Below are 72089 nucleotides of genomic sequence, written 5' to 3' on the forward strand. Positions count from 1 at the left end.
GAACATTCCTCCACCACCACCACCAAACCTGGTAGAAGTGATGGCACAGCAGACCCAGCTTCTTGCAGCTCTTGTTGAAGGAGCAAACCGTCGCCAGGGAGGTCAGTAGAATGACTTCCAAAGGAAGCTGGAGGGATTCCTGAAGCTAAGGCCACCTACCTATGATGGCACCGATCCTGACCCACTTGTAGCCGATGACTGGCTCAAGGAAATGGAGAAGAAGCTTGACCTCACTACTTTCACCGATGATGACTGTGTTGGAGCTGCCACACACCAACTCACAGGTGCAGCACGCACCTGGTGGGATAGTTTTAGTGATTCCCATGAGGACCCTGCCAACATCTCATGGGATGAGTTCGCCGAAGCATTCACTGAGTATCACATTCCCAAGGGTATCATGGAGGCCAAAGCGAAGGAGTTCCACAACATCAAGATGGGAAAGGACAAGGTGACTGAGTACACTACTTGTTTCACCAATCTTCTTCGCTATGCACCTTCCTATGTTGTGAACTCTGAGAAGGAGAAGCTGTACTATTACCGCAAGGGACTTAACCCGCACATCAAGCTAAAGTTTGGCGGTATTGAGAGCAACACATTGCGTGCACTGGTGGATCGCTGCATCCAGATTGAGAAGGACCATGCTGAAACTAGAGAAGAGTACAGGGAGAGGAAGCGTAAGCCTGATGAGTCTCTCCGTGGTCGTGATCGCAAGAGGTTCCGTAGAGATGCACCATCCAGGGAACGCTCTCGCCACAACAGGGATGACAACCCTGGATCGAGTAGGGGTAGTGGAGGCTACACCGCCAAATACTCTCGCCCTGCTCAGGATCGTTACACCTAGGACTGTTATGCTCAGGACCGTTTCAATAGTCCCCGCTCAGTGAATGAACGCCCAGCATAGAACCGCTCCGCACCAGGCACTAGAAACTGGAAGGCACCTGCGCCAACCCCTACAGGCAGTACGCCTTTCACCTACTTTGCTTGTGGCCAACCAGGTCACAAAGCCGCTGAGTGCCCTCAGAACTCAGCTGCTCAGAAGTCTCAGCTCAAGGGATCTGCTACTCGTGGACGTCTCAACCATCTGGATGCTGAGGAAGCACAAGCTGCCCCTGACGTGGTGTACGGTATGTTTTTAGTTAATGGCAACACTGCATCAGTTCTATTTGACTCTAGAGCAACTTGTTCATACATATCATCCAAGTTTGCACGAGAGCATGACCTGCTTGTAACCCCACGTGAAAAGCCTATCATCACCAGTTCACTGTTAGGAGACCTAAAATGCACCCACATCTGTAAGGGAGTGAGTCTTACCATTGAGGGTCTTGTCTTTAAAGCCGACCTAACCCTTTTACCTTCCACTAGCCTAGATGTCATCCTAGGTATGGATTGGTTAACCATTCACTAAGGTATCATATCATGTTCACCTAGATACGTCCAAGTGACCCACCCATTAGGCCAAGTCATTAGATGTGAACCCCAGTTTGGAAAGTCCACCTCTATCCTATGTGCCCTTAAAGCAAGTTCAGAAACACAAAAAGAGGAGAAGACAGTTCATGATGTGCCAGTAGTCAGAGACTATCCCGATGTATTCCCTAAAGAATTACCGGGTATGCCACCAGACCGTGATGTAGAGTTCATCATTGATCTATTGCTAGGAACGGGACCCATTGCTAAGAGACCCTATCGCATGTCAGTTGATGAACTAGTGGAGCTCAAGAAATAGCTTGATGAGCTCATCTCAAAGGGATATATCAGACCCAGTGCTTCACCCTGGGGATCCCCTGTTCTGTTTGTCAAGAAGAAGGATGGCTCAATGAGAATGTGCATTGATTACTGGAACTTGAATGCAGTCACCATCAAGAACAAGTACCCCTTGCCAAGGATTGATGATCTGCTTGATCAACTTCAAGGTGCCAAGTATTTCTCCAAGATTGATCTCAGATCTGGCTATCATCAGATGAAGATTCAAGAAAGTGACATCCCGAAGACAGCTTTTGTGACTAGGTATGGTCAGTTTGAGTTCACTGTGGTATCCTTTGGACTCACGAACGCTCCCGCCTACTTCATGAACATGATGAATAAGGTTTTCATGGATGAACTGGATAAGTTCGTGGTGGTATTCATTGATGACATCCTTGTCTATTCACCCACCGCTAAAGAACATGAACATCATATGAGAACTGTGCTCAAGAAATTAGCCCAACATTAGCTCTACGCAAAGTTCAGCAAATGCGAGTTTTGGCTATAGGAAGTTGCCTTCCTAGGCCATGTACTATCAGCCGAAGGTGTCATAGTTGACCCAGCCAAGATTGAAGCAGTGAAAGAGTGGGATCAACCCCATAATGTGACAGAAGTCAGAAGTTTCTTGGGATTGGCTGGATATTATCACCGATTCATCGAAAACTTCTCCAAGATAGCCCGTCCAATGACCAATCTTCTGAAGAAGACCAAGGAGTTTGAATGGACGCCCGAGTGTGAACAAAGCTTCTAGGAATTGAAATAGAAGCTTACCACAACTCCTGTACTAGCATTGCCTGATATTGGCAAAAATTTCGTAGTCTATTGTGATGCATCCCGTCAAGGACTTGGTTGTGTATTGATGCAAGATGGAAGAGTGATAGCATACGCATCTCGACAGTTGAAAGAACATGAGAACCGTTACCCTACTCACGATCTCGAGTTAGCAGCAGTTGTGCATGCTCTGAAGATCTAGAGACACTACTTGATAGGCAACAAGTGTGATATCTATACGGATCACAAGAGCTTGAAGTACTTTTTCACTTAAGAAGATTTGAACATGAGGCAACGCCGTTGGCTAGAGTTGATCAAGGACTATGACCTAGAAATTCACTATCATCCGGGAAAAGCTAATGTAGTCACAGATGCTCTCAGTCGCAAGAGCTACTGTCACACTTTGATCACTGAATCCGTACCACCTGAGCTCAAGGAAGAGATTGATGATTTTCAACTTGAGATACTACCGCACGGCTTGTTGAATGAGCTCCGCATACAGTATGATCTCACAGAACGCATCCGTCAAGCTCAGAAAGATTGTGAAGAAATCGAATATCTCCATGGTCTGATGAAACTAGGCTATAAGACCAACCACCATGAAGATGAACAAGGAACTGTTGACACAAAATGTGACGCACTGTGCCTCACACAGCAAGCCGGAAAGCGTGGCTTCAAATGGGTTCCCGGGTGCTTCGTGATCCGGAAGCGTGCCAGTCAGTTTGACCTGAAAACTAACAAGGGATAAAACAATTAAATGTCAAACTGGAACATGTCGGGTAATACCAGACAGTTCCACATATACGGCCCTGAAGCCACTTACAACGACATACAGCTATAGAGAGCTGTCTGCCAACAAGTTCATAAACCATTCAGCTAACCGTAAGATGAATGCACGTAAAGACCTAGTTGCCGAATGCATGTGCATGGGAAGACATGTTTGAACAAGTGAAAATTAATTATGAGTTAATGCATAACCAAGCTCGGCAGTCCAGCCGAATTGGGGTCCATGAAGAAGGAACGTGCAAATAAAAAATGATTAAACTAATCCAAAACCTGCATCTGCCGCACGACACCTGGTTTCGTTAAAGCTTAAACGTGATTAACATGCATGAACCCACAACATGTGACAATCTAGATTAAAATAATTCAGCCATTATGAGCGTGTTATCTATCTGCAAAGGTAGTATGAAAAAGCAATGGTCGTTGAAGCACGAATAAAACCATAAGAGAGAGAGAAAGAGCCGAACAATATCAATCTAGATTGGGCAGAAGTGTGTTACAAATATATAAAAGGTTCAAAACATGCAACACTGGATAACTTAATGAATCTATTTAGATTTGCCATATCTAATATAGAGCCGATAACTATCTCGCTTTCACTAAGCATATTAAGCAAACGCCTGCCGCACGGTATCTACTCATAAACAAAGCATAAGCAAAGACTTCTTGATTGTCAAGCAAAGATCTGCCGCACGACCATTGAAAACAAACAAGACTACTTGCATCACGTCTAAATCCACCGCATGATACTAAACATGATAACAAGGTTGTCGAAACTTACGGAGGTCGATGGATCGATGACTCCTCTCGAAGAACTCGATGACACGACAAAAGGACTCGAAAGTTGGCACGGGGCCGGTTGTATTGATTTGGTTGTGTACCTCTCTTACAATGGTCGAGGGTCAATATTTATACCCTAGACAAAACATGAGTCCTAGAGGACTATGATTTACAAAGGAACTTTTAAACAAACTTGGAAACTTATGATTCCTTACCCTAAACTTCTAGATTCCTTTATTATTACAACTTTCATCTTTCCGATCGGTCTTGCCTGCCATCTTCTATTTTCCTGAATGGAGTTACCGCCTTCTGGGGTAACCGACCGCACAATCATTTAGCCGACCGCTTGTTTTGTTTGCCGAACACCCTTCTTCCCGCATGCGGATCTACCTGTCATCTTCTAGAATCGACCAAATTCCAGTGTTAACACATGCCCCCTCAATTTCGGGATAAAAGTGGTTTTATTCTGAAATTGACCACAAGCTCTTTCGTCCTCCTAGGTCATCACCGCTCAATACCGCAGCTGCTGCCCAAAAATTCAAGCTTTCAGTGCAACCTCGGACCTACTTCGAATCTTCAATGGCGACCTAGGATGAAATCCCAGAGGTAAACTTTACTTATATTCGGCAACTTTCATCTGATCCTCCTGCTCCTCTTTTGATTTATTCCTCTTTGATTTCAATCACCTTCTAAAGGAATACACGAGCCAGATTTTGATCCCCTATGCTACCAACCCTGACTCCTATTTCCTCGGCCCAATGGAAAATCCTGACCCTTCTGAAATTATTGAGAAGGAAACCCAAAGAATTCCTTTCAAATCTGGGATCACCTCGTCAAACCGATGGCCAAACACGTTCAAGAATTGGCCATTCCCCCCAATCACCGGATGGCGTAATTGGTACAGGAGAATGCTGGAGAAAAGCAGTAGCCACTGGGAAAGTCAAGACATCAGTCATTGTCTGGAATTATCCTTAGCAGAAACACCCAGGAATGATTCCCTTTTGATAGCAGCTTCCCATTTTTGGTCTGACACTATCAATGCCTTTATCTTTGGTCATGGTATGATGACCATCACTCTAGCCAACGTGTTCATGATGACTGGCTTGAACGTGTCATTGCCAGTATATCCCTATAAGTACAAAAGCAAAAGTAATCAAAGAGCCGTCAGCTCAGGATGTGGATGGGTCAAACATATTCAGAACTATATGAATGCATCTGGCACCGTTTCTGACAAAGAGTTGAAAGCCTTCATGAATATGTGGCTATGCAGATTCATCTTCTGTGGAAAATCCAATGAACCAACTCGGAATCACATGGTAATGGCCGAAGACTTAGCTGCAGGCACTCAGATCCCACTAGGCAAATATCTTTTAGGGTCTATTTATCATATGATGCATCAGATTACTCTTCAAATGCGCCAAGGTGGAGAAATCTCTTGTGTGAATGGTCCCTGGTGGCTAATTCAAATGTGGCTTCAGCTATATATGCATCAGATAACCTCTGTGAGCCTCTTCAATCTAAGTTTTCCTTCAGTTAACTATGCTGAAGGCAGTACAGCAAAGGTTAAGGCTTGTCAGACTTATGGGGAAGCAGCATCATCTATAAGCATTGACATAGACATCGGTCATTTCTTCAAGCTATTTTTCAAAGGATTCGGCAATGTGCTCTGGTTTCCTTACAGAGAAAACAAAAATTTGACTTTGCCCTGCAAGTTTAGTTATGAAATTGGTTGTTCAGGTCAAGAATCCATGGAGATTTTCAACTCCTTTATCAAACCTTGCACTTTGCCAGCCGAATTTCATCATGGGAGGTTAGTGCAATCCACCTATGAATTCTATTATCCAAACATGGTGGCCAGACAATTAGGATGTGGCCAACTGCCTCCAAAATTCCTCTTCTCAACAATCATAAAGTCAAGGGAAGTAATAACAGAAGGAATAGAAGCCAAGAAGATCTTTGAATTAGGATAGGAATTGCCAACATACGAACCATCTCCATTTGGGCTAATAGATGTTGCTCATCCCTTCTTTGTTTCTTGGTGGCAAGAATGGCATGCTCATATCTTCAATATAACAGTTCATTCCTTATGCAAAAACTTGCAACCCGATTTTGCTTCTGACAGTGAGGTAATTTCATTATGCCCATCATTTCTTGCTCTTGAATCCACTTCTTATTTTAACATCTGTTCATGCACAAGATCTTGAGTTTACTCTCCCAGCCAAAGCAATCCAGTACTATTCGGCTGGTTCCAAGCCTGCTCTAGGGTTTGATGCTCCAAACTTAAAGGAATTCATGAAAACTTCTGCAACTTTGGACTCAGCACCTCTAAAGGCACTCATGAAAACTCCTGCTACTTCAGCTGCTGCATCTTCAAGAGGAAAAAGCAAAAGGAAAACACCTGAAAGTTTTCTCTTACCTAAGAAACCAAGGACCAAGAAAGCCAAATTATCTCTTAAGGTATGAACCTTTTATTCTCTATCAAGTTACCAACCTCACTTAGTAGTAAACCTGACCACCTCTTACATTCATTGCTTCCATTACAGCCACAAGTAGAAATTCCCACACTAGGCAATACCTCAGCACCTATAGAACCAACCCCTGAAGTTTTTACTGAAGATGAAGAAATACATGATAGCGAAACTTCAGAGACTCATGAAGCTGAAGGTTCAAAGGCTCATAAACCTGATGAGACTATAGGTAACATTGTTCAACCAATTCTCTTTTTCTTTCTTTTAAACAACATCTATATCTTATGCTCATTATCATTTACTTTATTGAAAATAGATAAAATCTTAGATGAACTGGCAAGGGAAACTTCTCCTGATCAAGCTCCAAACCTGTCCCTTCTGAACCTTCAGCCAAGTTCCCCAGCAAGCCAGGGTGTAACCCATCCTGATGATCAATCAGCTCAGCAGGCAATTCTTTGTTTTACACTATATTTTAGCAAAATTACCCAATCGGCTAACACCTTTTTTCTTCTTTTTTCTTTAGAAGAACATCACTAAACCGACCACCAGTTACTCCTTCTCTATTGAGGACTACATCATTGAGAAAGGTGAAGAGATTACTTCCCATCAAACCTTATCGCTGGAAAATCAGGCTCGGCTAAAAGAGGTGATCATTCTGCTGAACAAGGATACCATCAGTCTGGTTCAGGATGCAGACCAGATAAAAGACCTCCTTGAACTCATTGATCAAGATATCCCCCCTGCTCTCAAAGCCCCCCTAGAATCTGCAGCCCATCTTGATGACCACTTTGCTATGGTGAGAAGGGCAACCAAGAACATATCTTCGAGGGCTGCTCTGCAGAAGGATAGATCTTTGAAAAAGCTAGAGATTAAAGACCTTCACTCTCATATCCACACTGCAAGAAATTCCTTGACAACCTTGGAGCCTGAACTAAAAGCCATGGAGGACGAAAAAAGCAGATTAGAAGCTCAACTAACCAAACTGAATGCCAAAATTCAGTCTCACAGGGCCCATATAACTAATTTGCCGAAGAACATAGAAGCAGCTTCATTGAAGATGACTTCGATCATCAAAGAAGACCAGCAAATCAAAACTAAGTTATCCAGCATCCAGATTTCTGAAGATGAAGATCAAAAAGTGCTAGATAATGTTAGCTGAATCAGGACTAAGGCCATAGAGGCAACCAATCATCTTCTGAACCAGTAGACATTGGGTTTGTAATAAACTTAAGTGTGATATCCTCTTTCCCTTGATTAACCAACTTTATGTTTACTTATTTTTATTCGTTCGAAAAAAGCAATCGGCCACTTTCCCTTAAATTACTCGATTAGAATGTAGCCGATTGTCTCCATTCTTCCGATAGCCGAACGAATCCAATTCAAATATTGTGAGGGTATAGCCGAACAATGTTGGCTCCAACAAACCAGGGAGATAATCGAGCGACGTTCAACTTAACCCATGCCTGGCCCAGCCCAGTAGCGGCCCAGCCGAAAGGGAAAAAACCCTACTCCACCGTTCGGGATTCTCGCCCCACAACCCCGTGGAATTCGCCACGATCTTTCGCTTCGGCTTATAAATAGACCCTTCCGTTAGCCTTCATCGCTATCTTCGCTTTAGCATTCTCACATCCGTCTCCTCCACTTCCTTCATTCGATTCATTCCAGAAGAAAACCCTAACCTCCATCAAAGCAAATGACGAACAGTGGCAACCATGGCAAGCGTCCTGCCGACGGAGAGGCTGAAGGAAGCAGAGCATCGCGCTGCCGGCGTCGTGGGTATGATTCAGCTTTTTGCCCCCTTTGCATTTTCCTTGTTCATCTCTTAGTTTTGATTTTTCCTTCCTCATTCATCAGGATAACGGTCATCAGCTCTAGCCAATATCATCTTATTCCTCCGGTGACGGCAGCTCAACCGGGAACTCCATCATCCGGCTCCTCCGGATCTTCCAGCTCTTCAAGCTCTTACCATTCCAATCCTTGGGGCCCGGCAGAACCGGCAGATGCACACCATCCATACTCTCATGAGGAGGCGCTCAAGTTTCGCCAGGAGAGGGACGAAGCCCGGGAGGAGCTAGGCGACGTCTCCAAGAAGTTCGGCATCGATCAAGCCGAATGGGAGGACCAGCGGAAGCAATTCTGCGACGCCATCACCGATTTGATATCCCCATTTGGTTTTATCATTCTGGCTTCCCTTGCTTGCTGATCCATTTTTTTTCTTTTTTGCCCAGCTCTTTCTGCGGAGAATGATCGCCTGAAGGCGGCGGCGAACAAGATTGCCGACAAGGTGAATGCCCAGGGGGAGACATCCGAAGCACGCCTTGATGCTGTGGACGGCCGCATTGATCAGGCCGTCATCCAAGGTGTGCACCTCGGCGCTTCTCTCGGGCTGGCGGCAATGACCTCCCAAACCAACAAGGACTACTCCTCCCAGCCAGTTGGCTTCGTTGGAGGACGCCCGGACGAGATCGACGACATCGATGAGCGTCTGGAGGCCTACGATGATCATGCCGCTGCCCTTGCCAAAATCACAAACCCCCAGTCCGTCCTCAACAAGTTATTTGAGGAGTAGTTTGTATTAAGATGGACTTTTATAAACAATCTTGTCCTTTGGAATAATACTTATTTCTTTGACCCTTTTTCAGTAAAATTCTGCCTGCGACTGTCATAAAAAACACTGAAAACACCCCAACCTTGCATAAACATTCTTGTGCTAGAGGCGATGCAAACTGCATCAGCTATTTTGTGCTAAAGGCGATATGAACAATATCGGCTATTCTCAGTCTTATTTATTTTTAGGCTAAAGACGATTTTCCTTTCATCGGCTTTTCTGATCTACATTCATAAACCAACTTCAACACTGGGGTAATACCTCTTAAGAAATCTTCCATTGATAGCTCTGGTAAACTCCTCTCCAAATAAAGTTTTCAATATGTATGCATTGCCAGGTACACATTCTACTATTCGGAAAGGACCTTCCCAAATTGGAGACCATTTGCCAAACGCTCTATCCTTTGTTCCAACTGGCAATATAGTTTTCCAAACCAAGTCTCCTTCTGCGAATTGCTTCAGCCTAACCCTTTTGTTATAATACTTGGCAACGCGTATTTTATTTTTCTCAATATTTTCTAATGCTTTGAGACGAATCAAATGTAGATCTTCCAATTCATCCATCATTAGATTCTTATAATCCTCTTCCACCAATTCTTTCTGTAACACAACTCGCCTTGATCCTGACCGTAATTCCCATGGTAACACAGCATGATGTCCATAAACCAGTTCATAGGGAGACGTTTGAGTGGACCCATGACAAGCCATTCGGTAAGCCCACAACGCTTCATTAAGAACCAAGTGCCATTTCCTTGGTTTTTCATCAATCTTCTTCTGGATGATTTTAATCATAATCTTATTTGATGCTTCTGCCTGACCATTAGCTTGTGCATAATAAGGAGAAGAATTATACAACTTAATCCCCATACTTTTGGCAAAGTCATAGAATTCTGAAGAAGTAAACTGAGTTCCTTGATCAGTTGTTATAGTCTGAGGAATCCCGAATCTGTGAACTATATGTTCCTTAACAAAACTGATCATATTTTCTGACGTTACCTTCTTCAAAGGGATAGCTTCAACCCACTTGGTGAAATAATCCATGGCCAAGAGTACAAATTTGTGTCCCTTACTAGAAGGAGGATTGATCTGACCAATTAAATCTATACCCCATCCTCTGAACGGCCAAGGCTTGATTATAGGATTCATAGCAGACGCTGGAACTTTTTGAATATTGCCGAATTTTTGACAATTGTGACACCCCTTGTAATATTCAAAACAATCTTCCAACATAGTTGGCCAAAAATAACCAGTTCTCCTAATTATCCACTTCATCCGATAAGCTGACTGATGTGCACCACACAATCCTTCGTGAACCTCATACATCACTTTCTTGGCCTCTTCTTGACTTAAACATTTGAGCAATACTCCATCGATGGACTTGTAATATAACTGATCATCAAGAAACACAAATTTGAGAGCTTTGTACCTGAGTTTTCGGGAAACCTTTTGAGATGGATCTTTCAGATAATTGGTAACTTCGTATCTCCAATCACCATCTACTTGATCAGTATTTAAAACATCTTCTTCCATAGCAAAATCTTCCCGACTCTCCCGATATCCAGAAGCAGCTTGAGCTAACTTATTTGCTTCTTCATTGTACTCTCTAGGGATATGATGCAAGGTCACTACCAGAAAATTCTTCAAAAGTTCTCTACACTCCTCATAATATTCTCTTAATACATTGTTCTTGCATTCATACTGACCATTCAGTTGATTAATCACCAATTCAGAATCCCCAAAGATTTCAACAGCAACGGCCTTTACTTCTATAAGAAGCTGAAGCCCTCTAAGCAACGCTTCATACTCTGCCTGATTATTAGTAACATGAAAGTCAATAGGAACCGCATACTCAAAAGTCTTTCCTTGTGGGGAAATCAAGAGAATACCAGCACCACCACCTTTGTTACAAGATGATCCATCGAAGAACAAGGCCCAAGGCACAATGCTTATCGCCTCAATAGAAAGATCCCGATGTTGGGTAATAAAATCGGCAATAATTTGACCCTTTACCGCCTTTGCCGATTCGTATCTTAAATTAAATTCTGACAATGCTAAAATCCATTTGCCAATTCTTCCATTCAAAATTGGCATCGATAGCATATGTTTGATTACATCAAAACTAGAAACTACCACGCATTCGGCATTCAACAAATAGTGCCGAGATTTGATACATGAATAATACACACACAAGCAAAGTTTTTCTGTAGCCGAATACCTTGTTTCCGGGTCTAGCAACTTTCGGCTAAGATAAGCTATGACTCTTTCTTTTCCTTCAAATTCTTGCATAAGGGCCGACCCTATCGTTAGGCTATCGGCCGCCACATACAACTTAAAAGGCTTGTCAAGTTGTGGAGGTACCAGCACAGGTGGTGCCTTCATATATTGCTTGATCTCATCAAAAGCCTTTTGTTGTATGTCACCCCATACAAATTTTTGATCTTTCTTGAGCCTTAATAAAGGAGAAAAGGGCAAAACTCTCTCTGATAGATTGGATATGAATCTTCTTACAAAGTTGATTTTGCCTAACAATGATTGTAATTCTGTGAGATTAGTTGGTGGCACAACTTTGTCTATTGCTTCCATGCTCTTTTTCCCAACTTCAATTCCCCCTTTATGAACTAAAAATCCCAAAAACTCACCAGCCGAAACTCCAAAGGCACATTTGTTTGGATTCATCTTCAAGCCATGCTTTCTTGTGCACTCCAGAGTTTTTCTTAAATCGGCTAAATGTCTTTCATGATTTCTAGACTTGACTACTACATCATCGATGTAGATTTCTACAATCTTGCCGATCAGCTCATGAAAAATATAATTCATAGCTCTTTGATAAGTCGCACCGGCATTCTTTAACCCAAATGTCATGACTATCCATTCAAACAAACCAATATGACCAGGACATCTGAAAGCTGTTTTTGAAATATCTTCTATTGCCATAAAAATTTGATTATAGCCAGCATTACCATCCATAAAACTAATGACTTCATATCCTACCGATGCATCTACTAGTAAATCGGCAACTGGCATTGGGTAACCATCCATGGGAGTTGCCTTATTAAGATTTCTGAAATCTATACAAACTCTCATTTTTTCCATTTTTCTTGTATACCGGTACTATATTTGAAATCCACTCTGCATACTTGCATGGCCGAATGAAGTTTGCCTCTATTAATCTTTCAACTTCCTTCTTTACATCGGCCAATACCTCCTCTTTGTATATCTTCCGTGGAGGTTGTTTGTAAGGACAAAATCCAGGTTTAATGGGTAATCGATGCTCAACAATGGAACGATCTAATCCAGGCATTTCTGTGTAATCCCAAGCAAAACAATCTTTAAACTCCTTCAACAGATTTATCAACTTTGATTTATATTCTGGGTCTAACTTCGCACTAATATACATCGGCCTTGGCTTAGAATCATCACCAACATCAATTTCTTCCAATTTATCAGCCGACATAAAACCACGTCCTAACTTTCCTTTGTTGCCATCGATAGGATTTCCCATTAAAAATTACTATGAAAGCTGACTGCTTGGATCGGCTGTTGGCCCTCGCTGAAAACATTTACAGGACCTTCTTTCCACATTTTTCCGGAGAAACAATCAACGCCTTCATATTCCCAGTAGGTAGACTCTATGGCAGCAACACTTACTGAATCATCAGCATGTACAATTTCAACATCATCTCCAATCCATTGAATGAGAATTTGATGCATGGTTGAAGGAATGCAGCAATTAGCATGGATCCAATCTCTGCCCAAGAGTAGACTGTATGCCCCCTTGCCATCAATGACAAAAAAGGTAGTAATCAGAGTTTTTGATCCAATAGTCAGCTCGACATGGATAGCACCTCGGGTATCGGAAGGATTGCCAGCAAAGTCCCTAAGCACCATGTCAGTTTTCAACAATTCTTCATTAGTCATCCCAAGCTTTCTGAAGGTAGTATAAGGCATGATATTGATAGCAGCCCCTCCATCAACAAACATCTTGGTCAAAGGCTTGCCATTGACATATCCTTTTAAATAGAGTGGTCTCAAATGATGATTCTTGATTGGTTTGTCAAAAACAGCCTGCTACGTTAATACAAGATGAGCCATCAAATCCTGACATTCACTTTTATCAAAATCAGAGTACACCTCTTCTTGGATATCTTGGCTTTTGGGAGCTATAAACTCTGATGGGAGGAAAAAAGCCATGAAAGCATCAGCCGAAGGACCACATCCATCAGGCTTCTTCTTAGGACGCCATATTTGCTTTGTCTCAGTAACTTCCTGTTCCAACTCCCTATTCCTCAACCGTTGAACTCTTCTTTTCTGACTTTTCTTCAGGCCTAGAGGACACCACTGTTCTTTTTGCCATACGTATCTATAGGAATCAACTTCTTCATCATGCACCCTATCATGTATCCAACCCTGACCTGCAAATCTTTTCCTTTGCTGATTCTTAAAATCATCTATTTTTAGGCGCCGATCATCTTCAGGAACCTTCATTCCAAGTCTTTCATAGACGGTACGGCGGTTGACTCGAGATTGCCTATATTCGGAGTACTGAGCACTACACTCCGGACAATTATTTCTTGCAGGCAACCTCAAGCCTTCATTCCAACAATGTCTAAAGAACGAACAACCCCAATGAGACTGCTCCTGTTCTGTCATGTATTCTTCTTGCTCCCTTCGGTATACCTCTTCCTCATACCTCCGGCACTCTTCCATAAACCATTGCTTCTTACAGTATTCCTTTTCTTGTTCTCTCTGCCACTTGTTTAGCAAAATACGTGATGTAACTCTGGGTTTAGAAGTTTGACCTTTCTCGGTTCGGCTATTCTGAAACCGAACTCGTTGCTGCAGCTCTCTACTGGTGACTTGCCGATCCGGGTCAACAGCACCACTCTCCTTTGCTCTATCAGAAGTCAACACCTTCACCTTGCCTTTACCTTTGAGATCATTGGCAGAGACCATATTCACAGAGAAAGAAATCATATTTTGTGGAAAAGGCTGATCATCGATTTTCATCTTGCCATCAAACCTCAAATGTCCCTCTTGGATAGCTTTCTGGATTCGTATTCTGAACACTCGGCAATCATTGATAGAGTGAGAATTAGTGTTATGGAAGCCACAATACTTTTTGTCTTTCACTCCTTCAGGACGTAGCATAGGATGTCCTTCTGGCAACTTGATGCGTCCTTCCTTTATCAACAATGCAAAAAGTCTGTCTGCCTTAGTAACATCAAAATCATAGGTTCCCTTTTGTTGTTTCAACCAGCGTTGACTAACTTGAGTGGGTTCCTTTGCCCAATTTAACTCAGCTACAGCTATCTCATCTTCATCAATATACTCAGTCGCTTCATCTAGAAAACCTTGATACACCTCATTAGTGGCATTGTTCTTCTGAAAGCGATTATCTCTCCTGAATCCTTGGGCTTGATTACTCATAGCTACTAAACGCTGTGCAAGTTGGCCAAGATCATCAAACTCTAAACCGAACAACTTCTCCCTGATATTCGGCAACATTCCTGCTATAGCTATTCTAGGTAGTTGATCATCTAGTAAATTTAAAGAATAACACATATTCTTGGTCTCCCTAAATCTGCGAAGATATTCCAATGGTGTCTCATTTGTTCTCATCCTCAGACTCATGAGATCAACCAACTTCTTCTCATTAGTACCCGTATAGAAATATGAATGAAACTTCTGTTCTAGTTCTGCCCATGTACCAATGGAATGAGCTGGTAGAGACGTGAACCATGTGAAAGCTGGTCCTGTAAGAGACAAAGGAAAATATCGAATCCTCCAAGCTTCATCTAAAGCAGCTTCTCCAAGCTGCATTAAGTACCGACTGACGTGCTCTATGGTACTAGTATCATCTTGACTAGAAAACTTGGTTAAATCTGTTGGAGGCTTCACCCTTGGAGGTAACGCTACTCTGTTGTACCATTCTAGATAAGGAGACTTGTATGAATAGGATTGAGTCTTTGGCTTCAAGCCGAACTGATTTTGCATCATATTAGCCATCCTGTGCATCAAAACATCAATGCCTGGATCCTGATTTCCTTGTACTTGCACTCCAGAAGGCAATCCTGAAACACTTCTATACCCTGGATTTGGCACAGCATTGATAGCACTATAATCAGTAAATTCTTGATACCCATCTCCATACATATTCTTCTGCAATCTGTTTGATGCTGGAGAAACTCTATAAGCTGAAGGTGGCACTTCTCCTGTGGTACCAAATGTCACCTGGCCATAGGTGGGATGTGATTGCTTTTCAGTGTGAGTCAATCCACCTATATTTGAAGGCGACGCTACTTCTTTTCCAACAGGCTTCTCTTGATGCTTTGGAACATTGAAAAGCGTCGGCCCACTGAGTGGTCCAACATTTTCTTCGAAGTATTTATCAACCATTGGACCAAAAGTACTGATCATGATTGCCCGAAAGGTATTCAGAAAAGCTGTGTGATGGTTTGTCATGGTTTCTCCCATGGCTTTATAGACCAGGGCTGCCATCTTCTGAGCATCCTCCTCTTTAGTGTAATCAGTTTGATGCGGAAGAAGAACCCTTGGCATTGACTGCTTTTAAAACACTTTATTGCTCTTGTTTTTGGAAAAAGACATCAAACACTTCCGTTGGTATTGCTCACATGCTTGAAGCACTAAATCCTTGTAATTATCTAGCAATTCTGCCACGCTTACATCCAGAACATGATCATTGTTGATCTCAGATGCCATCTTGAACTAACAGATTGTCCCACCGGGCGTGCCAAAAAGTGTGTTGACACAAAATGTGACGCACTGTGCCTCACACACAGCAAGCCGGAAAGCGTGGCTTCAAACGGGTTCCCGGGTGCTTCGTGATCCGGAAGCGTGCCAGTCAGTTTGACCTGAAAACTAACAAGGGATAAAACAATTAAATGTCAAACTGGAACATGTCGGGTAATACCAGACAGTTCCACATATACGGCCCTGAAGCCACTTACAACGACATACAGCTATAGAGAGCTGTCTGCCAACAAGTTCATAAACCATTCAGCTAACCGTAAGATGAATGCACGTAAAGACCTAGTTGCCGAATGCATGTGCATGGGAAGACATGTTTGAACAAGTGAAAATTAATTATGAGTTAATGCATAACCAAGCTCGGCAGTCCAGCCGAATTGGGGTCCATGAAGAAGGAACGTGCAAATAAAAAACGATTAAACTAATCCAAAACCTACATCTGCTGCACGACACCTGGTTTCGTTAAAGCTTAAACGTGATTAACATGCATGAACCCACAACATGTGACAATCTAGATTAAAATAATTCAGCCATTATGAGCGTGTTATCTATCTGCAAAGGTAGTATGAAAAAGCAATGGTCGTTGAAGCACGAATAAAACCATAAGAGAGAGAGAAAGAGCCGAACAATATCAATCTAGATTGGGCAGAAGTGTGTTACAAATATATAAAAGGTTCAAAACATGCAACACTGGATAACTTAATGAATCTATTTAGATTTGCCATATCTAATATAGAGCCGATAACTATCTCGCTTTCACTAAGCATATTAAGCAAACGCCTGCCGCATGGTATCTACTCATAAACAAAGCATAAGCAAAGACTTCTTAATTGTCAAGCAAAGATCCGCCACACGACCATTGAAAACAAACAAGACTACTTGCATCACGTCTAAATCCACCGCATGATACTAAACATGATAACAAGGTTGTCGGAACTTACGGAGGTCGATGGATCGATGACTCCTCTCGAAGAACTCGACGACACGACAAAAGGACTCGAAAGTTGGCACGGGGCCGGTTGTATTGATTTGGTTGTGTACCTCTCTTACAATGGTCAAGGGTCAATATTTATACCCTAGACAAAACATGAGTCCTAGAGGACTACGATTTACAAAGGAACTTTTAAACAAACTTGGAAACTTACGATTCCTTACCCTAAACTTCTAGATTCCTTTATTATTACAACTTTCATCTTTCTGATCGGTCTTGCCTGCCATCTTCTATTTTCCTGAATGGAGTTACCGCCTTCTAGGGTAACCGACCACACAATCATTTAGCCGACCGCTTGTTTTGTTTGCCGAACACCCTTCTTCCCGCATGCGGGTCTACCTGTCATCTTCCAGAATCGACCAAAATCCAGTGTTAACAGGAACCATTTGGTTCAAGAATAGAATATGTGTTCCATCTGACCCAGTGCTATGAGAGGAAATTTTGTCAGAAGCTCACGATTCTAAGTACTATATCTACCCTGGAGGTTCAAAAATGTATCAAGATTTGAAGAAACACTTTTGGTGGAAATGCATGAAGACAGACATTGCAGGACATGTGGCACGATGTGACACCTGTAATAGAGTCAAGGCTGAACATCAAAGGCCTGCAGGTTTGCTAAAGCCTCTTGACGTCCCCGAGTGGAAGTGGGAGAGCATATCCATGGATTTCATAGTTGGATTGCCCCATTCACAGAAAGGCAATGATTCCATCTAGGTGATTGTTGATCGCTTGACCAAGATTGCTCACTTTGTACCAGTAAAGACCAAGACCAATGCCAAAAAATTAGCAGATCTATATATTGAGCATATTCTCAGACTGCATGGAGCTCCCTCTAGTATTATATCTGATCGTGGTCCTCAATTTGTGTCCCGATTCTAGGAAGCTCTGCACAAGTCCATTGGAACCAAACTTGATTTCAGCACTGCTTACCACCCATAGACAGATGGATAGACAGAACGAGTAAATCAGATCTTAGAAGACATGCTTCACGCTAGTGTACTGAACTATGGCTCTGATTGGGAGAAATGCCTACCCTATGCTGAGTTCTCCTACAACAACAGCTACCAAGCCAGTATTAAGATGTCACCATTTGAAGCTCTGTATGGCAAACCATGTAAGACACCTCTGATGTGGTCCCAACCGGGAGAAAGATCGTTCTTTGACTCTGCCAAGATTCAAGATGCCGAAGAAGGAGTTGCTCAAGTGAAGGAGAACTTGAGAATTGCTCAAAGTCGATACAAGAGCTATGCTGATAAAAGAAGAAGAGAACTTGAGTTCAATGTGGGGGACTTCGTCTATCTCAAGGTATCCCCTCTACGTGGAATGGTCAGATTCCATGTGAAAGGAAAGCTTGCCCCTAGATTTGTTGGCCCATACAAGATTTGCAAGAGGATTAGAAAGCTCGCCTACGAACTTGAGTTACCCGAGGAATTGATGGGTGTACATCCCGTATTCCATGTCTCACAGCTACGCAAGTGTTTAAGAGTACCCGATGAAGTAGTCCCAACTGATACACTTGACATTCAAGATACACTTGAGTATAAAGAACATCCTATCAGAATTCTAGGTAGAGATACCAAAGAGACCCGTAGCAAGACTATTCCTATGTGCAAGATCCAATGGAGCAATCACACAGAGAGAGAAGCAACATGAGAAAAAGAGTCTGACCTCCGGCTACACTATCCTTATCTTTTCAAAGAGTACGTTACGCTATAATCTTGGGGACGAGATCCTGTTAAGGGGGTAGGACTGTAACAACCCAAAAGTCCACACACCAAAAATCACAACTACAAAATTTTTCTTAAAAACCCCCATGTGATGATGAGTGACAATTGTAGGAGCCAACCCTAAGTGTTGCATTAGAAGTAACCCAACTAGACAATTTCATGAGCCTGGCATGCCATTTGTTATCATGATTATCTAATTACTAACAAATGAAACATAGCTCACATTGTCAAATCAAATAGTGATTTGGATTTTCATTTATTTTATGTCATGTCTAAAAACTCCTTTGAAGAAAACACCATGAAGAAATTATGACTCAAACCAAGGGATAAATATTTAAAAAGGAAAAACTAATCCTATTTATTGTATAACAAAACCACCCTATTTTTGTTATACAAAATAGCTAAATAAATTCCTAATATATGAAAGAGAATGAAGTGGGCCATATATCCAAAGACTCCAATGAATAAGGTGCACCAAATTAGAATTCAAATTTCAAACCAAATTTAAATTCAAACAAAGGAGAGGAAAAAGAAAATAGAAAACAGTAAAGAAAAGAAAAAGGGGAGAAGGACACGCAGCTCAGGCCTCGTAGCCCAGCTTCTCGGCCCGCCAGCATAGCCCCGCTAGCGCGCAGCAAGCCGGCCCAACACGCACAGGCCTAGCGGCTAGCCCCGCACGCCGCTCACGCCCCGCGCCTCCCCACCTTCGCTCGCTGTCGCTGCCACTGGGCCCTGCACGTCAGCCGAGCGATGCTCACCCGCGCTCCCCTTTCTCTTCGCCCACAGTCGCTGCCAATGGACCTCGCATGACAGCCCACCCCTGCTCATCTTCCTCGTGCTCACGCTCAACCGCCAGCCAACCGAAGGCCAACAGCGATGGCAGAGCGGGCCAGGGGGTCATGCCCGGGCCATGGCCTTGCCCCCCTTGGCGCCACGCCCACGCAAACTCCGTGCCAACCACCCACGCCCCGCGATGCCGCTCGATGCGCTCGGCGCAATCCCCAGCCATCCGCCTTGGAGCTCAGAGCTCCGGCTATAAAGCCACGACCTCGATTGCCCTAGTGTTCATCCCATCGCCCACCGCCACTTGGTGGCCATCCACTACGCACCCGAACTAAGAGAGGAGGGAGAAAGGGAAAGGAGAGGGAGAAGCGCCGAAGCCACTGCGGGGGGGGGGGGGGGGGAGGAGGTCGTCAGAGCCGAAGACGACGCCGTCGTCATCATCACTGACGTGGGCAATGCGGCACTGCACGGCTTTCGAAGCTGCACAACAGCAACTCTCCATTGCATCACCATCCTTCTTCCATGCCACCAACGGTGAGCCTCCCAGTCTCCCCCTTGCCGCCACCGGACATTACCGTGTCTGCCATGGCGCTCCACCCCGAGAGCGCGAAGGCCAGGGCCGTCTTCGGTCTGTAAGAACACTTACACCCACGCACACATCCATGACCGCACCGTGATCACCCCGTTGGAGCCCCGTGATTCACCCGTGCGCCTCGCCGTCATCTTCATGACCGCCGTGGCTGCCGAGAAGCCCCTAACGGCCACCTTGATGTCGAAGCCCCGCCTTGAGCCCTGGACAACTTCACCGTGCACCCACGAATCCGCTAAAGCCCCTGTCTGCCTAGTTGAGCCACCGGAGAGCCTACAACTGCGACCTTGCCACCGGCGAACTCTGCCGAGCCGCCGTTCGCTGTGGCCAGCGCCTCGGTGAGCCCCGGCCGCCACCTGGACCCCACCATCGCAGTCGTCGTAGCCTGGGGTAGCCTTTCCCCTCCCCAATTGGGCACTAGCACTGCCACGAAGGCTCACGGCCAGCTCGCCGCCGACAGGAGCACCACCGCGGGAGAAAAATAGGGGAACACCCCCTCACCGACCACTCGCACGTAAACCTAGTGCACGTGAACCATAGACAGAGGAAGAGAGGGGTGGACGCGGCTCACCGGAAGAAGACGCGGTCCACCGTGGACTGGCGCATCCATCCACCGTGGACCGTGAACCGTGGACCACGACCTAGTGGAGGCCCATGGCCGTGATGTGGCTGCGCCACAGCATGCCACGTGTTCGGCCCGGCCTGGCCCAGACCGGCCCAACCCGAAGCCTATTTGAGACCCGGTCGTGTTGACCATTGACTAGTCAACGTTGACCGTTGACCTAGCCCCACATGTCAGTGACACGGACACTTTGGACCCACACGACAGGCGCCGATGTCATGCTGACGTCACACGGGACCCACATGTCAGCAGCCCACGCAGCTAGGGTGACGTCATGCTAACGTCACGTTGACATCAGCTGCTGATGTCAGCAGCCCAGGCCCCACATGTCAGTGACCCTGACTGTTGACCGTTGACCGTTGGCCGTTGACTCGTCGTTGACCGACGTTGACTTTGACCGGACCCACCTGTCAGTGACCCAATAGCCTTTGGCCCCACCTGTCGGTGTGGACGACGTTGATGATGTCATGCTGACATCAGCTGGACCCACCTGTCAGCTTGGAACCGTGATGCTGACGTCATGCTGACGTTAGCAAGCCACGTGAACCAACCACGGCATGACACGTGTCAGCCCAGGATTAATTCAGCCTTTTTCCATTTTTAGAAATAGATTTAAACTTCAGAAATTCATAACTAATTCATATGACCTCAGAAAAATACGAAACCAGGACCAAAATTCATCTAAAATCGAGCCCTACGTAATGAACCCATGTTTGAGTGCATTTGGCTCTTTTGAATTTTCATTGCTCCTTTGTGCTATTCTATAGACGTCGCTAACGTGACTATAATACGATCGTTTGCAGACTCGGAGGAGCACCAGACCGACAAGGATCATGAGTACCGTGAGGAGTATGGAGACGACTACACTGAAGGTGCCACATCCCACTCAATCTCATAGCACCTATTACACATGGCTAAAATAGAAATGCTAGTGCTTTACTTTGTTGTTATGATCACACTATGGTAGAACTTGCATGGTAGTATGCTTTCTTGATGGCCTTTACCTTGACGCAACCTTACCCCTGCTCACCCCGCTGTTAGGCTAGTCACATGCTTGCTTATTATTTTCTACTACGATTACACTACATTGATGCATGTTGGAAACTGGTGATAATTGAACTATGAGGAGAATGCTGCGTATGTGACTTGGGTGCGTGGAGGGTGAGGGTTGTGTCGACCAAGTTGGGGTATACGACGAGCCTGGGGCAAGTCTTGCCGTGGGGTGCTACCTGGGCACCCCTGGAATGGATACCTATGGTGGGTAAATGGTATATGAGGTGGCCCTGGGTGTGAACCTATGATGGGAGGAGCCTAGGGTGGAGGTGCTGTGGTGGCACGGTAAATGGAAACCCTGATGGAGACATTCTGGCTTGGTCACCCCTAAGGACTTACTAGTACTCAGATTCACCGAGAAGCCTTACGTACCACTCGCCCTATATGGTGCGGGACAGCCGGACTACTTGGTAGGATATTGCTACTACTGCTAGGTTGATAGCGGACAGTGCGAGGGAGGTACGGGGTGCGGCGGATTTCCCCCACACCCTTCTGAGACTTCATGGAGACCTTGTGGACCCGGCTCATGACTCACAGTTTCAGCCACCCCAGACTAGACTTGGGGTGTACCAGGGCTGAATGGTAGAGTGGCATTATCCTAGGCTAGCAAGCGGCCGGAATCAGCCCAGTTGACGACGGTCAGCGAGGAAGGCGGATCTTGTGGTTATGTAAAACCTCTACAGAGTGTATGTTTGATCGATCGATACATGTGCCGACTTATCGACTATGGACCTTTTCTGGGTTTCGCTTAAACTAGATAGAGAGATGAGTCCTTTTCTTCCCCTTGGAAGTGAGTGTTCGGTCATAGCCAGGGCTACAGGCCTTGAGACAGTGCCGAGAGGGAGTTGGCCTATCGATTGAGCGATGGTATGGAAGGGTGATGGTGTGGAGATGGTGGTATGTCGATCCCCGGGATCGAAACCTGGCTCTAGAATGGGAATGGATGGAATATGTGTGGGAATGGTGTTAAAAACTTGACTATACTGTTATATACTTGATATGCTAAAATACATAGGAAACCCCAGCCTTATCGGTTCCTTTTTACTATATCCAACTTGCATCCAATTTTCACAAAGCAATGCTCATAGGGTTGGGAGTGGCCAGTACAAATCGTACTAATAACTTTTGGCACACAGGTTCTGCTGAGGAGTTTAGCTCCGAAGAGTTTGACGGATGAGGGGTTCGTGCCTACGCTCGAGTTTGGCGATCTTATCTTCAAGCTGTTCTGAATGAATGCTACTTTTGATTCCACCAATGCGGCGATGTAATAATTTATGTAATTCCGCACTATTTGTACTCTGATATTATCGTTGTATGGATGTGATATTCAACTGGAATTTTGGTAATATGATCTACCACGGTCTTATTACACTTCAACTCAGTGGATTCCCCTTCGTGGAAATTGGGGTTGTTTCAACATAATCGAACAATAGATCTTAAAGTGGGAGGGGATTAGAGCTGGGTGAAAATAATTATATTGCAGAAATTTTGGCCATAAATATAGAAAAAAAAATTGAGAGTAGAAGAGGATTAGGATTCTTACCGAAATTTACTCGGGACTTAAAAGGATCTATTTGGATTAGGATTTGAATTTGTACCTATTCAAGATACCTCAAAAAGGCCTAAGTATGTTATTATATATAGAAAACATAAGAAGTTGTAGAGAGACGAAAATTAATAGTTTTCATATTCACGGAGCTAGTTAGAGGAGGTCATACCAAAAAAATGGGTACAAAAAATGGGCTGAAATTTTACCTCTTTATTATTAGGTATAGAAAGAAAACAGAAGAAGTTGTAGAGAGACGAACATTAATAGTTTTCACATTCACAGAATTAGTTAGAGGAGGCCATACCAAAAAAATGGGTAACAAAAAAATGGACTGAAATTTTGACTCTTCATTATTAGATATAGATATAGATATAGATATAGATATAGATAAATACAGATATCCTATAATCCTTACCTAGTTATGATAAATTTATCATATACTCTACATGATTTTTAGTATTTCATCGCCCTATATCTATAGGATCTTTGGTTGGCCTATAGGGGTGAATAGACATGTCAAAACAAACACTCAAACTTTTATCAATTTCACCCTGCGGCACTGCCGAACTGCGGCACTGCCGAACCTGCAGACAACTTCGAGTCACAATTCAAAATCAGTGAACGGAAACTTAGATCAGAGAAATTTCTCAGCTTACTGCAGGTATGATAGTCACAGATCGAGAGCTAGAAGTAGTAGGAACACCACACACAAGTAGATCGACTAGAAACCCTAGAAATCACCTCAACAACAATATGACATGCAAGTAATGTAAATCAAGCACAAGAGACAATGATTTATCCCGTGGTTCAGCTCGCCACCAAGGTTTGCCTATGTCCAGAGGTTAGACACTAAGGCTTAGGGCTTTCCAACCCTTCCTCGTTCTCAAGTCAAGAGACTTAACTCTTGAGATGAGTGGTGAGTTTACTAGCTTCAAGAAATAGTTACAAACCTCCAGGGGCCGGGGAGGAGGGAGAGCGACGGCCGGCCGGCGGCGGCGGCGCCGCACGACGGCGAGGGTGATGTGGCGAGGGCTGGTAAAATTTGATAGGGGGATGTCGTCGGAGGCGAACTCGTACACGATGTTGGTCCGCCTTTGCGCAAGGCAAGGGCGCAGGAGCCGCTCGCGTCTGGCGGGGGCGTCAGGGAGGAGAGAGGACCGACGGCCTCCGACCGGCCTCTCGTGTGACGGTGGCGGCAGGCGACGGCAGTGGCGCCGAGCAAGGGCATGGGAGTGGCGGCGCTGGCTCAGGCTACGGCGACTGCAAGTGCACGACTGCCTCGCGAACCCCTTCGGCGTGGGGGTTGGGGATTCGTGCGTGGGCTGTTGCGTGGGAGAGGGAGGGGGCCGTAATTACAATACTAACCTTTCACTCATAAAAATAATTAGCGTTAATTAATTGTTTAGGGACCAAGAGGAACCAAGAAGTACCCCACCACTGTAAAAGAGTTATAAAAAACATGTTGTTCAATTGTTTTTAGGCGTTGTTCACCGTTTAGAGAGAAAAAAAAACACGTCCACTATCCATGCATCTAAAATTCCAAGAAGCTGATGAGAGCCTTTGCTACTGTTCAATATGTATACCTATCATTCAATATATACTGTTACTGGTGTTTACGGGGGATTTTTTTTAGAAACCACACAGGTGTTCATCATTCTTTTTTTTCTTTTCTATAGAAATGTGCATGTACGTTGTAACATAATTTACTTATTTCATCACATGTCACCGTACCTAGACGATTTGCGGCATGGAGATTTGCCCAACAATCGTGTCATTTGTTTCAATACATATTGGAACTGCTATGCCAGCCCAAATCATGATCTTCACCAACTTAGATTTGGTTCTCTCACGACAACCCGGAGGAAGAGTGGCCTCTGGCCTTGCATTTCTCTCCCCGTCTACCTTAGGATTCGTTAATTCTCTTTCTCGATGGGATGGGGAAGGGTTGTAATACCTGCTCTTGATGCGTCTGCTTGGAATCATACTTTGTACCATTGCTATATATGGTTTGTGAGCCCGGGCCAATAAGGGATCGTAGAGAGGGACGTAAGGGCATTATGGTAAGTAAAGAAAATGCACTCGAAAAAAAATCGCTTCTCTGTTTAACATCTGCATCACACCACCACTTTATCTTATTATAAGTGGTTCAGATTGGTCGCCCGATTATGGTCAGTCCTAAAGGACCAATGCCATTTCCTGTTCACACACGGCTCGTCAACGCGTTGCGACATGTACATTTAGGCCATGTTTAGATTCCAAAAATTTTCACCCCAAAGTGTCACATCGAATCTTGCGACATATGCATGGAGTACTAAATGTAGATGAATAACAAAACTAATTGCACAGTTGGGTGAGAAATCGTGAGACGAAACTTTCGAACCTAATTAGTCCATAATTAGACACTAATTGCCAAATGCAAACGAAAATGCTACAGTAGCCAAAACCAAAAAAAAAAATCCAACTAAACGCGCCCTTACTATACGACGGCAAGGAACTGCACATTAAATACGCCTGTGTGGATTCTATTGATCGTCATATACAAAATATTTTTTGAGTTTGTGACTAATATGCACATGCTGGTGAATATATGATAATGATATGATTGGGTTGGAACTGAGACACCACCACCGTCCAACGAGAAAGGGGTCCATGTGATTAATGGAAGGCATGACGAAGCTGCGTCTGTGATTTGAACGCCAGACACGTAGGATGGACACCGGGAGAGAAAAGCTAAACCCTAAAGCAACGTCAGTTTGGGTTAGTTAAGTGCAGCAGATCAGTGTTAATATTCAGCTTGTGCTCATGAGTGCTGAATGGCAGGCTGGGCCTATAAATTGAGAAGCCTGCAATGCAATGCAAACTACCACAGCAGAGTGATAAGCAAGCAAGCTTCTCACTCATCAGAAAACAGCACCTGGCGTTAGTGAAGCTAGTAGCCATGAAGGTAGAGCGCGACCTCCACATGAGCCGGGGCGACGGCGAGGACAGCTACGCCTCCAACTCCAGGCTTCAGGTACTGTACCTGTGCTTCTTCTTCTACATCATGCATGTCTCTGCCGATCTGCTCATGTTGCATATGCATGTTCGTCTCAACACTCGCTTATACATGTTCCTCAGGAGAAGTCCATACTGAAGACGAGGCCGGTGCTACACAAGGCCGTGGCGGCGGCGCACGCGTCGTCGCTCTCCTCCAGCGGCGGTGCCATGGTGGTCGCGGACCTCGGCTGCTCGTCGGGGCCCAACACGCTGCTCGTCGTCTCCGAGGTGCTCGGAGCGGTCGCCGACCGCCGAGAGGATCTGGCGATGGCCGCCGCCGGCTGCAGCCAGCCCCCGGCGACGCACGTTCAGTTCTTCCTGAACGACCTGCCCGGGAACGACTTCAACCTCGTGTTCCAGTCGCTGGAGCTGTTCAAGAAGCTGGCCGTCAAGGACAAGGGGGACGCGCTGCCGCCGTACTACGTCGCCGGGCTGCCAGGCTCCTTCTACACCCGGCTGTTCCCGGACCGCTGCGTGCACCTCTTCCACTCCTCCTACTGCCTCATGTGGCGCTCCAAGGTCCCCGACGAGCTCGCGGGAGGCGCCGTCCTCAACGAGGGCAACATGTACATCTGGGAGACCACGCCGCCGGCGGTGGTGGCGCTGTACCGGAGGCAGTTCCAGGAGGACTTCTCGCTGTTCCTCAGGCTGCGCCACAGGGAGCTCGTGTCCGGTGGCCAGATGGTGCTGGCGTTCCTCGGCAGGAAGAACAAGGACGTGCTCCGTGGCGAGGTCAGCTACATGTGGGGCCTCCTCGGGCAGGCTCTTCAGTCCCTCGTCAAAGAGGTCTGCTCTGTTTTCTTCTCCTGTCTTGTGCAACATCATCCATCAAAGGAAATCCTGAACTGAACCGATGAACCCTAGCTAGCTGATGTATTGCATTTGCATGCATGGCACCATGGCACAGGGCCGTGTGGAGAAGGAGAAACTGGACTCCTTCAACCTGCCGTTCTACGCCCCGTCGGTGGACGAAGTGAGGGACGTGATTAGGCAGAACCAGGCATTCGACATCACCCACATCCAGCTCTTTGAGTCCAATTGGGATCCGCACGACGATATGGAGGACGACGGCGACCTCGTGCTCGATGGCGTCCAGAGCGGCGTCAACGTCGCTAAGTCCATCAGGGCCGTGATCGGGCCCCTCATCGCGCACCACTTCGGCGAGCACGTACTCGACGATCTCTTCGAGCTGTATGCCAAGAACGTCGCAGTGCACCTCCAGAAAGTGCAGACCATGTACCCTGTCATCGTCGTTTCCCTGAAGGCGATTAGTTGTGCAACAAAGAACCAAGCCAGTGACATGTATTATTCAGGTTTCAAGCAAGGCCAGTTTATGTAGAATCTGGCGTCAAGTTTGTTATTACCATGGTTTCCAATATCGGTCGAAATCTCCTGATATTTTCGATATATATCTTCTTTATCCGTAGGTGCCGATAAGGAATATCTATCTTTTTCGTACAAATTTTATTTAAATTTATTTAAATTTACTTAAATTCAAATTAAATTTTATTTGAACTTGGTCCGATATTTCCGATATATCCTGTTTATCCTCTTTATTTGTGATCCCCGATAAATTTTAATTTCCAAAAATGAAAACCTTGGTTATTACTAGCTAGTAGTACTATATGCATGCAGAATTAATATAAGAAATAAAGTAGTTCAGGTAGACAGGGTACGATTAGCGGCCGAACATTTAATTTTCACTACTACTTTGCTTTGGATGTTGTAGTATGCAGGCCCAATGTTTCCACAAGGCGATCTGGTTAAATATGTACTGTAATGGTAATGGTAAATGGAAATCGAACGTAAGCAGATTGTTTGCATAAAGGGAAGATATATTACTCCCTCTATCCTAAAATATAAGGATTTAGAGTTTAAAAGTGTTTCATATAAGGCATTCTGGGTTATAAATCCTAGACCTAAGCAAATTAAGCCAGCCTATAGCCCACGGGCCTGGTCTGAGCGTGCTGGATTTTGGTCCGCTCATAAGCCTTAATGTACAGGGCGGCACAGATCTTGTTGTCTAGAAAAAAAAATCTTGGTCCGAACCTAGCACGAAATATTTATCTTATCTATTTTACATTGTAAATTGTGTGCCCCTCGTCGTAGCCAAAAAAATCAGGCTTGGCTCATCTAATGGGATTAGATCTTGAAAGTAATTTTCCATAATCATAGTTTCATTTGTTACAATATTTTTTTTCGCGAACATGCAACTTGCCTGTGTTGCATTTGTTGCAATAAAGGATCATAGAAACTATTTTTCACCATGAATTTTTTCCCTTGTAGAGACCATGCAGAGTCAATGAACTTCTTCTTTTGAAATTTACATCTCAGTTCATTACACCAAAGTTCTATAAAGCCCCATCACAAAGCCCCTGACCTAGTGCCTCTATAGCAAAGCAGCCCCCTCCTAATAATTCCTATATATGGGCAAGGGGCATCGAGAAAAAAGAGCAGTACACAATCGAAACACCATTGATTACGCATCTGTTGACTCCTACATGGACATGGTTTACTAGAATAGCTAGGCCGGCTCATGTCAGCGACTCAGCGTGATTATCCCTTTCTAATAGCTCATCACACTTGGCGGGCTCCCGGTGGCATCTAGCTGAGTCAGAGCGGCCTCAATCATGTGCTTCATTTGAATACGATTTGCTTGATCCAAATCCACCTGAAAAACAAAATCACTCGATTGTAAGTCTTTTTAGACAAATCCAAATACTAGCAAAATATTAATTGCTATATAAAATGTCAATTAGGAGTCACCCACATATTATTATTCATGAAAAGAATCTCAGCTAACCACACACACTAATCATGTGCAACAATTCGAGCACGTGCAGTTTGTGCCTGGCATGGGACGATAATCTGTCGCTGACAAACATGTGGAAAATAATGGGATACTGACGGGATCGGATCTCTGTGTGTGTGTGTGTGTTGAATGTTTTTTTTTTACCTCTGTTGTTTGACAGCGAGTGAAACATTATATTTGTCGTTTGCACGACCGCGTGGACGCCACGTGTAATGTACGTACTGAGAGGGAGAGAGAGATAAATAAACACGACAGACGACAGCAGCAGGAGTAATAATGGGGCCTGGTTCACTTTGCAATTTTTTTTTTAACCCGATGAATAGTACCACTTTCGTCTTATTTGGTAAATATTGTCCAATCATGGACCAACTAGGCTCAAAAGATTCATCTCGTGATTTCCAACTAAACTGTGTAATTAATTATTTTTTTACCTATATTTAATACTCTATGCAAATGACTAAAAATTGATGTGATAGAGAAAGTGAAAAAACTTGGAATTTGGATGGCATCTAAACAAGGCCTGGGATACTGACGGGATCGGATCTGATCGATGGGATCCAGACCGTACAAACACGTCCATGTGTTACAGCAGACAATGTGTAATTTGTTGTGTGACCTCACCTAGACGACCTGTGGTTAGGAGATTTATTTATTTAACGATTCGTCTTGATATCAAATATGTACTATATATATGTCTGCACGTGATCGTGTGGCGGACTAATAGCTCATTGATTTCGCCGGGCGATCGAGCTGAGGCCGCGTCATTTTGCTGGCGTCGCAGGGGTGACGACGGCATCTGCATCATGCATAAGGGCATGTACAACGGAGACACAAACTGTTGTCTGTGAATTCTTGAAATTCACAACACAGACCAGACGGTTGAACAGACAGCTCGTACAACTGTCTATTTACTGTCCACAAACCGTTTAATAGTTGCATGTTGCCATGATCATTTATGAATATCAATCATATATACCATTGTGTTGCTAATTGGTGCAACCTCGCCGCCAAGGCTGGCCATGTTGATCAAGGAGGAAGCGGAGAGGTGGTGTGCGGCCGGGAACGCCCACCTTTCCAGGCTGCTCGCGCGTGCTTCAGCTTGAGCGCCGCTGTGCTGGTAGCTATCTTTTGTAACAATGTAGTGTCTTACCTTTGGATCCAGTAGTGCTAGGTGGCTTGGTAACGTTTTTGTTACCAAGTTTCTGTTACCTTGTTTTCGAAACTCTTAGCTTCTTAATGAAATACGCGCATAAGCGTGTTCTCAAAAAAAATCATATATATTATATATATAATGCAATATAATATATTTCATCATAAATCAAATATAACATACGTCTTCTTCCTCGTCATAATCCAAATATAGCATCGAGAGATGGATGGTTCACATGCTTATTGCCTGTATAGGGTCCATATAATTGTATTCCAGGTGTATTTCTTCTTTTGTTTTTCTATAGGAAAACAGCAAGGTGACATGGGTGTGACCTTGCTCGTCCATTAAACAGCACGTCAGGCACAGAGCACACAGCAATGATCAGTATTTTTCTGAAATCTAACTAGTTGTAAGAACAAAGAAAAATATTCTACCACTCAACACCAAGAATCACAAGAAGTTTTCCAGCAGAATAGTTTTGAGACATAGCAAAAAAAATTGATCTTAGAACCGACAGGGGAATAACAATTCATATCTCGTCAGAATAGTTTTTTTTGTCAGAACAGATCTTCACAGGGAACAAAACAACGAGATTGATGACTATAGAACTTGCTGATGGAGGAAGCCGTAGTCAGATTGACCATCTGCTCATGCGTCGTCGCTGCCTTGTGGTCGCTACAGATTTGGGGAGGGAAGGAGTTGCTGTTGCGAATCGACAGGGCAATGGAGAAGAACTCGCGCACACGGAGCAAGAGGAACTCACGCCAAGTTTGGCCGCAGGTAGATCCCCACGCGCGTCACTAGGAGACGACGTCCCGTACAACGACGCTTCTGCCGTCGTGTTAGTCTCAGAACACGCACCGTTGTCGTCGCCTCACCAGAGGACAGTGTTAGTCTCAGAACACGCACCGCTGCCGTCGCCTCACCAGAGGACAGCTTTCCTTTCTCGCTTCATTCAATGCCACCGGAGGGGGTGTTTTTGCAAATATACGTCGTCCGCAGACACGCTGGAAGGCTAGCTGCCTGTTGAAACATGTACGTACAGAAAGCGGTTGGGTTGGGTGCCTGGTGATGGGTCTGATGCTATACCTACGACTACGACAAGGTTGGTTCACTACCAGAAACGTCAAATTTATTGAGTGTTTTTATATTTGCCGAGTGTATTCTCTTGGGCACTCAGCAAATAAGTTCTTTGCCGAGTGCTGCTCTAAAAACACTCGGCAAAAAAAACACTCGATAAAGATGAGGTTTGCCGAGTATTAAAAAAAACACTCGGCAAAGATGGGGTTTGCCGAGTGTTTTTTTTTTACACTCGACAAAGAAGTAAAATCTTTTTTTCTGAGAAATAAGGAGAAGAAAAAAAACTTTGCCGAGTGCCTAGATCTAGGACACTCGGCAAAGGAAAAAAATCTTTTTTCTGGAGAAGAAGGAGAAGATAAAAAAATGAAAAAAAAACTTTGCCGAGTGCCCAGATCTAGGACACTAGGCAAAGAAACAAAATCTTTTTTCTGGGAAAGAAGGAGAAGAAACAAAAACTTTGCCGAGTGCCTAGATCTAGGACACTAGGCAAAAAAAAATCTTTTAATGAAAAAAAACTTTGCCGAGTGCCCAGATCTAGGACACTCGGCAAAGGAAAAAATCTTTTTTAACCGGCCCCAGCAGACGCCCCTCCCCTCCCCCTTCTTCCCCTGTCGTCACCCCTCCCCTCCCTCTCCGGCGCCCCCCCCCCCTCCCCTCCCTCCCCTCAAGAGGCCTCCCCATTCTTCGTCCCCCGGCGGCGCCCCTCCCCTCCCCCTTCTTCTTCCCGCGGGCGCCCCGGTCTCCCCTCCCCATTCTTCTTCCCCCGACGGCGCCCCTCCCCTCCCTCCTCCCCTACCTCCTCCTCAGATCCACCCGCCCGCGCCCTCCCTCTGGGGGGGGGCCTTCACGGCCGCTTGCGAGGCAGCCTAGCCCCTCCCGTCTATGGCGCAGGGCGGCTCGGCCCCTCCCGGTGATGTGGAGCAGCGGGTGGCGGTGCAGATTCGTCCTCCTCCCCTCCCTTCATGGCTCCACCGGTGGGTGGCATCGCGGATCCGGTGGGATGGATCCACCACGGTGCGGATTCGACAGAGAGGTGTCCTCCGGCGGTGGATCCAGTGGGTTGGATCCCGATGGCGGTGGATCCGTGGATCTGACGGTTAGGAGCCCTCCGGCGGCAGGGTCCACGGCGAGCAACGCAGCGGCGGTGGGCTCCATGGCGGCGGCCCCTCCCCTCCCCTTCTTCTTCTCCCGGTAGGATCTGGCCCTCCCTCTCCCGGATCTGGCGTGGTGTGGTGGTGGCCGGCATCGGGGCGTGGTGGTTGTGGCCGGCGGTGGTGGTGGCGGTGGTGGCCGGCGGTTGTGGTGGTGGTACCGCCGGCGACTTGTTTTTTTCTCGAAAAATGTTTGCCGAGTGTTTTATTTTTGGACTCGGCATAGTCTTTGCCGAGTGTCCAACGATTGACACTCGGCAAACAGCTCTTTGCCGTTAAAACCTACGCCGAGTATCGTTTGCCGAGTATAACAATCGGCAAACGCTTTGCCGAGTGTTTTTGGGGCTTTGCCGAGTGCCCCTAGCACTCGGCAAAGCTCCTGTACCGGTAGTGGTTGGTGATCTGAGCTAGGGCCTAGGGGGCATGTAACTCTGTTCGCTTGATCGTATCAGCCATGCTTATCAGTCATGATATAGTATTTTTCTCTCACAACAAAACATCATCAGCCGGTTTATAAGCCACAGAAATGATCAAGCGAATAGTGCGGCTCACGATCATCATCACTCCGTGTCAAGCAAAGGCAACCACACGGCACGCACATAATTAAATGCATGATTAACAACTTACCGATACACATGTAAAACGTACACCCGCTCATGCATCGTCAGTATACATGTACTCTGTCTAGTACTCCTGTACGTACCTTTTGCGTGTGTAACCAAATGGTCCTGGCTACTAGTATTACCTGTTCATCCATCCGTACATACTTCCACACATGGTCTTACTAGTCTCTTAGACAAGCATATGTACTACAAGTACATACTTGACCGATCTAAGTATATATTTGTCTTGAGATCAAATATGTACTATATGTCTGCATGTGTACTGCTCTAACGGGCATATATATATATATATATATATATATATATATATATATATATATATATATATATATATATATATATATATATATATAACTACTATCCTGTAGCTGGCTACAGAATAACTTATTCTGTAGCCACTTTGAGTTACGATAATTACTATGTTATTTTACGAGATTATAGTAACTCCTTACTAAGTGGTTTAATATAACGTTATGGTAAATATCCCCATGTGTTATAGTAACCCAACTATCGTAAATATGTATTTATATTATGGTAAATTAGTATATAAAATTATAGTAAATGGAGGTGGCTACAGAATAACTTATTTTGTAGCCGGCTACTGAATAACCTCTCCCTATATATATATATATATATATATATATATATATATATATATATATATATATATATATATATATATATATATATATATATATATATATATATAACTATTACCCTGGCTCCAAAATAACTTATTTTGTAGCCACTTTGACTTACGATAATTACTATATTAATTTATGAGATTATAGTAACTCCTTACTAAGTGGTTTACTATAACGTTATGGTAAATATCCCTATGTGTTATAGTAACTCAACTATCGTAAATATGTATTGATATTATCGTAAATTAGTATATAAAATTATCGTAAATGGTGGTGGCTATAGAATAACTTATTTTATAGCTGGCCACTGAATATACTCTCCCTATATATATATAGAGAGAGAGGTACTAGGGCCTTACAGACTTGTCCAATAATTAATCACGTCAAGCGTTTGTTTGGAATCGGACTTTGTCCGAATAACGTAACACTCTTCTCTAATCCATATAGGCAAGGGAAAGAGGGAGGGACTAGAAAAACGCCTTGTATTCCAATTCATTTTGGAATCAGAGTATCGGACCACACACCGTTGCTTGACACCAACCCGTACGGGTACAAGAGATATTGGATCCATCAGATTCCCATCGGATGGTTATGAGGAATGACATATGAAGAAACTTTTCTCCCTTTAATATTAGACTAGTAAATATCTCCGTGCAAAGGACTTATGTGTCATTTGTTGTCTTCTATAGATATATTACCTTTACTATGTATCTAGACATTTCGTATATCTCTGTGTATAGTAAAAACTATGTATCTAAAATATCCAAGACGATCTATAGGGTGGTATTATTTATGTTTCACCATTTATAAAATTTAAAAGCTATAATTTATTTCGTGATGGCCATGACATCCAAAGTATAAGTTAATATCAGGCAACAATATGACAATGTATTGTTAAGTCTGAATTAAAATACAATTTTGATATATTTTTTCTTCTATTGCAAACCACATAAATATTTAGACGTAAATATACTATAACTTTATTTTTTGATTCTATCCATGTGTTGTTATAGTTCAAGAAAAAACAAATTACACCGCTATTTGTGCTCATGTTTAGTTTAGCTATTTCAATCTGTTATAGTCCGCTATAGCTGACTCTTAGCCTTAAGATAGACTAGCCGCTAAATGTCCATAGCCCCCTATTTATTACACTGCTATAGTTAAATATTGATTTTTGGGACGTTTGAAGACCGTAAAAAACTAATTTTAATCTCTATAATTAAAGTCAACAAGGAGTACGTGTTGCTGACATGTTTACAATACTTATGATTATAATGGAAAACTTACTTGAGTTTTCACATGCTAGCCTCGTCGCTTATCGCATAGATACATTTTTTTAGACTAGATTAGACAATAAACTATTTAAATTTTCTATTCACATTTTGATTAGTTGAATCACCTGATAAACCAGGTTTCAATAAGAATATGTTTCTGATCAAACTTACGTTAACAACTTGGTAGCAGAAAATTTGTCTTAGAGAAAATCAACAGTTGAAAGGTCCATAATAATTATTTTTATAAAAAAAGTCCAGGAAAAAAAATCACCTAAGAGGGTCACGGATGCAAAAGAAAAAACAAAAGAAATCATAAATAAAGAAATTGGACGGAAGGCCAACAAAAAAAATCAAACGAAAACTGAAGTGCACCCAAAGGAACGGAGGAAAGAAAATTAATATTGATTAGACCCAAACTGAACGGGACATGGACTAAGAAAAAAGGATAGGGGGACATAATCGAACAATAGATCTAAAAGTGGAAGGGGATTAGAGCTGGGTGAAAATAATTATATTGCAGAAATTTTGGCCATAAATATAGAAAAAATAGAGAGTAGAATAGGATTAGGATTCTTACCGAAGTTTACTCAGGACTTGAAAGGATCTATTTGGATTATGATTTGAATTCGTACCTATTCAGGTTACCTCAAAAAGGCCTACATATGATATTATATATAGAAAACATAAGAAGTTGTAGAGAGACGAAAATTAATAGTTTTCACATTTACAAAGTTAGTTAGAGGAGGTCATACCAAAAAAATGGGTACAAAAAATGGGTTGAAATTTTGCCTCTTTATTATTAGGTATAGAAAGAAAACAAAAGAAGTTGTAGAGAGACGAACATTAATAGTTTTCACATTCACGGAATTAGTTAGAGGAGGCTATACAAAAAAAAATGGGTAACAAAAAAATGGACTGAAATTTTGCCTCTTTATTATTAGATATAGATATAGATAAAGATAAATACATATATCCTATAATCCTTACCTAGTTATGACGAATTTATCATATACTCTACATGCTTTTTAGTATTCCATCGCCCCATATCTGTGGAATCTTTGGTTGGCCTTGAGGGGGGTGAATAGGCCTGTCAAAATAAACACTCAAACTTTTATCAATTTCACCCTACGGCACTGCCGCTCTGACGGGCGACACCGCCGAACTGCGGCACTGCCGGGACAGAACAGCGGCACTGCCATACCTGCAGACAACTTCAAGTCACAGTTCAAAATCAGTGAACGGAAACTTAAATCGAAGAAATTTCTTAGCTTACTGTAGGTATGATAGTCACAGATAGAGAGCTGGAAGTAGTAAGAACACCGCACACAAGTAGATCGACTAGAAACCCTAGAAATCACCTCAACAACAATATGACATGCAAGTAATATAAATCAAGCACAAGAGACACAATGATTTATCTCGTGGTTCAGCTCGCCACCAAGGCTTGCCTACGTCCACGTTGTTGAGGTTACTCCGAACACTCCAGTGGCCCCGTGGTTTTAAAATCACTGAGGTCGAGCCCTGCGAGGGGCGGATGAACCCCACATGGTGGCTACAAGCATATGCCACCGCTGTGCGTGCCGCGTTTGGAGATACCAGTGTAATGGCGAACTATCTTTCCATCATGCTCACACCGACCACAATGAAGTGGCTCACGTGCCTCGCCCCAGATTCCATCGAATCTTGGGAACACTTGAAGAAGGTCTTCACCGACAATTACATGGCTACGTGTACTCGGCTGGGCACCAAGCATGATCTGAATCACATTTATCAGAAACTGTCTGAGCTCCTCCATAGTAAAATCAGACAATTTTTCGAGATGAGGAATTCTATTCCTAACATCACGGAAGCAGAAGTCATCACCGCCTTTATCAGAGGACTCCATCACCGCGACCTCCGCTCCAAATTCAATTGTAAGCCGCCAAAGCGGATTGGCGAGGTGATCACGACCGCCGATCAATATGCCAACTCTAAAGAGGCCAAAGTCTGCTTCAACGTGGAAGCGGGCACTCACCGCCCAACTCAACGCAGCAACGAGTGCCCCGACGAACGACGCCACAGTGACCGCAGCTGAGACGACTGCGACCACCATCAGGACAGTGGTCGTGATTGGCCAAAAGGATCTAAAGCTGGTCAGTATCTTCGTCGTCGACCAGACAACATCATCATCGCCGTTGACGAACCTCGCGCCAAATGTAACTACGATGAGCAGTACAAGAAAATCCTTGAAGGCCCATATCCCCTCCACAAGAACAGCAAGCACAATATGAAGGACTGTCTTGGCTTAGCTAAGGAGTTCCAGGCCAAAAAAAAGGACGACGACAATGACGACGGAGCCAGAGGTCACCGACAACCTGGGGGCAACAATAACACCTTCCAGGATCATGACAAAGTGGTCGCCACTATCTTTGGGGCCTCCCCACCTCTAAGAGCAGAAGAGATCGAAAACTCACCGCCCGTCGGGTGCTCGTCGTCAACACAGAAGATGCTATCGCCGACCCCAGCTATCGCCCCTTGTCTGAGGTCCCCATCACCTTTAGCAGGGCCAACCAGTGGGCAGACATCCCTTACATAGGGCAACCATCAAGAAAGTACTCTTTAGGAAAGTACTCATCGACGACGGAAGCGCCCTGAACCTCCTCTTCGCCGGAACCCTAAAGGAGCTAGGCCTTGGAGTAGAAGACCTCATTCCCTCTAACTCCCCCTTCTAGGGTGTGGTACCTAGTAGGGCATCATGATCGCTTGGAGAGATCACCCTCTTAGTGCAATTCGACATGGCTAGCAACTTTCGCATCGAGCACATCAACTTCTACGTCGCCGACTTCAACACCGCCTGATGAGGACATGACACCCATGCATATGACCATGTTTGGCACATGGTATGGAGGGGTAGGAGGCCAACAAGGGTGTCCAAGTCAAGAAGGAGGCCCGAGTCTAATTCGGTTTGAGTCCCCGAGGTGGAGGCCCAAAGCAACTCATGTTCGAGTCTGCCTCGGCCTACAAGACCAGTCTGTCTTAAACTGGTCACCCAGGATGCATCCGGACTCTGTTTTCGATGATCCACATATGGTTGGAAAGATAATTTGATAAGGAAGCCAATATAAGTGGTCTCACATCAAAATACCATCAGAATCAATGGGAATCGTCGAAACAAGTCAGCATCCAGAATCTATCAGGTTGCTGCGACACTGTCTTTTGGTCCGTTGGACCGTGTATCGTGTTTGGACCCATTAGGGGGCACATCTAGGGTAGACGACGACCCTAAGACCTTTATAATCATACGCCGCTGCCATCATTAGGTTTTTTGTTTTGCTTAGATTAATCTGTCAAGAACAGTTTTGCTGTTCATCGGTTTGTGAGACCACAACTTCGTGAGATTAATCAATCATCTGCAATTTGGTTGCTTTCTTTTTTGTTCTTGCTTGTGTTGCGCAGGCAGGGATTAGCCTTCTTGGTGAGGTCAATCGGATTTGTGTGTTAGTCAATAACCAGAGGAGTTGTGGTGCTAAAATTGTAGGGTTCGATCTTTCGATCTGAAGCCGGATTGGTGTGTCATTCTTCGCCACAACGATAGTTATCACTACCTGACGGAAGATCGGGATCCCCGTTCCCATTAAGTGGTATCAGAGCTAAGGTATACCGTCAGGTTCATATTTATCCCCAAGTTTGGAGTGTTTCGCATTCGTCCCATAGTCCAGTGTCATACTTTTTTTTCCTGTCCTAGAACCTTCCATGCCATAGCCTTTGCATATTTCAGTTTCAGAGTCCGTCGTGTTGAGTTTGTGTCCTAGTCGAGGTCTTGTTGCTGGTTCGGTCGTGTTAGAGTCCAGTTCATGTGTTTTCCTCTATCATTTCCATCAAATCTTTGCTTCCATGACCAATTTTGCGTACATTATTTCTGTTTTGTCCTCTAATTCGGAGCCAATTCTTAAAATTGGTCTAGTTTTCGCATATGAACTCGGATTTTGATGTTCCATATATCAAAATCGATCAGAAAAAAAATTTAGATCCGTCCATCCCTTGAAATTTTGGGGTTGGAGAATTTTAATTTGGTCAAAAACTGGTCACAAGATCCTCTTTTCGTGGTCATAAGCTTTTTATCGTTTTTGAGCACGTCTTCTAAAATTTCCATAGGCCACGTCTTTCACTTGTTTAGGCTCATATTTTTTGTGGTTACTTCTTTTGTGCTCCTAAGTGAAGGAAAAATATCAAAAAAATAAAAAGAAAAAGTCAAAATTTCCCAAAAAACAACAACAAAAAAAATAGAAAAAAGAGAGGAGCAAAAGAGGAACAATATCTAGAGGAGCACATAGAGAAGGCCAAAGTGAGTTGTGTTAGCGTGTGCTGTCTGGTTTCTTATTTGTGTTGCTATTGCCATCCACCATACTTGTTTTTCATACCCCTGTCACCTTGTTATCCACCATACTTGTTTGTTACACACTTGGTACTTAGAACATTTTAGACCAGTAACAAGAACAAGTACTTTGGACTATAATTCAACATTACTTTCTATTACTGACTTATGTGCTAGATATACATATTATTCTTTGTGTGTCTTCCAAGCTCCACAAACTCTTCAGATCAGTACAGAAAAAGGGCCTTGTAATCTCGATACCACTGCCTCACAGGGATCACGAACCAGTAACCGGTTGTACCGCCCACTGCTTTTGTTAGTAAGAACTTTATAAGAGCTTGGTAAGACGCTTTCACTTGCTGTGAAAAGTGACACCACTACAACTGCAACCACGTAGTCAGTTGGTAGGGATAACTTTCACCATTTGTTCCTATTTTTGTGTTTACAATGGCAGGAGACGAACAGACTAGAGATAATAATCCTAAGGGTTTCAACGAGTGTGTCAACCAAGAGCAACTGCAAGCTGTTGTAGAGGATGCCCAAAAAAGGATGAATGAGGCCATTAGGAAGGCCGTCACTAACGCACTCATTGAACTCAATATTGGCAACAGCATGGAGAGATTGGACAAACGAATTTCCACGCTAACCAACAAGGTTACTGAGTTGGAAACCTTTGTGGCGGGCAATAACGACGTCTCCGGCAGCAACATCGATGGTCTCTTACCAGAAGACATGGTGCATGATGCCAGTGGGAACATAGATCGAGCAGCCTTCCGACAAGCAAGATTACGACGATGTCTTCGTCGCAACACGACAGGTATGGGTGGTGTCCACCACCATCAAGGTAATAATCACCGTGTCCCTGATGATCCTTATGCTAAGATTAAGTTCACAATACCATCTTTTTTGGGTTATTATGATGCTGAGGGATATCTTGATTGGAAGATGACAGTAGAACAAAAGTTTAGCACCCACCTTGTGCCTGAGCATCATAGAGTTCGACAAGCTACTAGTGAGTTTAAGGATTTTGCTATTATTTGGTGGAATGGGCAAGCTGCACAGGATGCTTTACCTAGTTCGTGGGAAGAACTTAAGGTAGCTATGTGTGATCGGTTTGTACCTCCTTATCATAGAGACTTACGTAAGAAATTGATGCGTTTAGAACAAGGAGATAAATCTATACAGGATTACTATGGTGAGCTCCAAAAGGGATTAATGTGTTGTAGTGTTGTTGAGGGGAACGAAGATTCTATTTGTCATTTTTATTCGGGTTTGAGGCGTGAGATTCAGGACATTGTTGATTATAAAGAATTTAACACTGTCAACTAGTTGTTTCAGTTTGATATGCTTATAGAAAAGGAATTGTAGGGGTGTGAATAGCAAAGCAAGAGCATGGTCAGCACCACTTACACGCCACGATCGGCACCATCTTCGGGGCTGACCAAGCCAACCACTCTTCGGCCACCACCACCAGCGAGCAAACGACCAATAGCCTCTGGAGTTTCCGCTACACCTAAGGCACCTCCCGCATGACTTTCAGATTCAGGTAAAAATTCTTTGCAGGTGCCTACCAAGAGTGCCTCATCCGTTGCATCGATGGGACGCACTTCGAGCATTCAGTGCCACCGCTGCCATGGCATTGGCCATGTGCAGAAGGACTACCCAAGTCAGCGGGTATATATTGCTACAGAAGATGGTTACATCAGCACCTCCGACATTGATGATGAAGAAGACCAAGATGCAGATGAGGAGGACGGCGAAGTCCTTGGTGATGAGGCCACGGCGACCTATAGGAGCATCATTGTATAGCGGGTGCTCGGCTCACAAGTACAGCAACCTGAGAAGCTACAACGCCACAACTTATTCTAGATTTTCTTTGTTATTAGCAACTATCAAGCACGTGTCATTATTGATGGAGGTAGCTGCAATAATTTGGTGAGTTCTGATTTGGTCAAGAAGCTTGGCTTGACCACACGCCCGCACCTATGTCCATACCATATTCAGTGGCTAAATGATTCTAGAAAAGCAAAAGTAACACAAACTTGCAGAGTTTCATTTTCCATTGGTTCTTATGTTGATTCTGTTGATTGTGATGTGGTACCTGTGCAAGCTTGTTCACTCTTATTGGGTCATCCTTGGGAACATGATAATGATGCTACATACCATGGTAGAAGTAATAAATATACTTTTGTGTATAAAGGAAAGAAAATTACTTTGGTACCTTTGACCCCTGCTCAAATTGTACAAGCTGATAGAGAACACGCTGCTAGTTTGAATGATGTTCAATCTAAAAATCAGCAAGTTGCTAATTCTATTCTCCCACCTAAAAAGGATAAGTCTACATCTAATTCTAAGGCCGAGGGGATTACATTGAAGGGTGGTGTTATGCTTGCAACAAAATGTGACTTTGCTGAAATTTCTGATGATGATATTTGATATGCTTTGGTATGCAAACGAGCTATGTTTTTGCTTGATGATATTGTTAGCTCGGTGCCTCCTGCTGTCACTAACCTTTTGCAGGAGTATGAGGATATTTTTCCAGCTGAGATACCCCCGGGGCTGCCATCTATGAGAGGGATAGAGCATTAAATTGATTTGATTCCGGGAGCAACCTTGCCCAACCGAGTTGCCTATCGAACCAATCCCGAAGAGACTAAGAAAATTCAACAGTAAGTCCAAGACCTTTTGGACCATGGGTATGTACGTGAAAGCTTTAGTCCTTGTATTGTTCCTATACTTTTGGTTCCGAAGAAAGATGGAACTTGGCGTATGTGTGTTGATTGTAGAGCCATCAATAATATTATTATTCGGTATCGTCATCCTATTCCTAGGCTAGACGACATGCTTGATGAGTTGTGTGGTTCTATAATTTTCACCAAGATTGACTTGCAAAGTGGCTACCACCAAATTAGAATGAAACTTGGAGATGAATAAAAAACCGTGTTTAAAACCAAATTTGGGTTGTATGAGTGGTTAGTAATGCCTTTTGGTTTAACCAATGCACCTAGCACTTTCATGTGCTTAATGAATGAGGTTTTTAGAGCTTTTATTGGTCGTTTTGTGGTAGTTTACTTTGATGATATATTAATTTATAGCAGGTCTTTTGATGAATATATGGATCACTTACGTGCTGTTTTTAATGCTTTACGTGATGCACGTTTATTTGGTAACCTTGAGAAGTGCATCTTTTGCATGGATCGAGTTTCTTTTCTTGGCTATGTTGTAACTCCATAGGGAATTGAGGTGGACGAGATGAAAATTGAAGCCATAAATAGCTGGCCGGTTCCCCAAACCGTCACACAGGTGAGGAGCTTTCTTGGTCTTGCAGGATTCTACCGCCGCTTCATCAAAGATTTCAACACCTTTGCTGCCCCGTTGCATGAGTTGACGAAGAAAGGGGTGATAATTCATTGGGGAAAGGCACATGAGCAGTCCTTTGACACTTTGAAGGACAAGCTCACACACGCACCATTGCTGCAACTTCCAAATTTTGGTAAGACTTTTGAGCTACAATGTGATGCTAGTGGAGTTGGCATTGGGGGCGTTTTGATGCAAGATGGTAAACCCATTGCTTACTTTAGTGAAAAATTGCATGGTCCTGTTCTGAATTATTCCATATATGATAAGGAATTGTATGCCTTTGACCGTTCTTTAGAGATGTGGCGTCATTATTTGTGGCCTAAAGAATTTGTTATTCATTCTGATCATGAATCACTTAAGTATCTTCGCTCTCAATATAAACTGAATCGTAGGCATGCTAAATGGGTTAAATTTATTGAATCTTTTCTTTATATTATCAAACACAAGAAAGGGAAGGATAATGTGATTGCTGATGCTTTGTCTATACGATATACATTGCTGTCCCAACTTGATTATCGGATTTTTGGGCTTGAATCAGTAAAAGAATAATATGTGCTTGATCCTGATTTTAAGGATGTGTTGCTAAATTGTAGAGAGGGACATACATGGAATAAGTTTATGATCAATGATGGGTTTTTGTTTGGAGCTAACCGCCTATGCATTCCAGTTGGCTTTGTTCATTTTTTGTTGTTGCAGGAGGCACATGGAGGTGCATTGATGGGACATTTTAGAGCTAAGAAGACAGAGGAGGTGATGTCCACACATTTCTTTTGGCCTAGGATGAGGCGAGATGTAGAACGGTACGTGGCTCGGTGCACCACATGTCAAAAAGCTAAGTCGCGGTTGAACCCACATGGTTTGTTTATGCCTCTTCCTGTTCCTTCTACTCCTTGAGCCAATATATCTATGGATTTTATGTTGGGTTTGCCAAGGACTAAAAGGGGGAGGGATAGTATTTTTGTGGTGGTTGATCGTTTTTCTAAGATGGCACATTTTATTCCTTGTCATAAGAGCGACGATGTTGTTCATATTGCTGACCTTTTCTTTCAAGAAATCGTTCGCTTGCATGGTATGCCTTCTACTATTGTTTCAGATCGCGATGCAAAATTCTTGAGTCATTTATGGCGCACTTTGTGGAATAAATTGGGGACCAAGCTGCTGTTTTCTACAACATGTCATCCCCAAACTGATGGACAAACTGAGGTGGTGAATTGAACATTGTCCACCATGTTGAGAGCAATTTTGAAGCGCAATTTGAAGATGTGGGAAGAGTGTTTGCCGCTTGTAGAGTTTGTATATAACAGGGTGGAATATTCCACCACCAAGGTAAGTCCTTTTCAGATAGTGTATGGGTTTAACCCTCGCGCTCCTATTGATCTTTTGCCTTTACCTACCACTGAGAGAACACATAGTGATGCTAGAGAGCATGCTGAATTCATTCGTAAGTTGCACGAAACAACTAAAGCAAATATTGAAAGAATGAATGAAAAGTATAGAATTCCTGGTAGTAAAGGTAGAAAAGAAATTAAACTTAAACCGGGTGATTTAGTTTGGTTATATTTGAGAAAAGATAGATTTCCTGAGCTGCGTAAGTCTAAATTAATGCCAAGAGCAGCTGGTCCTTATAAGATAATTGAGAAAATAAATAAAAATGCCTACAAACTTGAGTTGCCACCCGAGTTCGGGGTTAGTCCCACCTTTAACATTGCAGATTTGAAGCCTTATTTGGGAGAAGAAGATGAGCTTGAGTCGAGGACGACTCAAATTAAAGAGGGGAGAATGATGAGGACATCACTCCTTCGGATGTACCCACTTCGGATGTACCCGCTGATCCTCCAACCGTCATGCAAGGTCCAATGACCCGGGCTCGAATGCGTCAACTCAATTTAGAGGTGAGCTCGTTCTTAAGCGATCCTTTTCATACTTTTGAGAATAGACTACTACCTAATGATGTTATCTTGCTTAGGAACAATGGAGAGGGTCATGAGGGACTTAGTGGACGTGGTGGAGGCGATGATGACCAGCAAGGACGTCCAACAGAAACCGGAGGCCGATCCAACATGATTTCGAGTCTATCTCGGCCTCTAGGACCAGTCTCCCTTAAACTGGTCACCCAGGACGCATCCGGACTTCATTTTTGATGATCCACATATGGTTGGAAAGATAATTTGATAAGGAAGCTAATCCAAGTGGTCTCACATCAAAATCCCTTTAGAATCAACGGGAATCGTTGAAATAAGTCAGCATCCAGAATCTACCAGGGTGCTGCGACACCGTCTTTTGGTCCGTTGGACCGTGTATCGTGTTTGGGCCCATTAGGGGGCGCATCCAGGGTAGGCGATGACCCTAAGACCTTTATAATCATACACCGCCGCCGCTATTAGGTTTTGGGTATTGCTTAGATTAATCAGTCAAGAACAGTTTCGCCGTTCATCGGTTTGTGAGACCCCAACTTCGTGAGATTAATCATTCATCTGCAATTTGGTTGCTTTCTTTCTTGTTCTTGCTTGTGTTGTTCATTGCGCAGGTAGAGATTATCCTTCTTAGCGAGGTCAACCGGATCCGTGTCTTGGTTGATAACCAGAGGAGTTGTGGTGCTAAGATTACAGGGTTCGATCTTTCGATCTGAAGCCGGATCGGTGTGTCATTCTCCGCCACAACGATAGTTACCTCTACCTGATGGAAGATCGGGATCCCCGTTTCCATTAAATGGACTAAAATTTTGACTCTTCATTATTAGATATAGATATAGATATAGATATAGATATAGATATAGATATAGATATAGATATAGATATAGATATAGATATAGATATAGATATAGATAAATACACATATCCTATAATCCTTACCTAGTTATGACGAATTTATCATATACTCTACATGATTTTTAGTATTCCATCGCCCCATATCTGTAGGATCTTTGGTTGGCCTAGAGAAGGGTGAATAGGCCTGTCAAAATAAACACTTAAACTTTTATCAATTTCACCATGCGGCACTGCCGCTCTAACGGGCGACACTGCCGAACTGCGGCACTGCCGGGCCAGAACAGCGGCACTGCCACAACTGTAGACAACTTTGAGTCACAATTCAAAATCAGTGAACGGAAACTTAGATCGGAGAAATTTCTCAGCTTACTGCAGGTATGGTAGTCACAGATCGAGAGCTGGAAGTAGTAGGAACACCACACACAAGTAGATCGACTAGAAACCCTAGAAATCACCACAACAACAATATGACATGCAAGTAATGTAAATCAAGCACAAGAGACACAATGATTTATCCCATGGTTCGGCTCGCCACCAAGGCTTGCCTACGTCCAGAGGTTAGCCACTAAGGCTTAGGGCGTTTCAACCCTTCCTCGTTCTCAAGTCAAGAGAGTTAACTCTTGAGATGAGGGGTGAGTTTACTAGCTTTAAGAAATGGTTACAAACCTTTCGGGCCCAGGGAGGAGGGAGAGCGACGGCCGGCCGACGGCGGCGGCGCTGCACGATGGCGAGGGTGATGTGGCGAGGGCTGGTAAAATCTGATAGGGGGATGTCGTCGGAGGCGAACTCGTACACGATGCTGGCCCGCCTTTGCGCTAGGCAAGGGCGCAGGAGCCGCTTGCGTCTGGCGGGGGCTTCAGGGAGGAGAGAAGACCGACGGCCTCCGACCGGCCTCTCTTGCGACGGTGGCGGCAGGCGACAGCGGCGGCGCCGAGCAAGGGCATGGGAGTGGCGGCGCCGGCTCGGGCTACGGTGACTGCAGGTGCACGACAGCCTCGCGTACCCCTTCGGCGTGGGGGCTAGGGGTTCGTGCGTGGGCTGTTGCGTGGGAGAGGGAGGGGGCCGCAATTACAATACTAACCTTTCACTCATAAAATTAATTAGCGCTAATTAATTGTTTAGGGACCAAGAGGAACCAAGAAGTACCCCACCACTGTAAAAGAGTTCTAAAAAACATGTTGTTCAAGTGTTTTTTGGCGTTGTTCACCGTTTAGTGAAAAAAAAACACGTCCACTATCCATGCATCTAAAATTCCAAGAAGCTGATGAGAGCCTTTGCTACTGTTCAATATGTATACCTATCATTCAATATATACTGTTACTGGTGTTTGCGGGGGATTTTTTTTTAGAAACCACACAGCTGTTCATCAGTCTTTTTTTCTTTTCTATAAAAATGTGCATGTATGTTGTAACATAATTTACTTATTTCATCACATGACACCGTACCTAGACGATTTGCGGCTTGGAGATTTGTCAAACAATCGTGTCATTTGTTTCAATACATATTGGAACTGCTACGCCAGCCCAAATCATGATCTTCACCAACTTAGATTTGGTTCTCTCGCGAAAACCCAGAGGAAGAGTGGCCTCTGGCCTTGCATTTCTCTCCCTGTCTATCTTAGGATTCGTTAATTCTCTTTCTCGATGGGATAGGGAAGGGATGTAATACCTGCTCTTGATGCGTGCGCTTAGAATCATACTTTGTACCATTGCTATATATGGTTTGTGAGCCCGGGCCAATAAGGGATCGTAGAGAGGGACGTATAAGTGCATTATGGTAAGTAAAGAAAATGCACTTGAAAAAAAATCGCTTCTCTGTTTAACATCTGCATCACACCACCACTTTATCTTATTATAAGTGGTTCAGATTGATCGCCCGATTATGGTCAGTCCTAAAGGACCAATGCCATTTCCTGTTCACACACGGCTCGTCAACGCGTTGCGACATGTACATTTACTATACGACGGCAAGGAACTGCACATTAAACACGCCTGTGTGGATTCTATTGATCGTCATATATAAAATATTTTTTGAGTTTGTGACTAATATGCACATGCTGGTGAATATATGATAATGATATGATTGGGTTGGAACTGAGACACCACCAACGTCCAATGAGAAAGGGGTCCAGGTGATTAATGGAAGGCATGACGAAGCTGCCCTGTGATTTGAACGCCAGACACGTAGGATGGACACCGGGAGAGAAAAGCTAAACCCTAAAGCAACGTCAGTTTGGGTTAGTTAAGTGCAGCAGATCAGTGTTAATATTCAGCTTGTGCTCATGAGTGCTGATTGGCAGGCTGGGCCTATAAATTGAGAAGCCCCCTCCCTCTCCTGCTCTGCAATGCAAACTACCACAGCAGAGTGATAAGCAAGCAAGCTTCTCACTCATCAGAAAACAGCACCTGGCGTTAGTGAAGCTAGTAGCCATGAAGGTAGAGCGCGACCTCCACATGAGCCGGGGCGACGGCGAGGACAGCTACGCCTCCAACTCCAGGCTTCAGGTACTGTACCTGTGCTTCTTCTTCTACATCATGCATATCTCTGCCGATCTGCTCATGTTGCATCCGCATGACTGAGGACCTGTATGCATATGCATGTTCGTCTCAACACTCGCTTATACATGTTCCTCAGGAGAAGTCCATACTGAAGACGAGGCCGGTGCTACACAAGGCCGTGGCGGCGGCGCACGCGTCGTCGCTCTCCTCCAGCGGCGGTGCCATGGTCGTCGCGGACCTCGGCTGCTCGTCGGGGCCCAACACGCTGCTCGTCGTCTCCGAGGTGCTCGGAGCGGTCGCCGACCGCCGAGAGGATCTGGCGATGGCCGCCGCCGGCTGCAGCCAGCCCCCGGCGACGCACGTGCAGTTCTTCCTGAACGACCTGCCCGGGAACGACTTCAACCTCGTGTTCCAGTCGCTGGAGCTGTTCAAGAAGCTGGCCGTCAAGGACAAGGGGGACGCGCTGCCGCCGTACTACGTCGCCGGGCTGCCAGGCTCCTTCTACACCCGGCTGTTCCCGGACCGCTGCGTGCATCTCTTCCACTCCTCCTACTGCCTCATGTGGCGCTCCAAGGTCCCCGACGAGCTCGCGGGAGGCGCCGTCCTCAACGAGGGCAACATGTACATCTGGGAGACCACGCCGCCGGCGGTGGTGGCGCTGTACCGGAGGCAGTTCCAGGAGGACTTCTCGCTGTTCCTCAGGCTGCGCCACAGGGAGCTCGTGTCCGGTGGCCAGATGTTGCTGGCGTTCATCGGCAGGAAGAACAAGGACGTGCTCCGTGGCGAGGTCAGCTACATGTGGGGCCTCCTCGGGCAGGCTCTTCAGTCCCTCGTCAAAGAGGTCTGCTCTGTTTTCTTCTCTTGTCTTGTGCAACATCATCCATCAAAGGAAATCCTGAACTGAACCGATGAACCCTAGCTTGCTGATGTATTGCATTTGCATGCATGGCACAGGGCCGTGTGGAGAAGGAGAAACTGGACTCCTTCAACCTGCCGTTCTACGCCCCGTCTGTGGACGAAGTGAGGGACGTGATTAGGCAGAGCCAGGCATTCGACGTCACCCACATCCAGCTCTTTGAGTCCAATTGGGATCCGCACGACGATACGGAGGACGACGGCGACCTCGTGCTCGATGGCGTCCAGAGCGGCGTCAACGTCGCTAAGTCCATCAGGGCCGTGATCGGGCCCCTCATCGCGCACCACTTCGGCGAGCACGTACTCGACGATCTCTTCGAGCTGTATGCCAAGAACGTCGCAGTGCACCTCCAGAAAGTGAAGACCAAGTACCCTGTCATCGTCGTTTCCCTGAAGGCGATTAGTTGTGCAACAAAGAACCAAGCCAGTGACATGTATTATTCAGGTTTCAAGCAAGGCCAGTTTATGTAGAATCTGGCGTCAAGTTAGTTATTACTAGTACGTAGTACTATATGCATGCAGAATTAATATAAGAAATAAAGTAGTTCAGGTAGACAGGGTACGATTAGCGGCCGAACATTTAATTTTCACTACTACTTTGCTTTGGATGTTGTAGTATGCAGGTCCAATGTTTCCACAAGGCGATCTGGTAAAATATGTACTGTAATGGTAATGGTAAATGGAAATCGAACGTAAGCAGATTGTTTGCATAAAGAGAAGATATATTACTCCCTCTATCCTAAAATGTAAGGATTCAGAGTTTAAAAGTGTTTCATATAAGGCATTATTGGTTGTAAATCCTAGACCTAAGCAAATTAAGCCAGCCTATAGCCCATGGGCCTGGTCTGAGCCTGCTGGATTTTGGTCCGCTTATAAGCCTTAATGGACAGGGCGGCACAGATTCTGTTGTCTAGAAAAAAAAAATTCTTGGTCCAAACCTTGCACGAAATATTTATCTTACCTATTCTACATTGTAAATTGTGTGCCCCTCCGGGTCAAAAAATCAGGCTTGACTCATCTAATGGGATAATCATGGGCATGATTTTTTTGGGCAGAAAGATCCAGACGTTTTTCAGCATGTCACCTCTCTCCTCTGTCTTTTTAGCAATATAAATCCTCTTTTTTTAGCAATATAAATACTAAGCCTTTTAAACATGCCATCACCCAAATCAGCCAGCCGGTAATTAAATAAAGTAACAATTAAACTACTTCTTTCATCCTATTTATTAGCGAGAGCAAGTTGGTCTTTTGTCAGGCTTCTTATTTTTACCTGAAAATCGCTTGGATACCTTGTATTTTAGGATAGATGGAGTATTAAATTTCAAGAATATTACATCAAGTTAACAAAGTATCTTAAAAAATCTTCCGGTCTCTACTCACCAGGAAGTACACAACCTATTACACAAAAGAATTCTACCATCACAGAACGGTGACTATCAATTCGTAAAGTAGAGCTCACTCATATGCCTGAAAAATAAAATGTCTTGGCCACCCGTCCCAATTGCTAAGATGTCACTACAACTATTATCGTGAATCTAAAGGATGGCTCAAATGATACAATAAAGGCGGATAACTAAGTAGATAGCTCAAAGGTTACTTGTTGGGCCATTCTAAGTCAATGGCGTTGATCACCGTGTCTCCTGATCCAATGGTGGAGTAACTTCTCCATTAGGTATGTGTGAGGCCACCGTCCACAGCATCTCCTAATGTGTGATGTCCCCGTATGACGTCTCCTGATCTAATAGTGGAGCGACTTCTCCATCAGGTATGTGTGGGGCCATCATCCACAACATCTCCTGATGTTGTGATGTCCCTGTCTAGCGCATGCATCTCCTGATCCAATAGTTAAGCGACTTACTCCATCAGGTATGTGTGAGGCCATCGTCCACAACATCTCCTGATGTTGTCATGACCCCGTCTAGCGTCTCTTGATCCAATCACCCCGTTCGCTTGTTGGTTTCAGCCAGACTTATTCAACCAGCCAACAGTGTTTTCCTCTCACAACAAATCAGCACCAGCCAGCCTAAACCAGCCCAAAAACCAACCAGCGAACACGCCGAATGGTGGAGCCACTTCCTCCATCAGGTATGTGTGGGCCACCGCCCAAAGTATCTCCTGATGTTGTGATGTCCCCGTCTGACCATGTGCCTTCTCATTCTACCTTATTTTTTCCTAATCTGTGATGTTGTGAAGGCCGAATTTTTTTATTTTTTAGCCTTTTTTTGAAAAAATTTCACAAATATGTTTCTGAAGGTAAGATTTAGAAATCTGGACCATTAACTTGGCGCCATCGTTGTTGGCGCTGAGTTTACACTGCTCGGCGCCATCGTTACTGACGTCGAGGTCTTGAGCTCGACGCAGACGTAACGATGACTTAACAGATAGCTCGACGCCATAGATCCGCGTGACCCTAGCGTGACGTCGTAGATCCTGACGTCAATCTCGAAGCAGGCATGCATTCGCTGATGCCGCGCATTCACTGAGCAGGCAAGCGTCCGTAGCGGCAACAGGCGCCGGTGTCAGCCCTCAGCCAGCCGGGACAATTATTAATCCGCGGCAGCGACAGGCACTGGCGGGGGTGAAATGACCCTGTTTCTGTTTGGCACTTGGCAGGCCGTGCAATTGTGTTGTGCATGCCTGCGAGAGCGAGAGAGCCGCACAGTGGCAACGGCATGAACGCAGGGAGCATCATCAGGACAGGAGAAAACAGTGAACAATCTGGGTCTCCACTCATCAGTTCAATGCATGCAGGCACAAGGCAGCACTTTTAAAATGAAAAATATTTGGTCTATTCATCGGTTGGTTGGTTTCTAAGCTAATAAGTTTGGCTAATGCTAGTTTGTTGTGAGAGGAAATCACTGTTGGCTGGCTGATAAGCCCTAGCTGAAACCAACAAACGAATAGACTGATGTATGTGTGCACCTACTCTTATCAATCAATTAGTCTATTCACTTATTGGTTTTAGTCAGGACTTATTAGTCAGTTAACAGTGTTTTTCTTTCACGACAAACTAACTCTAGTTGAACTTATCAATTCAGAAACTAAGTAGCGAACATGGCAATATTTTTCAGTTTAAAAGTGCTGCCTCGTGCCTGCATGCACTGCACCGATGAGTGGAGACCCGTTCACTGTTTTCTCCTGTCCTGATGATGCTCCCTGCGTGCTTGCCGTTGCCACTGTGCGGCTCTCGCTCTCGCAGGCTTGCACAACACAATTGCACGGCCTGCCAAGTGCCAAACAGAAACAGGGTCATTTCACCCCCGCCAGTGCCTGTCGCTGCCGCGGATTAATTGTCCCGGCTGACTGAGGGCAGACACCGGCGCCGCGTGCCGTCGCCTGCCTTTAGCGCATCCGTATGGATTTCAATGCTCCGTCCTCGCGGGACGCGAGAACTCATACGGTACAGTCGTACGTGTTGCCGCTGCGGACGCTTGCCTGCTCAGTGAATGCATGCCTGCTCTGAGCTTTGGCGCCAGCATCTACAGCGTCAGCGCAAGAATTTATGACGCCGAGCTGCCACCGCTACGTATACGTCAAGTCTAAGACCTCGGCGCCAGTAACGATGGTGTCGAGTAGTGTAGGCTCGGCGCCAGCAACGATGACGCCGAGTTAAGAATCCAGATTTTAAAATCTTACCTCCAGGGACGTATTTGTGATTTTTTTTTTAAAAAAAGCTAAAAATAAAAAAATCGGTTGTGAAGGGCATACTTAGGCAACAAAGCTCTTGCAGTTTGATGTCGCATATGAGGACGTGTCGCGCATGGTATGTGACTTCTGATGGTGGGAGGACAAGCTAGCGACCATCAAAGACAATAGAGGAGGCAGGAGACACTACCGGACAGAGCATCTTTGTCGAGGGCATGAGGATTTGTCGAGGGAAAATGCTCGAGCACTCGGTAAAGAGTCTTTGCCGAGGGCCTGACCCTCGGCAAAGAACAGCCCTCGGCAAAGACAAGCACACGGCAACAATAATTATTTGCCGAGGGCTAAGCCCTCGGCAAAAGGCCGGCCCTCGGCAACACCGTCTGACACGACGTCCATCCCCTGTCGTTAATCTTTGCCGAGGGCATCACCGTTAGGCCCTCGGCAAAGACTTTTTAACCGTTTTTGAAAATTTTCTTTTAAAAAATTCTTTGCCGAGTGTCCCTGGACCAGCACTCGGAAAAGACAGTCTTTGCCGAGTGCCAAGCTGGCACTCGGCAAATTTTCAAATTTTTTTTTTGTTATTTTGACCCCAAATTTTTTGTTGGGCCCGCCTACATTGTTTATAACTTCATGTTCAAATTTGGTGCTTTTTCTAGTTTTTTTTGTTATATTTGGTTGATTAATTTGATTATGTTGAATTTTTATATATAATTCAAATTTGAACTGCAAGTGCATGGAATATTGTAATCTAGTGCTTCGAAAAATGTTATTCATGGTATTTGGTGTATGTTGAGTCTCTATCCACGAACTCGCATAAAATTTCGCGCATCTTCACGTAACATAACGAGCCACTTGCCGGAAAAGTGTTTTAAAATTATATAAAGTCCATACGAAGTCCAAAAATCACGAAACTTGACGAGGTGTCATGTTATCGCATGTGTAGGCTGTGGTAAAAAATTGAGAATGTTTCGAGCAAGTTGCGACGTCAGATGCATAAAACTCAAACATCTCCACGGCCTCCACATGAAATTACGAGCATCAAGTTGCGATGTCTGGCTTTTAGGCATCCGACGTCACAACTTGCTCCAAACTTTCTCAAATTTTTACCACGGCCTCCACATGCGATTACAAGACACCTCGATAAGTTTCGTGATTTTCGAACTTCGTTTGGATTTTATATAATTTAAATACACTTTTCTCGCAAGTACATCGTCATGTTACGACAACAAGATGCTCGTAATTTCATGCGAGTTCCTGGATACGACCTCAACATACGCCAAACATCATGAATATCATTTTTTGAATGACCAAATTCCATTATTTCATGTACATGCAGTTCAAATTTGAAATAGTCGAAAAAATTCAACGAAACAAAACTAATTAAGGAAATAAAGTAAAAAAACTAAAAATTGTCCCAAATTCTGAAATGGAGTTTTAATTACTGTAGCAAGGCCCCAGAAAACAAATGGGGCGAAAAAAACCAAAAAAAATAATTTGCCGAGTGCCAACCTTGGCACTCGGCAAAGAAGCCTTTGCCGAGCACCAGGTCACAGGGCGCTTGACAAAGATTTTTTTTTAAAAAAAATAAAAAAAACCTTTGCCGAGTGCCGCTGGGCCTAACACTCGGCAAATCTTTTAACCTAAAGGCCCAGAATGGGCCGGCCCAACCCCACCCCCTCCTCACTCGTCTCCCACCCGCCCCCACGTCGCCGCGCCGCCGCCGCCGACCCCGCCGTCGTCCCCCTCCGGTGAGGTCCTACCGGGCCCGCCCCGACGCCCCCGTCCCATGCCCCCCGCCCCCGTCCCGGTGGCGCTCGCCCCGGCGCCCGGCCGGCGCTCCCGCCCAGACCCGGCGGCCCCGCACCCCCGCCCCGGTAGACCCGCGCCCCCGCCCAGACGGCCCCACGCTCGCACCCCGGGCTCCAAGCTCCCCGGGGACAGCGACCCGGCCGGCCCTAAGCTCCACCGGCCCCGCTGTGCCCTGCGGCCGACCTGTAGAGGGAGAAGGAGAGGAGCAAGAGGAAGAAAGAGAAGGGGGAGGAGGAAGAGGAAGAAAGAGAAGGGGGAGGAGGAAGAAGAGGAAGGTGCCGACCCGACCGCCTGTCGATCCTCGCGCCGTTCCGACCACCCGTTGATCCTCGCGCTGCTGCGGTCATCCCCGCCATCGTCGCCGGCCCTCGCTCTTGCCGTTCTTGCCGCCAAGGTAAGCCCTACCCTTGTAGTGTTAGTAGTAGTAGTAGTTAGTAGTGTTAGTAGTAGTTAGTTGTAGTGTTAGTAGTAGTAGTTAGTAGTGTTAGTTGTAGTAGTTAGTAGTGTTAGTTGTAGGGTTAGAAGTAGTAGTAGTTAGTAAATAGTAGTAGTTAGTAAGTAGTAGTGGTTGTTAGTAGTAGTTAGTAGTGTTAGTTGTAGGCTTAGTAGTAGTAGTAGTTAGTAAATAGTAGTAGTTAGTAGTAGTAGTTGTTAATAGTTAAGTAGTTCTTAGTATTAGTACTGTTAGTAGTTAAGTAGTTGTTAGTAGTAGTGTTAGTAGTAGTTGTAGGGTTAGTAGTAATTGTTGTTGTACTACTTCAATACTTTCATCTACATGGAAAGAGAACTAAAGTACATGGCTCCTCTTGATATATTGGTGGTTGTTGGCCTTCGTGACCATGTTTGGTATATATGTGGTTGTTGGCCTTTGTGCCATGTTTTTTGCAGATTTTGGGAACCTCCCCGTGCAGGGGAGGTGCTGCCAAAATTTTGAGTCGACACTAACCATTTTTGCCCTTTTTGCAAGAGGACCTGTGGGAGGGACTCGGCGGCCCCGATCGTCTTCGTCGGTGCTACAGGTCTTCTTGCACCGCGTCGACTCGCCACTGCACCGACTCTCCACCGCCCCGCTACCCTGACCTCACCGGCACCCTAGGTATAACCCCTCTATCTGTATGTGGTCTTTGGTCGCGTAACCTAGTTAGGTGTCTCCCGTCCGAAAGAGATACGGTTGGAGGTATACAGATCTTTGTATATCTGCGACCGTATCTGTTTCGGATTGTCCACGTTTTTTGGACAGCCCGCGGATGCGTAGATGGGTTAGTTTTCATGGTCCGCTCCGGTCCGAGATGGTGTTTCGACATCACCCCCTGTTGTTCTCCGGATACACAATCTCCCTTGCAGGACGTGCATCGGGAGAACAGCGGGGAGGTGCTGCCAAAATTCTGTCTCGGATAGGGAGCGAAGCATGGAAACTAACCTCATCTACGCATCTGCGGGTGGGATTAGGACCTATCCTCACCTATTAGAGAGTAGGAACACCACGTAGATGCAATTGATGGTTACATTATTATGTGTTGTATATGTGGAAGGATGGAAGACCGTCAGTGGATGTACACGGGCTAGAGAAGCAGGAGTGACTTTGACATTGAGTGGGTGAATGGGACAGATGCTTTCTTGGAACATGCATGGAGCTCGGGTGTAGCTAAAGGACATTCTAAACTTTGGTGTCCCTGTAGCAAATGTGACAACAATAGAAGGGTAGACAAGGTGACCATGGGTAAACATCTTGTGTACAATGGTTATATAGCTGGCTACCACCGGTGGATCCACCATGGTGAAGCAGATCGTATAAGAGCGGAGGTGGTGAGACCACGCCTCGAGGCTTTTGATGATGATGCCAGAGTAGCAGACATGCTAGATGGCACTCACTAAGCTCACTTCACAGAAGGACGTGAGAAGGAGGAGATGGAGGAAGCCGCTAAGGCCTTCTACGAAATGTTGGACTCGGCACAGAAACCCCTTCATGAGAGTACAACGGTTTCTCAGCTGGATGCCATTGGACGTGTTATGGGGTTGAAGGCCGAGTTAAATCTGAGTCGCGAAGGCTTTGATAAGATGTTGGCCATGTTTGGCAGCATGCTACTGGAGAAGCACATTCTGCCAAAGAACTTGCACGAGTCACAGAAACTACTTCGTATGCTTAAGATGCCATATGACAAGATACATGTTTGTTCGAAGGGGTGCGTCTTATTTAGAAAAGATCACAAGGATGCAAAGTACTATCCGAAGTGTAAATCCTCAAGGTACCTAGAGGTAGACTCTGGAGATGGCCAGAAGAGGCAGCTTACGATCCCCGCGAAAGTCCTACGGCACCTTCCGTTTGTGTTGAGGGTCCAACGGCTTTTCATGACCGAGGAATCCGCGAAATAGATGATATGGCATAAAGAAGGTGTACGGTACAAGCCGATGGTGCATCCGTCCGATGCCGAAGCATGGACGTACTTTAATGACAAACATCCTGACAAAGCAGCTGAGGCTCGTAATGTACGTGTCGCGCTGGCAATAGATGGGTTCAATCCTTATGGATAGTTGTCTGCCCCATACACATGTTGGCCCGTGTTTGTTATCCCCCTGAATCTCCCCCCGGCATCTTCTTTCAACGGCATAACGTCTTCTTGTCGTTGATAATTCCTAGACACCCGGGGAGTAATATGGGTGTGTACATGGAGCCTATGATTAATGAATTGATCGACGCTTGGGAGAAGGGGGTATGGACATATGACCAAGCTACAAAATCATCCTTCAAGATGCATGTTTGGTACCACTACTCCCTGCATGACTTCCTGGCGTATGGGTTATTCGCCGCCTGGTGTGTCCATGGGAAGTTCCCATGCCCAATATGCAAGGAAGTTGTGAGGTTCATTTGGTTGAATAAGGGTGGCAAGTATTCATCGTTCGACAGGCATCATCAATTCCTCCCTTCTAACCATCCATTCAGATAAGACATCAAGAACTTTACGAAAGGTGTTGCAGTGATAGACCCTAAACCGCGCATGAAGAGTGGTGCTGAGGTGCATGCTCAGATAGATGCTCTCGTGCCCAATGAAGGAGGTGGTTTTGTGGGATATGGTGAGGAACATATGTGGACTCATAAGTCCAGCTTGATGAGGCTCCCCTATTTCGATGACCTTCTTCTGCCACATAACATTGATGTAATGCACACCAAAAAGAATATCGTTGAGGCACTTTGGGGAACTCTCATGAACACTGACAAGTCTAAGGACAACGTTAAGGCTAGAGTGGACCTAGCGACGTTGTGTGATAGACCGAAGCAAGAGATGCGGCCTCCTAGTGGCCAAAACAAACAATGGAAAAGACCTAAGGTCAATTTCGTCTTGGAACCCGATCAAAGGAGGGAAGTACTAAAATGGATCAAGACGTTAATGTTCCCAGATGGATATGCAGCGAATCTGAGCAGGGGAGTGAACTTAGGCACTTTACGAGTCAACGGGATGAAGAGTCATGACTACCACATATGGATTGAGCGGCTTCTTCCGGCGATGGTCCGAGGCTATGTCCCTGACCATGTCTAGCAAGTGCTAGCAGAGTTGAGCTTTTTCTTCCGTCAGCTTTGTGCCAAGGAGATATCTCGGACCGTCGCTCAGGACTTGGAAAAAGCGGCACCTGTGTTGCTCTGTAAGCTAGAGAAGATCTTTCCACCCGGCTTCTTCTTGCCCATGCAGCATTTGATTGTGCACCTCCCGTCCGAGGCATGTTTGGGGGGGGGGGCCGTGCAAGCCCGGTGGTGCTATCCAATCGAGAGATGTCTAAAGACTCTTCGCAAGAAATGTACAAATAAAGCCAGAATTGAGGCTTCCATTGCAGAGGCAAGTCTAAGAGAGGAGATGGCAAACTTCACAACACTATACTACAAGCTGAAACTTCCTAGCAATCATAATCCACTCCCTCGTTACAATGTTGGCGAAAATGAATGGACCCACAGCCTGTTCCAAGGCCAACTCGGCAGCACAAGTGGATCGACCAATAAGATATTGGGAAATGAAGAGTGGCGAAGTGTCATGCTATATGTGTTGACCAACCTTCCCGAGGTGCAGTTGTTCGTCAAGTAAGTTCTCAACGAACTTGTTTCAATACGCCCTGAATATTCTTCATGCAACCCCACTTATTCTCGTTCGGACAGGGAATTTGTTTGTGAGTCTTGGCATCAATCAAGGGATCCTACCTCGTAGGAACATGACACCCTTCTTTCTCGGGGTGCAGGTGCGGGGAGGCCTGATTTCATTTCTTGGTTCAAACAAAAGGTAATGTCCAATTTAGCTCCCACGTTCCATATTCCAAGTTTCTCGTTCGTTCGATTAATATAACGACCTATCATGCTTGAGCTTGCAGGCCCAGACTGACTCGTCCATGAATGAGGAGTTGAGACAGGTTGCATGCGGCTATGACGTTAGGGTGCAGTCATTTACCGGTTATGACGTGAACGGATATCGCTTCCACACAACAAGATATGAGCAGACTCGGCCCAAATAGAAAACCACAAATAGCGGAGTTTGCATGCCTGGCACTGATGGCCTCGACTATCATGGTAGAGTTGAGGAAATCTATGAACTCTCATTTCATGGTCACAAACATAAACCTATCATGTTCAAATGCCACTGGTTTAATCCTCGAGAAATGAGACGGACCCCTCATCTTGGGCTAGTCGAGATTCGAGAAGATTCCGTCTATCCAGGAAAAGATGTCTACATTGTGGCTCAACAGGCCGTGCAGGTGTACTATACGCGATATGCCAACCAAGACAAAGCAGATCTTAAGGGTTGGACTATTGTGCACCAGGTGTCTCCACACGATAAACTACCTGCCCCAAATGATGATGATTACAACTTCAACGCAAACACATATGATGGACAGTTCTATCAAGAAGATGGGCTACCAGGCACGTTTGAGATAGTCTTACCCGAAGCGATCAAAATGGAAGTAGACAACGAAACAAAGGATGACGAGGTTGATGGAGATGTGGTGCAAAATGCCAAGGACATAGAAATGCTTGACCGATTAAGGCTAGGCAATGACGACAAAGACAACATAGAACCTTCAGATAGTGTTGCCCATTTGGACAATTTTGACAGTGATGATGACACCTATGATCCTAATCATGAAGATTATTCCTAATACATGCAATACTACATTTGTTTTAGTTTGTGTTTTCTTTATTTATTTTGAATCTATTTCTAATATATATACTAATAAGTCTTGTTCATTCTTTGTGATTGCAGGTGATGGCGAGCAGCCGTCCACGATGTGAGATGGCCTCCCTTTACGGGAGACCATGCCCTCCTATTTCAGACGAGGGGTTGGGGTTAGGGGTAGCATCCACAGGAGGTCAGAGGAGGAGGACTAGGGTCAGCAGGAGGCAGCGGACTCCTTCCCCGCCACCTTTAGATGAGGTGATGGAGGAGGAGCATGTGATGGCCATGCCCGAGGATGAGGTCGAGGACGAGGACGTCTGACAGACCAAGGACGAGGCGGCCGAGGACGAGGCAGCCGAGGACAAGGCCACCGAGGCCGAGGCCGCAGAGGTGACAGTTCTGCTACCCCAACTGTCTACCAGCGAGGTCCCGTGAGCCTCCCTCAGCCTTCGCTTCCTCGCAACCGGGCACTGATTCGCCCTATGGCAAAGAGGTAAGTAACTATAGATGTTATCACAACTACTTCATATGATAATGTTGGAAATCAAAAGAGGAACTGATAAATTTTCTTAATCACTTGTGCAGGGCCTGGTTGGTTTTGTCGGGTACTCCTGCATGCTCCCCCATGAGCATCCTTGGTGTTTTGTGCAGGAAATGGTACCCCGGCCTTATGAACATGTCCGAGGACGTGCGGGAGCCAGCCTACACGTGGGACAGGTACCAGTTGGCCCCTGACGATAGGTACCGCAACAAGCAGGAGCGGGTACTGGCGGAGTTTTGGGTAAGTCTCTCTCGCACAACATTTTCATTGGGCAAGTCTTTTATTGAAATAATGAATGGATACATCGGTTTTGTATGCAGAGGTATTTCAAGCCGAAAGAAGGACTTGAGGCCTGGGCGGATCAGGCGGCTGCGTTGCCTGTAGGAAGTACGTCACCGACATGCACCACGAGGCACGCGTGCAGGCCCACAGAGACTACTACGCCGTGGTGTTGAAGCAGTCCATCAGCAAGCCTGATGCAAGACAGGTGGAGCTATCCCAGGCCCAGTACCTTGAGGTAGACGAAAAACATTAATAATGATTTGTTTTGAGATTAAGTCGGTTTAATTTTATCTTTTTCTATGTCAAATAATCGATGACTTGTAGGTGATTCCCTGGTGGTGCCGATCCCACTCCATGTGCTGGGAGATGATCGTGAATAGGTGGTTGTCCAATGACTTCGCTGAGAACCATGCGAGGCAGCGGGACCAGTGTCTGCTGAGGTGAGGTGCTACTCACCATCAAGGTAGCTGTAGTCTCCCCGCCTACAAACAAGCATATGTAAGTGATTTCTTTTATCTTATTTGACGCTGAGTTCTGCCTTATTTCTCACCATACGCTGAGTTCTGCCTTATTTCTCACCATCTTGTCGTCTTACTCGCGGGAGGCTACACACCCGGGCGTGGAGGTCTCGGAGTTCTCTGCGTGGGCTATGTCCCACATGGGCAGGGCGTCTTCCTCTGTCTCCTTCGACCCGTCTGCCCTGCGCGAGGTGTACTCCGACCCGACCGTGCACACTAAGGTCCAAGAGTACACCTCAAAGGTGAGGGAGGTCCATGGGGAAGATTACGATGTGCGCACTGATCCCATTGATGCAGAGACCATCATGAGGCTAGGAGGAGGCAAGAAGCATGGGCGGCTATGGATTGCAGACGGCACCATCGACTCCACCACTGTTCCCTCTCTCGACGTGCTCCGAGCATGGAGCACGAGCTCTAGCCAGCCCATACGCCCACGGCCTACTCCGTCACTGCAGTGGGTCGACGCTCTCGAGGTACATCCTGTTTTACTCGTCGTACGTTCATCTTTGCACACCTAAGTTATATTTGCATTACTGAAACATTGAAGTTTGTATTACAGGCCGAGCTGCAGGCCCAGAAGCTCATGGTCGAGGCTCAGAGCGCGCAGCTGCAGGCCCAGAGGGAAGCGTTCGCGGCCCAGGAGAGGAGGATGCAAGAAATGGAGGCCTTCATGCGGAGTGTCCAGCAAGGGGGTGTACCTTTGCCGTTGGCAGCTCCTCCACCGCCTACTCCTACAGCCACTCCTGTAAGTATGAAAGTTCACTCTTACTAGATGCTTCCTTGACATACAACCATGGTTACAATATCAATCTAGATTGGGCAGAGTGTGTACAAATATATAAAAGGTTCAAAACATGCAACACGGATAACTTAATGAATCTATTTAGATGTTGCCAATCTAATATAGAGCCGATAAAACTATCTCGCTTTCACTAAGCATATTAAGCAAACGCCTGCCGCATGGTATCTACTCATAAACAAAGCATAAGCAAAGACTTCTTAATTGTCAAGCAAAGATCCGCCACACGACCATTGAAAACAAACAAGACTACTTGCATCACGTCTAAATCCACCGCATGATACTAAACATGATAACAAGGTTGTCGGAACTTACGGAGGTCGATGGATCGATGACTCCTCTCGAAGAACTCGACGACACGACAAAAGGACTCGAAAGTTGGCACGGGGCCGGTTGTATTGATTTGGTTGTGTACCTCTCTTACAATGGTCAAGGGTCAATATTTATACCCTAGACAAAACATGAGTCCTAGAGGACTACGATTTACAAAGGAACTTTTAAAAAACTTGGAAACTTACGATTCCTTACCCTAAACTTCTAGATTCTTTATTATTACAACTTTCATCTTTCTGATCGGTCTTGCCTGCCATCTTCTATTTTCCTGAATGGAGTTACCGCCTTCTAGGGTAACCGACCACACAATCATTTAGCCGACCGCTTGTTTTGTTTGCCGAACACCCTTCTTCCCGCATGCGGGTCTACCTGTCATCTTCCAGAATCGACCAAAATCCAGTGTTAACAGGAACCATTTGGTTCAAGAATAGAATATGTGTTCCATCTGACCCAGTGCTATGAGAGGAAATTTTGTCAGAAGCTCACGATTCTAAGTACTATATCTACCCTGGAGGTTCAAAAATGTATCAAGATTTGAAGAAAACACTTTTGGTGGAAATGCATGAAGACAGACATTGCAGGACATGTGGCACGATGTGACACCTGTAATAGAGTCAAGGCTGAACATCAAAGGCCTGCAGGTTTGCTAAAGCCTCTTGACGTCCCGAGTGGAAGTGGGAGAGCATATCCATGGATTTCATAGTTGGATTGCCCCATTCACAGAAAGGCAATGATTCCATCTAGGTGATTGTTGATCGCTTGACCAAGATTGCTCACTTTGTACCAGTAAAGACCAAGACCAATGCCAAAAAATTAGCAGATCTATATATTGAGCATATTCTCAGACTGCATGGAGCTCCCTCTAGTATTATATCTGATCGTGGTCCTCAATTTGTGTCCCGATTCTAGGAAGCTCTGCACAAGTCCATTGGAACCAAACTTGATTTCAGCACTGCTTACCACCCATAGACAGATGGATAGACAGAACGAGTAAATCAGATCTTAGAAGACATGCTTCACGCTAGTGTACTGAACTATGGCTCTGATTGGGAGAAATGCCTACCCTATGCTGAGTTCTCCTACAACAACAGCTACCAAGCCAGTATTAAGATGTCACCATTTTGAAGCTCTGTATGGCAAACCATGTAAGAAACCTCTGATGTGGTCCCAACCGGGAGAAAGATCGTTCTTTGACTCTGCCAAGATTCAAGATGCCGAAGAAGGAGTTGCTCAAGTGAAGGAGAACTTGAGAATTGCTCAAAGTCGATACAAGAGCTATGCTGATAAAAGAAGAAGAGAACTTGAGTTCAATGTGGGGGACTTCGTCTATCTCAAGGTATCCCCTCTACGTGGAATGGTCAGATTCCATGTGAAAGGAAAGCTTTGCCCCTAGATTTGTTGGCCCATACAAGATTTGCAAGAGGATTAGAAAGCTCGCCTACGAACTTGAGTTACCCGAGGAATTGATGGGTGTACATCCCGTATTCCATGTCTCACAGCTACGCAAGTGTTAAGAGTACCCGATGAAGTAGTCCCAACTGATACACTTGACATTCAAGATACACTTGAGTATAAAGAACATCCTATCAGAATTCTAGGTAGAGATACCAAAGAGACCCGTAGCAAGACTATTCCTATGTGCAAGATCCAATGGAGCAATCACACAGAGAGAGAAGCAACATGAGAAAAAGAGTCTGACCTCCGGCTACACTATCCTTATCTTTTCAAAGAGTACGTTACGCTATAATCTTGGGGACGAGATCCTGTTAAGGGGGTAGGACTGTAACAACCCAAAAGTCCACACACCAAAAATCACAACTACAAAATTTTTCTTAAAAACCCCCATGTGATGATGAGTGACAATTGTAGGAGCCAACCCTAAGTGTTGCATTAGAAGTAACCCAACTAGACCAATTTCATGAGCCTGGCATGCCATTTGTTATCATGATTATCTAATTACTGAACAAATGAAACATAGCTCACATTGTCAAATCAAATAGTGATTTGGATTTTCATTTATTTTATGTCATGTCTAAAAACTCCTTTGAAGAAAACACCATGAAGAAATTATGACTTCAAACCAAGGGATAAATATTTAAAAAGGAAAAACTAATCCTATTTATTGTATAACAAAACCACCCTATTTTTGTTATACAAAATAGCTAAATAAATTCCTAATATATGAAAGAGAATGAAGTGGGCCATATATCCAAAGACTCCAATGAATAAGGTGCACCAAATTAGAATTCAAATTTCAAACCAAATTTAAATTCAAACAAAGGAGAGGAAAAAGAAAATAGAAAACAGTAAAGAAAAGAAAAAGGGGAGAAGGACACGCAGCTCAGGCCTCGTAGCCCAGCTTCTCGGCCCGCCAGCATAGCCCCGCTAGCGCGCAGCAAGCCGGCCCAACACGCACAGGCCTAGCGGCTAGCCCCGCACGCCGCTCACGCCCCGCGCCTCCCCACCTTCGCTCGCTGTCGCTGCCACTGGGCCCTGCACGTCAGCCGAGCGATGCTCACCCGCGCTCCCCTTTCTCTTCGCCCACAGTCGCTGCCAATGGACCTCGCATGACAGCCCACCCCTGCTCATCTTCCTCGTGCTCACGCTCAACCGCCAGCCAACCGAAGGCCAACAGCGATGGCAGAGCGGCCAGGGGGTCATTGCCCGGGCCATGGCCTTGCCCCCCTTGGCGCCACGCCCACGCAAACTCCGTGCCAACCACCCACGCCCCGCGATGCCGCTCGATGCGCTCGGCGCAATCCCCAGCCATCCGCCTTGGAGCTCAGAGCTCCGGCTATAAAGCCACGACCTCGATTGCCCTAGTGTTCATCCCATCGCCCACCGCCACTTGGTGGCCATCCACTACGCACCCGAACTAAGAGAGGAGGGAGAAAGGGAAAGGAGAGGGAAGAAGCGCCGAAGCCACTGCGGGGGGGGGGGGGGGGGGAGGAGGGTCGTCAGAGCCGAAGACGACGCCGTCGTCATCATCACTGACGTGGGCAATGCGGCACTGCACGGCTTTCGAAGCTGCACAACAGCAACTCTCCATTGCATCACCATCCTTCTTCCATGCCACCAACGGTGAGCCTCCCAGTCTCCCCCTTGCCGCCACCGGACATTACCGTGTCTGCCATGGCGCTCCACCCCGAGAGCGCGAAGGCCAGGGCCGTCTTCGGTCTGTAAGAACACTTACACCCACGCACACATCCATGACCGCACCGTGATCACCCCGTTGGAGCCCGTGATTCACCCGTGCGCCTCGCCGTCATCTTCATGACCGCCGTGGCTGCCGAGAAGCCCCTAACGGCCACCTTGATGTCGAAGCCCCGCCTTGAGCCCTGGACAACCTTCACCGTGCACCCACGAATCCGCTAAAGCCCCTGTCTGCCTAGTTGAGCCACCGGAGAGCCTACAACTGCGACCTTGCCACCGGCGAACTCTGCCGAGCCGCCGTTCGCTGTGGCCAGCGCCTCGGTGAGCCCCGGCCGCCACCTGGACCCCACCATCGCAGTCGTCGTAGCCTGGGGTAGCCTTTCCCCTCCCCAATTGGGCACTAGCACTGCCACGAAGGCTCACGGCCAGCTCGCCGCCGACAGGAGCACCACCGCGGGAGAAAAATAGGGGAACACCCCCTCACCGACCACTCGCACGTAAACCTAGTGCACGTGAACCATAGACAGAGGAAGAGAGGGGTGGACGCGGCTCACCGGAAGAAGACGCGGTCCACCGTGGACTGGCGCATCCATCCACCGTGGACCGTGAACCGTGGACCACGACCTAGTGGAGGCCCATGGCCGTGATGTGGCTGCGCCACAGCATGCCACGTGTTCGGCCCGGCCTGGCCCAGACCGGCCCAACCCGAAGCCTATTTGAGACCCGGTCGTGTTGACCATTGACTAGTCAACGTTGACCGTTGACCTAGCCCCACATGTCAGTGACACGGACACTTTGGACCCACACGACAGGCGCCGATGTCATGCTGACGTCACACGGGACCCACATGTCAGCAGCCCACGCAGCTAGGGTGACGTCATGCTAACGTCACGTTGACATCAGCTGCTGATGTCAGCAGCCCAGGCCCCACATGTCAGTGACCCTGACTGTTGACCGTTGACCGTTGGCCGTTGACTCGTCGTTGACCGACGTTGACTTTGACCGGACCCACCTGTCAGTGACCCAATAGCCTTTGGCCCCACCTGTCGGTGTGGACGACGTTGATGATGTCATGCTGACATCAGCTGGACCCACCTGTCAGCTTGGAACCGTGATGCTGACGTCATGCTGACGTTAGCAAGCCACGTGAACCAACCACGGCATGACACGTGTCAGCCCAGGATTAATTCAGCCTTTTTCCATTTTTAGAAATAGATTTAAACTTCAGAAATTCATAACTAATTCATATGACCTCAGAAAAATACGAAACCAGGACCAAAATTCATCTAAAATCGAGCCCTACGTAATGAACCCATGTTTGAGTGCATTTGGCTCTTTTGAATTTTCATTGCTCCTTTGTGCTATTCTATAGACGTCGCTAACGTGACTATAATACGATCGTTTGCAGACTCGGAGGAGCACCAGACCGACAAGGATCATGAGTACCGTGAGGAGTATGGAGACGACTACACTGAAGGTGCCACATCCCACTCAATCTCATAGCACCTATTACACATGGCTAAAATAGAAATGCTAGTGCTTTACTTTGTTGTTATGATCACACTATGGTAGAACTTGCATGGTAGTATGCTTTCTTGATGGCCTTTACCTTGACGCAACCTTACCCCTGCTCACCCCGCTGTTAGGCTAGTCACATGCTTGCTTATTATTTTCTACTACGATTACACTACATTGATGCATGTTGGAAACTGGTGATAATTGAACTATGAGGAGAATGCTGCGTATGTGACTTGGGTGCGTGGAGGGTGAGGGTTGTGTCGACCAAGTTGGGGTATACGACGAGCCTGGGGCAAGTCTTGCCGTGGGGTGCTACCTGGGCACCCCTGGAATGGATACCTATGGTGGGTAAATGGTATATGAGGTGGCCCTGGGTGTGAACCTATGATGGGAGGAGCCTAGGGTGGAGGTGCTGTGGTGGCACGGTAAATGGAAACCCTGATGGAGACATTCTGGCTTGGTCACCCCTAAGGACTTACTAGTACTCAGATTCACCGAGAAGCCTTACGTACCACTCGCCCTATATGGTGCGGGACAGCCGGACTACTTGGTAGGATATTGCTACTACTGCTAGGTTGATAGCGGACAGTGCGAGGGAGGTACGGGGTGCGGCGGATTTCCCCCACACCCTTCTGAGACTTCATGGAGACCTTGTGGACCCGGCTCATGACTCACAGTTTCAGCCACCCCAGACTAGACTTGGGGTGTACCAGGGCTGAATGGTAGAGTGGCATTATCCTAGGCTAGCAAGCGGCCGGAATCAGCCCAGTTGACGACGGTCAGCGAGGAAGGCGGATCTTGTGGTTATGTAAAACCTCTACAGAGTGTATGTTTGATCGATCGATACATGTGCCGACTTATCGACTATGGACCTTTTCTGGGTTTCGCTTAAACTAGATAGAGAGATGAGTCCTTTTCTCCCCTTGGAAGTGAGTGTTCGGTCATAGCCAGGGCTACAGGCCTTGAGACAGTGCCGAGAGGGAGTTGGCCTATCGATTGAGCGATGGTATGGAAGGGTGATGGTGTGGAGATGGTGGTATGTCGATCCCCGGGATCGAAACCTGGCTCTAGAATGGGAATGGATGGAATATGTGTGGGAATGGTGTTAAAAACTTGACTATACTGTTATATACTTGATATGCTAAAATACATAGGAAACCCCAGCCTTATCGGTTCCTTTTTACTATATCCAACTTGCATCCAATTTTCACAAAGCAATGCTCATAGGGTTGGGAGTGGCCAGTACAAATCGTACTAATAACTTTTGGCACACAGGTTCTGCTGAGGAGTTTAGCTCCGAAGAGTTTGACGGATGAGGGGTTCGTGCCTACGCTCGAGTTTGGCGATCTTATCTTCAAGCTGTTCTGAATGAATGCTACTTTTGATTCCACCAATGCGGCGATGTAATAATTTATGTAATTCCGCACTATTTGTACTCTGATATTATCGTTGTATGGATGTGATATTCAACTGGAATTTTGGTAATATGATCTACCACGGTCTTATTACACTTCAACTCAGTGGATTCCCCTTCGTGGAAATTGGGGTTGTTTCAACATAATCGAACAATAGATCTTAAAGTGGGAGGGGATTAGAGCTGGGTGAAAATAATTATATTGCAGAAATTTTGGCCATAAATATAGAAAAAAAAATTGAGAGTAGAAGAGGATTAGGATTCTTACCGAAATTTACTCGGGACTTAAAAGGATCTATTTGGATTAGGATTTGAATTTGTACCTATTCAAGATACCTCAAAAAGGCCTAAGTATGTTATTATATATAGAAAACATAAGAAGTTGTAGAGAGACGAAAATTAATAGTTTTCATATTCACGGAGCTAGTTAGAGGAGGTCATACCAAAAAAATGGGTACAAAAAATGGGCTGAAATTTTACCTCTTTATTATTAGGTATAGAAAGAAAACAGAAGAAGTTGTAGAGAGACGAACATTAATAGTTTTCACATTCACAGAATTAGTTAGAGGAGGCCATACCAAAAAAATGGGTAACAAAAAAATGGACTGAAATTTTGACTCTTCATTATTAGATATAGATATAGATATAGATATAGATATAGATAAATACAGATATCCTATAATCCTTACCTAGTTATGATAAATTTATCATATACTCTACATGATTTTTAGTATTTCATCGCCCTATATCTATAGGATCTTTGGTTGGCCTATAGGGGTGAATAGACATGTCAAAACAAACACTCAAACTTTTATCAATTTCACCCTGCGGCACTGCCGAACTGCGGCACTGCCGAACCTGCAGACAACTTCGAGTCACAATTCAAAATCAGTGAACGGAAACTTAGATCAGAGAAATTTCTCAGCTTACTGCAGGTATGATAGTCACAGATCGAGAGCTAGAAGTAGTAGGAACACCACACACAAGTAGATCGACTAGAAACCCTAGAAATCACCTCAACAACAATATGACATGCAAGTAATGTAAATCAAGCACAAGAGACAATGATTTATCCCGTGGTTCAGCTCGCCACAAGGTTTGCCTATGTCCAGAGGTTAGACACTAAGGCTTAGGGCTTTCCAACCCTTCCTCGTTCTCAAGTCAAGAGACTTAACTCTTGAGATGAGTGGTGAGTTTACTAGCTTCAAGAAATAGTTACAAACCTCCAGGGGCCGGGGGAGGAGGGAGAGCGACGGCCGGCCGGCGGCGGCGGCGCCGCACGACGGCGAGGGTGATGTGGCGAGGGCTGGTAAAAATTTGATAGGGGGATGTCGTCGGAGGCGAACTCGTACACGATGTTGGTCCGCCTTTGCGCAAGGCAAGGGCGCAGGAGCCGCTCGCGTCTGGCGGGGGCGTCAGGGAGGAGAGAGGACCGACGGCCTCCGACCGGCCTCTCGTGTGACGGTGGCGGCAGGCGACGGCAGTGGCGCCGAGCAAGGGCATGGGAGTGGCGGCGCTGGCTCAGGCTACGGCGACTGCAAGTGCACGACTGCCTCGCGAACCCCTTCGGCGTGGGGGTTGGGGATTCGTGCGTGGGCTGTTGCGTGGGAGAGGGAGGGGGCCGTAATTACAATACTAACCTTTCACTCATAAAATAATTAGCGTTAATTAATTGTTTAGGGACCAAGAGGAACCAAGAAGTACCCCACCACTGTAAAAGAGTTATAAAAAACATGTTGTTCAATTGTTTTTAGGCGTTGTTCACCGTTTAGAGAGAAAAAAAAACACGTCCACTATCCATGCATCTAAAATTCCAAGAAGCTGATGAGAGCCTTTGCTACTGTTCAATATGTATACCTATCATTCAATATATACTGTTACTGGTGTTTACGGGGGATTTTTTTTAGAAACCACACAGGTGTTCATCATTCTTTTTTTTCTTTTCTATAGAAATGTGCATGTACGTTGTAACATAATTTACTTATTTCATCACATGTCACCGTACCTAGACGATTTGCGGCATGGAGATTTGCCCAACAATCGTGTCATTTGTTTCAATACATATTGGAACTGCTATGCCAGCCCAAATCATGATCTTCACCAACTTAGATTTGGTTCTCTCACGACAACCCGGAGGAAGAGTGGCCTCTGGCCTTGCATTTCTCTCCCCGTCTACCTTAGGATTCGTTAATTCTCTTTCCTCGATGGGATGGGGAAGGGTTGTAATACCTGCTCTTGATGCGTCTGCTTGGAATCATACTTTGTACCATTGCTATATATGGTTTGTGAGCCCGGGCCAATAAGGGATCGTAGAGAGGGACGTAAGGGCATTATGGTAAGTAAAGAAAATGCACTCGAAAAAAAATCGCTTCTCTGTTTAACATCTGCATCACACCACCACTTTATCTTATTATAAGTGGTTCAGATTGGTCGCCCGATTATGGTCAGTCCTAAAGGACCAATGCCATTTCCTGTTCACACACGGCTCGTCAACGCGTTGCGACATGTACATTTAGGCCATGTTTAGATTCCAAAAATTTTCACCCCAAAGTGTCACATCGAATCTTGCGACATATGCATGGAGTACTAAATGTAGATGAATAACAAAACTAATTGCACAGTTGGGTGAGAAATCGTGAGACGAAACTTTCGAACCTAATTAGTCCATAATTAGACACTAATTGCCAAATGCAAACGAAAATGCTACAGTAGCCAAAACCAAAAAAAAAAAATCCAACTAAACGCGCCCTTACTATACGACGGCAAGGAACTGCACATTAAATACGCCTGTGTGGATTCTATTGATCGTCATATACAAAATATTTTTTGAGTTTGTGACTAATATGCACATGCTGGTGAATATATGATAATGATATGATTGGGTTGGAACTGAGACACCACCACCGTCCAACGAGAAAGGGGTCCATGTGATTAATGGAAGGCATGACGAAGCTGCGTCTGTGATTTGAACGCCAGACACGTAGGATGGACACCGGGAGAGAAAAGCTAAACCCTAAAGCAACGTCAGTTTGGGTTAGTTAAGTGCAGCAGATCAGTGTTAATATTCAGCTTGTGCTCATGAGTGCTGAATGGCAGGCTGGGCCTATAAATTGAGAAGCCTGCAATGCAATGCAAACTACCACAGCAGAGTGATAAGCAAGCAAGCTTCTCACTCATCAGAAAACAGCACCTGGCGTTAGTGAAGCTAGTAGCCATGAAGGTAGAGCGCGACCTCCACATGAGCCGGGGCGACGGCGAGGACAGCTACGCCTCCAACTCCAGGCTTCAGGTACTGTACCTGTGCTTCTTCTTCTACATCATGCATGTCTCTGCCGATCTGCTCATGTTGCATATGCATGTTCGTCTCAACACTCGCTTATACATGTTCCTCAGGAGAAGTCCATACTGAAGACGAGGCCGGTGCTACACAAGGCCGTGGCGGCGGCGCACGCGTCGTCGCTCTCCTCCAGCGGCGGTGCCATGGTGGTCGCGGACCTCGGCTGCTCGTCGGGGCCCAACACGCTGCTCGTCGTCTCCGAGGTGCTCGGAGCGGTCGCCGACCGCCGAGAGGATCTGGCGATGGCCGCCGCCGGCTGCAGCCAGCCCCCGGCGACGCACGTTCAGTTCTTCCTGAACGACCTGCCCGGGAACGACTTCAACCTCGTGTTCCAGTCGCTGGAGCTGTTCAAGAAGCTGGCCGTCAAGGACAAGGGGGACGCGCTGCCGCCGTACTACGTCGCCGGGCTGCCAGGCTCCTTCTACACCCGGCTGTTCCCGGACCGCTGCGTGCACCTCTTCCACTCCTCCTACTGCCTCATGTGGCGCTCCAAGGTCCCCGACGAGCTCGCGGGAGGCGCCGTCCTCAACGAGGGCAACATGTACATCTGGGAGACCACGCCGCCGGCGGTGGTGGCGCTGTACCGGAGGCAGTTCCAGGAGGACTTCTCGCTGTTCCTCAGGCTGCGCCACAGGGAGCTCGTGTCCGGTGGCCAGATGGTGCTGGCGTTCCTCGGCAGGAAGAACAAGGA

At 45.6% G+C, this 72089-nt stretch overlaps 2 protein-coding genes and 1 pseudogene across 2 annotated transcripts; all 3 read left to right on the top strand.

Annotated features, from left to right (window-relative positions):
- The first annotated feature begins 26097 nt into the window (after window positions 1-26097).
- LOC136472778 (anthranilate O-methyltransferase 2-like) lies at window positions 26098-27653 on the top strand. The gene is made up of 3 exons (XM_066470485.1): window positions 26098-26244; window positions 26349-27053; window positions 27175-27653. The coding sequence occupies exons 1-3, from the start codon at window positions 26170-26172 to the stop codon at window positions 27604-27606; spliced, it is 1212 nt and encodes a 403-aa protein (XP_066326582.1). The 5' UTR covers window positions 26098-26169; the 3' UTR covers window positions 27607-27653.
- A 20187-nt stretch (window positions 27654-47840) lies between these two features.
- On the top strand, window positions 47841-49610 carry LOC136472779 (anthranilate O-methyltransferase 2-like). The gene is made up of 3 exons (XM_066470486.1): window positions 47841-47987; window positions 48118-48822; window positions 48936-49610. Exons 1-3 carry the CDS (start codon window positions 47913-47915, stop codon window positions 49365-49367), a joined length of 1212 nt encoding a protein of 403 aa, XP_066326583.1. The 5' UTR covers window positions 47841-47912; the 3' UTR covers window positions 49368-49610.
- Window positions 49611-71203: 21593 nt separating this feature from the next.
- The window catches only part of LOC136472781 (anthranilate O-methyltransferase 2-like), a 1508-nt pseudogene continuing 622 nt past the window's right edge, over window positions 71204-72089 (top strand).

Source organism: Miscanthus floridulus, chromosome 8 (assembly GCF_019320115.1).
Source record: "Miscanthus floridulus cultivar M001 chromosome 8, ASM1932011v1, whole genome shotgun sequence".
NCBI lineage: Eukaryota > Viridiplantae > Streptophyta > Magnoliopsida > Poales > Poaceae > Miscanthus > Miscanthus floridulus.

Bases quoted from the DNA above. Each gene is read 5' to 3' on its own strand.
- LOC136472778 (XM_066470485.1), top strand. From the start codon at position 26,170: ATGAAGGTAGAGCGCGACCTCCACATGAGCCGGGGCGACGGCGAGGAC. The intron at 26,245-26,348 runs GTACTGTACCTG...CATGTTCCTCAG, and splicing joins CCTCCAACTCCAGGCTTCAG to GAGAAGTCCATACTGAAGAC. The intron at 27,054-27,174 runs GTCTGCTCTGTT...ACCATGGCACAG, and splicing joins TTCAGTCCCTCGTCAAAGAG to GGCCGTGTGGAGAAGGAGAA.
- LOC136472779 (XM_066470486.1), top strand. From the start codon at position 47,913: ATGAAGGTAGAGCGCGACCTCCACATGAGCCGGGGCGACGGCGAGGAC. The intron at 47,988-48,117 runs GTACTGTACCTG...CATGTTCCTCAG, and splicing joins CCTCCAACTCCAGGCTTCAG to GAGAAGTCCATACTGAAGAC. The intron at 48,823-48,935 runs GTCTGCTCTGTT...TGCATGGCACAG, and splicing joins TTCAGTCCCTCGTCAAAGAG to GGCCGTGTGGAGAAGGAGAA.